This window comes from Gossypium hirsutum, chromosome A12, assembly GCF_007990345.1.
Source record: "Gossypium hirsutum isolate 1008001.06 chromosome A12, Gossypium_hirsutum_v2.1, whole genome shotgun sequence".
NCBI lineage: Eukaryota > Viridiplantae > Streptophyta > Magnoliopsida > Malvales > Malvaceae > Gossypium > Gossypium hirsutum.
Genome location: NC_053435.1, coordinates 54,189,427 through 54,261,515, shown reverse-complemented (window position 1 = coordinate 54,261,515; position 72,089 = coordinate 54,189,427). Strand labels below are relative to the sequence as shown.

General features: G+C 35.3%; 2 protein-coding genes and 1 non-coding gene across 11 annotated transcripts; 1 reads left to right on the top strand and 2 right to left on the bottom strand.

Moving 5' to 3' along the window:
* Positions 1-4,413: 4,413 nt before the first annotated feature.
* On the bottom strand, positions 4,414-4,520 carry LOC121211811 (small nucleolar RNA R71). Its single transcript, XR_005907029.1, has one exon. It is a non-coding gene; the product is annotated as a small nucleolar RNA R71 (small nucleolar RNA).
* Positions 4,521-21,950: 17,430 nt separating this feature from the next.
* On the bottom strand, positions 21,951-33,031 carry LOC121210787 (protein HEAT INTOLERANT 4). 8 transcript variants are annotated; one of them, XR_005905914.1, is made up of 15 exons: positions 32,682-33,031; positions 32,254-32,292; positions 32,092-32,145; positions 31,893-31,956; positions 31,513-31,571; positions 30,702-30,826; positions 30,444-30,503; positions 29,800-29,858; positions 29,614-29,693; positions 28,833-28,871; positions 28,549-28,611; positions 23,517-23,564; positions 23,305-23,433; positions 22,797-22,985; positions 21,951-22,488 (listed from the first exon to the last, which is right to left on the bottom strand). XR_005905914.1 is itself a non-coding variant. In XM_041082345.1 (14 exons), exons 1-14 carry the CDS (start codon positions 32,856-32,858, stop codon positions 22,938-22,940), a joined length of 1,044 nt encoding a protein of 347 aa, XP_040938279.1. In that variant the 5' UTR covers positions 32,859-33,031; the 3' UTR covers positions 22,544-22,937. The 8 variants fall into 8 exon arrangements, 5 of the variants coding, with proteins under 5 accessions (XP_040938279.1, XP_040938280.1, XP_040938281.1 ...); XR_005905915.1 differs by having other exon boundaries at positions 21,951-22,381; XR_005905916.1 differs by lacking the exon at positions 23,517-23,564.
* A 14,510-nt stretch (positions 33,032-47,541) lies between these two features.
* Positions 47,542-50,433, top strand: LOC107945516 (pentatricopeptide repeat-containing protein At2g22070). 2 transcript variants are annotated; one of them, XM_016879562.2, is made up of 2 exons: positions 47,542-48,481; positions 48,590-50,433. In XM_016879562.2, the coding sequence occupies exons 1-2, from the start codon at positions 47,740-47,742 to the stop codon at positions 50,086-50,088; spliced, it is 2,241 nt and encodes a 746-aa protein (XP_016735051.2). In that variant the 5' UTR covers positions 47,542-47,739; the 3' UTR covers positions 50,089-50,433. The 2 variants fall into 2 exon arrangements, with proteins under 2 accessions (XP_016735051.2, XP_016735050.2); XM_016879561.2 differs by having other exon boundaries at positions 47,542-50,433.
* Positions 50,434-72,089: the final 21,656 nt, after the last annotated feature.

The following is a 72,089-nucleotide window of genomic DNA, read 5'->3' as shown; positions in this document are numbered from 1 at the left end:
AATTTGATGTTGCCATAGAAGGGGAAAATGATCAGCATGTCATAAAACATAATAAAATAGGACGAGGTTTAATTTACGAGCCTTGGGGAAAAAGTGCAAATATGTGAAAGTTTAGGGGCAAAACGGTAATTTTGCCAAAGTTCGTACTAAGGGTTGTTTTGATGAATGCATGTATTAAATAAAATTAATTTGGTATTATAGATCAAGAGAAATAAGATTCAAGTCGTGATCGAGGGAAAAACAAAGTTTACGAGGAATAGGCTCGATTGCTAATATTTTGTATCGAGGTAAGTTCATGTGTAAATAAGGTAACATAATTTTTATTTTAAGTGATTTAATGATATTTATATGATATGATACTTATTATCATGAAATATTATGCTTTATGAATTATTAATTTGTAATATGCAAATTATGTGAATAACTTGATTGATAAGTATGAGATGCTAGCAAGTATCGGTTTCTACATTTCGAAGAAGGTGATTAAAATGTGTAATTGAGAAGAATCCCGTTTGAACCTTAGGAATAGATTAGGGTACAAGTGACATGTCACTAGGATAGTTGAGTTCCGAACTCGTTGAGTTGAGTCCGAGTTCATGAGATGTAACTAGGCATCCGAGCTCATTGAGTTGAGTCCGAGTTCGTTTACGGGCGGGTTACTTGGTAGCTTGGCTACATAGATTTCAAAAGCTATTGAGCTTGTTCAGTTATGAGTATAGCACTTACATGCACACTATCTGCGTATCCGAAATTATATTCATATGTGTTCAACGAGAGAATTCTAAGAGAATGTGGAGAATACTTAAAACGAAAGTGATTCGATGATGAATGTGTTGAAGAAGTGCAAATGGACAGGTAAGATTTTAATTCTTGGCTGAGAACTTGGTGAGATAAAATTGTGGTAAGATAGTAAGTATTCTTATGTTATGTGTGTCTTAATGATGTTTATGTTGGATTGCATGATCATGTTACTTATTATTTGCATGTGAACTTACTAAGCATTTATGCTTACTCCCTCCTTTTCATTTATTGCAGTTTTGACAAGCCGGCTTGAGAATCGGGATAGGTCGAAGGCTCGTTCACGCTATCCGAAGACCTAAATTGGTAAAATGGCTTATATATTTTGAATGTGGCATGTATAGCACTATACTCACTTTGTGTAAAGGATCATATGATATGGTTATGGTTTGGTAAAAAGAAAGGGTTTGTAAATTATTATCTATTGGAATGGCTAATCTAGTTTATATATGATAACATGTATGCTTTATGTCATAACTAAACCATGAAAATCCTTGGAAAGGTAAAATTGGCCACAAAACAGAATCAGACAGTAGCAGTGATGTGAATTTGAAAAATAACTAAAAATAGTAGAAATGGAATTAAATGATGAATAAGTTATTAAATTGAAGCTTGATGAGTCTATTTTCATATGGACAGAACAAAGTAGGTAAATGAGTTATATTTTATGAGATATTTAGGTTTTGGTGGAACAAGGTCAGAGTGGTCTCTAAATCCCCTGTTCTAAATTTACAAAATTTACCATAAATTGTAAAAAAATAATTAAGAGTTTTACCTTACATGTATGAAATCCTTAGAGTCTAGTTTTATGAGAAATAAACAAAATAATTATTGAAACTTTTTACTGGGAGATATCTGATTCAAAATACACAGGGGTCAAAGTAGTCAAACCCTAAAATAGGGGAGAATTTAACTAATAAAATGTACTAATTGGCCTGATCAAAAATTCTAGAAAACAATTAGTAGATAGATATGTGAGACTAGTTTCAGGAAAAATTGACAGATCTCAATTTTGAGTTTCGGAACTCAAGATATGAATTTTTAAGCGACTGTGACGCAGGTAGCCAGCTTGTCTGGAAATTTTAAAAAATAAATTGTTTGAGTTGTTTAATTAATGAATTAAGTTCGTTAACACCTCGTGCTCGACTCTAGCAACGGTCTCGGGTACGAGGGCGTTACAACCTAGCGCACGGGCGTGTGGCTTGGCCATGTGACCCCTGCACCTACACACAGTCTAGCACATGGGTGTATGACCTGATCATATGACCCAAGTCAGAGAGTTACAGGGCATGAGACACGGGCATGTCCCTGGCCGTGTGAACCACATGGGCTGATCACATGGGCATGTGACCCCTGCATTTAGGAAAAATTTTGAAATTTTACGAAAATTGTTTTGAGTACCCGATTTAGTCCCAACATGATTCTAATGCATATTTGAGCCTCGAGGGCTCATGTAAGGGACTATATGATTAAATTTGATTGAAATCTGATATGAACACTAAACATTTATGAAATGTCTGTTACTTGACCTGTCAACTTCGATAATACTCCGTGACCCTGTTCCAGTGATGGATTCGGGTTAGGGTTGTTACATTTTGAGAATCACCTTGGACCTCTGATAAACCATAATAAATACATATTTTTACCCCATGCTTGGCATATTTTTCGAAGGATTATCACAAGATTTAATGAATCTAATGCTCCTAATCATTTCATTTCATGTTTTATATTCAGGAGAGCTTAGGATAGCAAAAAGAGCAAGAAACGGGCCAAAATGGACAAAATGGGCCTAATTCAGTGTTTCACACGGCCCGTGTGTCATGGCCGTGTCGACATTAAACCAAATCAGAATTGCACACGACCTGAGCACCTTCACACGGGTGTGTCAAACGGCCGTGTCCCTGTCTAGCTCAAGTCTAATTCTACTCAGAAAAGGCTAAGTTTGGGCTATTTTGGGCATTCCAAAGTCTATATAAATATCCTAGGAGAGGATCAAAAGGGACACGCAAAGTAGAAAGCAGAAAAGACTCGAAGAACAGCCATCAGAATCAGCTCGGAAGCAGGATCTCCTTCAAGACTGAAGATCTCCATTCAATTTTCTTAGAAGTTCTTTAGGTTTCTTTATGTTTTGTTGTTGTCCCAATTTTATGATGTTTTCCTCTATTATTATGAACTAAATTCCCTAAATACCTAGGGAAGTTGAAACCTAAGACAGATCTTATTACTATTTAAATTATATGATAAATACATGTTCTTATTCTTAATTGTGAGATTTAATCCTTGTTTTAATATTTCAGGATATTAATTCAGGTTTTGATGTGCTTATTCAGTGGAGCAATAATCCCTGTTTAAGAGTAGATCCTCCATAATTAAGCGGAGTTGCATGCAATCCTAGAGATAGGATGACATAAATCTACCGAATTAGAGTCAAATCTAATAAGGGAATCCATAGATCGAGTTAATACGACAACAAGGGTTTTAATTAGAAAGAGATTTTGATTAATCAACCTAGAGTCAGTTGTTTTTAGTCTCAAGAGAGATATTACCATAAACTAGAGATTTTTACAGATTAAGTCAAGTGAATAAATCGTCTAATTCAGAAGTAATAAGTTAAGTCTAGGTGGATTCTTCCTTGGGTATTGTCTTTTCCATTGGTTTTCCAAAGAATATTTTCTAACTTTTATTTCTGTCGCGTTCTTAGTTAATTAGATAATTAAGTTTAGTTTAGAAAACATCCCTTCAATTCTTAGGCTAGATAATAAAAAGATAGTAATTACTAGTACTTTTAGTCCTTGTGGATACGATATTTCCGGTCTCACCTTAACTATACTGCTGTTTGATAGGTGCACTTGCCTTAGTTGAATTTTTAGTTAGTTTAGTGACCATCAAGTTTTTGGCGCCGTTGCCGAGGACTAAGATGTTAGGAACACTTAATTTTTATTACTTTAGCCATTTTTATTTTTATTGCAATTTAATTTTGTTTTTATTTTAATTTCTAACTTTTCTTTTATTTATTTCTGGCAAGTTTTTATAGTTTATGACTAGAAGAAACCCCTTAGGACCTTTAATTTTTGACAGCAAAATGAAAGCACAGCTCGTAGAAATCGTAGAGAAACAAGGCGAAGTTTACGGTATATAGAGGAAGAGCATGATGACGACACCACTAATACCGAAGAGATGGCTAAAAATCAAAAAAATCCACTGCCTCATGTGGTTGCCGCAAATCCAGTGAATCAGAATCCTGCTCCTCGTACAATGTACGACTATGCTAAGCCTAATTTAACAGGGGCTAAATCGAGTATTGTTAGACCTACAATTGCTGCAAATAATTTTGAACTAAAACCTAACTGTATAAAAATGAGTCAACAGTTTGTTTAGTTTGATGGTTCGCAGGATGAAGACCCAAATACTCATTTGGCCAACTTCTTAATGTTCTATGATACTTCCAAAATAAATGGCGTTTCTGATGATGCCATTCACCTTCAGTTATTTCCCTTTTCATTAAGGAATAAGGGTAAACAGTGGTTGAACTCATTACCACGAGAGTCAATCACTACTTGGGAATAAATAACCGAAAAATTTTTACTCAAATACTTTCCACCGACCAAAACGGCAAAGTTGAGGAATGATATCTCTTCTTTTGTGCAGATGGACTTAGAAACACTTTATGATGCATGGAAGAGATACAAGGATCTATTGAGAATGTGCCCTCACCTTGGGTTACCTCTTTGGCTACAGGTTCAAACTTTCCATAACGGTTTGAATCCCTCAACTAGACAAATGATCGACGCAGCTGCTAGTGCAACTATCAATAATAAGACACCTGAAGAGGCTTATGAGTTCATAGAAGAGATGTCACTGAATAATTATCAGTAGCAAGTCATGAGGACAAAGCCGACAAAAGTAGCCGATATTTTTAACGTTGATTTGGTTGCTATGCTTTCAAATCAGGTAGAACTTTTAAATAGAGAAATTGATGGTTTACTTGGTTCTACGCAGGTTCATCCAGTAATGCAGTGCGATGCAAGTGGAGGTGGAACGAGCAATTTAGAATATCCACCCTACGACTCTAAAATAGAGAACGAGCAAATGAATTATATGGGTAATAATCCTCGACTTCAAAATAATCCTTACAGTAACACTTACAATGCAGGTTGGAGCAACCACCCAAATTTCTCATAGGAAGCCAAGGGAATCAAAGACCACCACCCCCTCCAGGCTTCCAACAACAACCTTACCAGCAAGAAAAAAAGCCGAACCTTGAGGAGATGATGACAAAGTTTATTTCAATAACTAAAGCCCGTTTTTAGAATACTGAAACTGCACTTAAAAATTAGCAAGCATCAATTCAAGGGCTCGAGAATCAAATAGGATAGCTGGCTAAGATGATTTCAGAGAGACCACCAGGGACTCTACCTAGCAACACCGAACCCAATGCAAAAGATCACGTGAAAGCAATTACCCTAAGGAGTGGGAAAGTGTTAGCTGAATCTGAAAAGAAGTTGCCTCAAGAAGCTGATAAGAAAGAGTAAGAGGGGGTGAAACCTGAAATAAGTGAAAAACCAGTACCGAAGTAATATAAACCACCAACCCGTATCCAGGAAAGCTGAAGAGAGACCGCATGGATGCACAATTCAGTAAATTTTTTGAACTTTTTAAACAGCTACATATTAACTTACCTTTTGTTGAAGTTATCTCACAGATACCTACATATGCAAAATTTTTGAAAGAGCTTTTGACAAATAAAACGAAGTTTGAAGAGTTGTCTACAGTAGAACTCAACGAGGAGTGCTCGGCCATACTTCAAAATAAACTGCGAACCAAACTGAAAGATCCAAGAAGTTTTACTATTCCCTACTTAATTGGTAGTTTAAATGTTGAAAAGGCACCAGCTAATTTAGGCGCTAGCATTAATTTGATACGTTACAAAATGTTCAAGCAACTTGGCCTTGGGGAACCAAAACCTACCAGGATGAGTATTCAACTCGCTAACAGATCTGTTAAATATCCTAGGGGTATTATCGAGGATGTACTCGTAAAAGTAGATAAATTTATATTCCCTATTGATTTTGTTGTTCTTGACATGGATGAAGACGTTGAGGTGCCTTTAATTTTAGGTCACCCATTTTTAGCCACTGCTAGGGCTGTTATTGATGTAGGTAACGGTAAACTTGTGCTTAGGGTAGGTGACGAAGAGATTATTTTTAAAATTTATGATGCCATGAGATTTTCTAGAGAACAAGATGACTCCTATTATTTTATTAGTTCTATTCATCATGCTACTCAAGTTTCTTTACAGGAAATCGTACATAAGGACACATTGGAACTGTGTCTTGCCCAAGGAGAAGAGGTAAATAACGACGATTTTGTGATAAGTAAGACAAAAGCTAAACTAAATTCTAATGAGCCTTCACTGAGACAGAAGAGCTATGAGGGTATTAAGGTAAACAATGAATTAAAATTAAAACCCTCCGTTGAAGATCCTCCTAAATTGGAATTGAAGCAACTACCAAATCACCTAGAATATGCGTTTCTCAGAAATAATTCCACATTACCAGTGATCATTGCTTCAGATTTACAGCCAACCGAAAAGGACGAATTACTTCAAGTATTGAAGGAGCATAAAAGAGCTATAGCTTGGAAGATTTCTAACATAAGAGGGAACAGTCCTTCTTTCTACACACATAAAATCTTAATGGGAGATGAATATAAAACTTGCATGCAAGCTCAAAAACGGTTGAATCCTAACATGAAAAAAGTCATAAAAGTTGAGGTAATTAAACTTCTAGATGCTGGAATTATTTATCCTATTTCTGACAGTTCTTAGGTGAGTCCTATGTAGGTTGTCCCTAAGAAAGGAGGCATGACTGTTGTGGCTAATGAGAAGAACGAATTGATCCTAACACGAACAGTCATGTGGTGAAGAGTTTGTATTTACTATAGGAAATTAAACGAGGCCACAAGAAAAGATCACTTCCCCTTACCATTCATTGATAAGATGTTGGAAAGATTATGTGGACATATGTATTATTGCTTCCTAGATGGACTCTCGGGTTACTTCCAGATCCCAATAGCTCCTAAGGACCAAGAGAAAATGACATTTACATGTCCATATGGTACATTTGCTTATCGACGGATGCCTTTCAGATTATGTAATTCTCCTACTACTTTTCAGCGATGCATGTTGGCCAGTTTTGATGAACTCCTGGAAGACATTATGGAGGTATTCATGGATGACTTCTCGGTATTCAGTGACTCTTTCCATCTTTGCCTTAAAATTTTAAAACGAGTTCTAATGAGATTTGAGGAAATGAACCTTGTACTGAATTGGGAAAAATGTCACTTCATGGTTCGTGAAGGAATTATGTTAAGCCACAAAATTTCTAGCAAAGGGATTGAGGTTGACAAAGTGAAAGTTGAAACCATTGAGAAATTACCTCCCCCTAATTTAGTTAAGGCTATTCAAATCTTTTTAGGTCATACTGGATTTTATGGAAGGTTTATTCAGGATTTTTCTAAAATAGCTAAGCCTTTAATGAATTTACTAGAAAAAGATGCGCTTTTTAATTTCAATCAGGAATATTTAGAAGCATTTAATACTCTTAAGGATAAATTAATTAATGCTCCAATTGTAGTTGCACCTGATTGGAATTTACCCTTTGAACTAATGTGTGATGCGAGTGATTTTGCAGTAGGTGCGGTTCTTGGACAGCGAAAAGACAAGTATTTTCAACCAATCTACTATGCTAGCAAGACATTGACAGCCGCACAAGAAAATTATACGACGACTGAGAAAGAATTGTTGGCTATGGCTTTTGCATTCGATAAATTTAGACCATATTTAATATTATCTAAAGTTGTCGTTTACACTGACCATTCAGCTCTTTGATACCTCCTTAGTAAAATAGATGCAAAACCTCGACTAATAAGGTGGATTTTATTGTTGCAAGAATTCGATTTGGAAATTCAAGACAAGAAGGGAGCAGAAAATCTTGCAGCAGACCATCTATCTAGATTAGAAAACCCACATCTCAAGAAACTTGATGAACATGAGATAAATGAATCGTTCCCTGAAGAACAACTCTTTGCTACATCTGACTCCGAGGAACCTTGGTTCGCAGACCTTGCAAATTATTTAGCTGTTAATGTTACACCAAAAGGGTTGACACATCAGCAAAAGAAATGCTTCTTCACTGATGTGAAAAACTACTTTTGGGAAGATCCTTTTCTTTTCCGTATATGTGCAGATCAAGTCATTAGAATATGCGTTACGAAGTTAGAAGCAATTAAAATCTTGGAACATTGCCACTTAGAACCGACTGGAGGACATTACAATGGGACTAGGACCGCACATAAAACACTCAAATCTGGTTTTTATTGGCCCACACTATTTAAAGACACCAACAGGTATGTTACTTCTTATGATAAATGCTAGAGAACAGGTAATATTTCTAAACAAGACAAAGTGCCTCAAATGTATATGCTTTCATGTGAAATATTTTATGTATGGGGTATTAATTTTATGGGTCCATTCCTTAGCTCATTTGGGAATAAATACATCTTATTAGCTATTGATTATATGTCTAAATGGCTGGAAGTCCAAGCCTTACCTACTAATGATGCTAAAGTGGTGGTGAGGTTCCTTATGAAACTCTTCTCTCGATTTGGAACACCTAGAGCAATTATCAGTGATAGGGGTACTCATTTCTGTAATGCTCAATTTAATAAAACCTTTAAAAAATATGGAGTTTACCATAGAACAGCTACCCCATACCATCCTCAAACTAATGGACAAGTCGAAGTTGCAAATCGAGAGCTTAAATGTATCCTAGAAAAAATTGTAGAGTCAAATAGAAAGGATTGGGCAAAGAAAATAGATGATGCTTTATGGGCCTATAGAACTGCTTTTAAGACCCCCATAGGAACATCTCCTTACAGACTTGTTTATGGAAAAATTTATCATTTACCATTTGAACTAGAACATAAAGCACTCCGGGCTATTAAATTTATGAACTTTGATCCCAAACTTGCAGGTGAAAAGAGATTGATGCAGCTGAACGAGTTAGATTAATGGCGAAGTAATGCATATGAGAATTCACGATTATACAAGGTAGCAACGAAGCACCACCATGATGCTCGTTTAAAGGTAGCAACGAAGCGCCGCCATGATGCTCGTTCAACACAAGCAATTTGAAGTTGGAGACCTTGTCCTGCTATATAACTCAAGGCTCAAATTGTTTCCTAGGAAGCTTAAATCACGATGGTCAGGTCCTTTCGTAGTCCAAATCGTTTTTCCATATGGCACAGTAGAGGTAAGTCACCCAACCCAAGGCACTTTCAAGGTAAATGGACATCGTCTTAAACTTTATAACGGTGAGGATTTTAAAGATAATGGAGAGGAGTTACGGCTCCGCGAACCTACCTAAATATATCCCCAAAAGGTAAAGTCGAGCTTAGACTCTAAATAAGTGCTCCTCGGGAGGCAACCCGAGCACTAACCCCACTAAATAACTTTAGTTTGTCTTTCCATTTTGTTTATAATCTAACTGCGGTATTTTTGGCACACACGGTCTGGCACACGGGCATGCCTTAAGCCGTGTGCTCACTACGGGTAGGAGACACAAGCGTGTCCATGGCCGTGCTAAAATAGGACAAACATTTTCCCCAAGATAGGCTGACACACGAGCTGTGATAAATAGCCACGGCCGTGTGATACAGCAGTGGGCACCACATGACTAAGGGACATGGGCGTGTCCCAAACCGTATTGAAACTGCACTTTAATTCCCCAAAAATCAGCAGAGGCACGGCATGAGATAAATTACCACAGCCATGCGAGACGGTCGTGTGAGTCACACGGTCATGAACACAGGCGTGTTGGACCTACTACGGGTATGGGAGAAGCGAACAAATCACCACATGGTCGTGCGATGTAGCCGTGTGGTCCACACGGCCTAAACACATGGGCGTGTCCACAGGCCGTGTGCGATACTGACTTAAATCATCAGACCATGAGTACAAGTCATGAACACAGGCGTGTTGGACCTACCACAAACGAAAGAGAAGCAAACCAACATGCACACAACCATGTGCACCACACAGCCTGGGGACACGGGCGTGTCTAAGGGGCCGTGTGTGACACTGACTTAAAATTTTACAAAAAACACGAGCTAGAAGCACACCACACGGGCATGGGCCATAGCCATGTGGCCCAAAACCGAGCTTGCACGACTGTGGCCCCCTTTTATTTCCCTCCCATAACCCTAATTTCCCCCCATTCCTTTAAAAATTTACTATTCACCCATCTTCTTCCTTCCACTATTCCCCTATCTTCTTCATCCAGCTACTTCTCCTTCTCTATTTTTCTTTCCCGTTTCTTTTCCATTTCTCTTCTTTCTTACTTCTCCTTCTCCATTTTTTCTTTCCTACTTCTCCTTCTCTATTCCTCCTCCCCTTTTTCCTTCCCCTCCAACTACCAAGCCCCGCCACACACCTCCGTGCCCCACCATCAACCACTACTCTCGGTTTCCTCTCTTGCACCTCTAACTTCTTTACATTATTTTAATCATCCCTATTATGTTGATTATTATTATTGTTACTTATAGTTCTTTATCATTGTTCTATCTTATTCCTATTTGACTGATTTATTATTATTACTATTGGTTTACTACTTTTGAGATTCTTACTTAGTTATTGATTTAGTAAGCTTTGGACACTAACAATATGCTACATAGATTTTAGGGCCATTTGTTTTGTTGAGTAAATTCATATTTTGTTTATAAATTTAGTACTCAATTAGTAAGTTTTTACTAGGTATTATGATTCTACTTATTTCGTTTGCCTGATTAAGCTGCATTTTGATGTTTATTCTTATTCGTTTGGTTACTATGTTGATTCGAGTCATGTGATTACTTTCGCAGGAAACTATAACGAACACAAGAGGCAAGAAAACTGTCGTCCCCCCTTCAAAAAAGTGAAAGCGATCAGGTGCAACTTCCTCAGGTCCCACCACAGAGATACGTCATCTATTCCTCAAATTTCCACCAGGGCCCTAGAAGGAATTGTTTCAGACTCTACGTGCCCAACCCCTTGGTGTAGGCCAATACATCGATTGGGTCGTATTAGAGCACGTCCACCTGGCTGACTCAGTTCGAGAGCTTCTCGCTACCAATCCTTGGGACCGGTTCTTCAACATTATTGAGCCATCATACCCAGAGCTCACGTTGGAAATTTTCTCAACCTTTCAGTTGCAGACGGTTATGGCAGAGTACGATGACCCAGGCACAGTCCAATTCCATCTTGGCTGTCTTGTGTGGCAACTAAGTGTCCCAGAATTTGGAGTTGCCTTGGTACTTTATAGAGAAGACTTTATGGAGGCCGAAAATTTTCCCCATCTCCACCGTCACATCCATTACGCACCTTTCTCTTGTTGGGCAGCCCTCATGCCTGCTACCGGCATCTATGATCCCAGCCGTTCCAAGGCATCGGCTCTCTCTCTAGCATTGTGATACCTCCACGCCCTTTTAGCCTACACCTTAACAAGGTGATGAGAGAGCACCGGCGTCGTTAACACTCACGACGCATACTTTCTATGGAGCATGAGGCAAGGGATTATTTTTGATCTCGCATACTTCATCGCCCTTGCCTTTCGCCATCAGACCGAACGGTACCGAAAGGGAGACATCAGCATCAGCCCTTACGTGACTCGACTAGCTCGATACTTTGGGTTCCTAAACACATCAGCACAGTCCTCATCGCTCACACTTATCGGTCAGATGTCCCCACAAGCCATCTAAAGTATGCTCCATATGAGGATGATAGAGCGTCGTCGTAGGTTCGATCCTCCTCAATACCGACTAGCACGAGCCACCGATAAGGTTGACCCTAAGGATGTTCCTGAAGATATCCCGTCATTTCATGAGGACCCACCTACTCAGCCACCTCTGAGTTACCGACCAATTCATGCGGCTGCTTCATTGACAGAAATTTCTGCCCACCTGGATCGATTTGAGCAATATTGCACTCAGCGATTCGACAACATAGAGACGACTCTGCAACAGATTTGTTAGCATTTCCACATTTCACCTCCAACACCACCACCTCATGATCCAGCTGCCGATTAAGACTTTTGAGTCCATTTATTTTTACTTTATTTTGCTTTTCCTTTTGTTTTTATTTTTCTTTTATTTTTATTTCTATTTCCATTTTTCATGTTCTAAAAAGACTTTAATTAGTATATTTTGAATATCTCAGTTTTATGGTTGTTTCTCTATGAGTAATCATAACGACCCCATTGATATAATGCTTTAAACCATTGCTGGTGACATGCAGTTTCAAAAGGTTCAGCCGATTGGTGCTACTCAGGAATATACAAATAGACCTATGGGAAAAGAGAATCCACGACTGCCATGTCCTGCTCGACCACGACCATAGCCACCACAACACCGACCACCACAATAACCTCTTCGCTTGCCATTATGATTGTGGAACCCAACCTCTACCACCACTTTCACCTCTGTCTAATGTCACATGCACACCATTTCCAATGTCTCTAAACCCACTTTCGCTCTTTCAAAGACTACATCCAAATTTAGGACAGTTTCACTTTTCCCCCTCTTCTATGATATTATGCTTATGTTGTGATTATCTATCTTTGTACATTGAGGACAATGTACATCTTAAGTGTGGGGAGGTTAGTCATGTTATTACCAGAAAACCCCTGAATTTTGTTTAATCTCCAAGTAATTTTTTTCATATCACCATTAGAATGAAGTTGGATTAATTCATAATTTTTATTGATATGTTTTGGATCAAAACATAGGTAATTTTGTATTGATCGTCTAACTTTAAGGTAATAAAGAGTCAAGCATGATAAGTTGACTTTTGAATATTAAAATTGCTAGGTTGTTTCCCTTAATTGAGGTATTATCTTGAAATTCTAAGTTAACAGGATTGATATCAAATACCCATAATTTTCATGAGATTTTGAGCCTTTTAGAGCATATATCTTCCTTGCTCACATATTTTATTGGTTATGAGTGTGTCAACATTGATTCACTATTCTAGAACTTGCACTGATTATACATGTCGAGACCACACCTTTGATTTGATATACTAAAATGATAAAGGCACAACCCATTTACCCCATAAAAAGCCTACCCACATAATTGACCCTTAGTGAACCCCCTTGAGCATTAATCATTATTTCTTGATTTTCCCCTTAATGATTAACCCACGACTAAACCTTTTTTGATTAGTTAAGAATTTTTCATTTTATTGACTCTTTTTTTTATCGAGAGTTGATTTTATTAGTTACCTAACTATTTCTGCCAATTTCAATTGCTGAATTATTATGTACTCTCCATTATTGTTCTTATTCTTAAAAAAAGTATATTTATATTCTTTCAATTACATATTGTTTTAAAGAGCTTGGATAAGTTAAAGCTATTATATTGAGGGAAAGCTCACTTCATTTTAGAAAGTTTTATTTCTGGCACATGTTTGTAATTTAGTAATTAGCTTTATTCTTCTAAGTTGGGTAATTTATTTAAATTAATCTTGATTCTAACCCTCTTTTTCAGCCTTTATCCACGCCTTTAACCCAAGCCCCATTACAACCCTTTTAAAGACCTTTTGATCCGTGTATCATCTCATTTATAGTGGTGGAGACTTGATTTTCAAGCAAGCCTATGGTAATAACTTTTCATGTTTGACTATTAAGTGCTTAATTAGTGAACCTTAAATACTTCGAGTGATTTGAGTGAATCTTTAGTAAGGATGTCAACTCTTGTCAATTTGGAATTAAAAGTGATTACTTAGATAAAGGGGGATACCTATGATTTTATGATTAAATGCTCAACTTGGATTGTTTCAAACTTTGATGTTCTTTTAGTTGAATTCTCAATATGTGATTATCTATGGATTACTTTGAAACATTATTGATGAGAATTATAAGTTAAGAAGAATTAATTTTATTTGTGAGTTGAGAATTTTGCTTGAGGACAAGCAAATGCTTAAGTGTAAGGATATTTTATAAACGATAATATATACATATTTTTACCCCATGCTTGGCATATTTTTGGAAGGATTATCACAAGATTCAATGAATTTGATGCTCCTAATGATTTAATTTCATGTTTTATATTCAGGAGAGCTTAGGATAGCAAAAAGAGCGAGAAATGGGCCAAAAGGGACAAAATGGGCGTAATTCAGTGTTTCACATGGCCTAGGCACTTCCACAAGGGTAATCCACATGCCCGTGTGTCATGGACGTGTCGACATTAAACTAAGTCTGAATTGCACACGGCCTAAGCACCTTCACACGGGTGTGTCAAACGGTCGTGTCCCTATCGAGCTCAAGTCTAATTCTACTCGGAAAAGGCTAAGTTTAGGCTATTTTGGGAATTCGAAAGTCTATATAAACATCCTAGAGGAGGATCAAAGGGGACACGCAGAGTAGAAAGTAGAAAATACTCGAAGAACAGCCATCAAAATTAGCTCGGAAGCAGGATCTCCTTCAAGACTGAAGATCTCCATTCAATTTCCTTAGAAGTTCTTTGGGTTTTTTATGTTTTGTTGTTGTCCCAATTTTGAGATGTTTTCCTCTATTGTTATGAACTAAATTCCCTAACTACCTAGGGAAGTTGAAACCTAAGACGGATCTTATTACTATTTGAATTATATGATAAATACTTGCTCTTATTCTTAATTGTGAGATTTAATCCTTGTTTTAATATTTCAGGATATTAATTCAGGTTTTGATGTGCTTATTCAGTGGAGCAAAAATTTTTGTTTAAGAGTAGATCCTCCATTATTAAGCGGAGCTGCATGCAATCTTAGAGATAGGACGACATAAATCTATCAAATTAGAGTCAAATCTAATAAGGAAATCCGTAGATCAAGTTAATGGGACAACAGGGGTTTTAATTAGAAAGAGATTTTGATTAATCAACCTAGAGTAAGTTGTTTTTAGTCTCGAGAGAGATATTAACATAAACTAGGGATTTTTACGGATTAAGTCAAGTGAATAAATTTTCTAATTCAGAAGTAATAAGTGAAGTCTAGGTGGATTATTCATTGGGTATTGTCTTCTCCATCCGTTTTCCAAAGAATATTTTCTAACTTTTATTTCTATCGCGTTCTTAGTTAATTAGATAATTAAGTTTAGTTTAGAAAACATCCCTTCAATTCTTAGGCTAGATAATAAAAAGATAGTAATTACTAGTACTTTTAGTCCTTATGGATACGATATTTCCGGTCTCACCTTAACTATACTACTATTCGATATGTGCGCTTGCCTTAGTCAAATTTTTAGTTAGTTTAGCGACCATCAACCTCGGACTATTCTTAATAAGTATTACTACGTCTTTATTGGTTTTGGCTTGTAATTTTTAATTATTTCTGATCTGTGGCTTTGTAACTTTTCTTTTGGGGATTTTTGCATGCATGGAAACTCAAGCATAATAACCGGATAATGCATGATATCAGGCTTAAGTAAATTTTGATATTGTTCCCTAGTTTTTGCTGTATTGCAAAGGAACTGTTTTCGAAAAACAAATTGATAAGGCAACTAAGTTTCCAAAATGACTTGAGAAATGTTTTTTTTTCGTTTAGCATTGTGTTTTTTTTAAAGAAGAGCGACAAACAAATGATTTTTTAAAACAACACCATCAATAATAAAATGAATTTTAAGTCTACACAACCTAATGAATGAATGCTTTTAAGCTAACTCAAAGTACAACTACGGTTTTCTCTAAAATGAGTTTATTTAAGGCCTTCAAAAGTAATGTAAGTTAGCTTAGCCATTTCGATGGCTAATGTAGCCTTCTCAATCTAGCCATAACATCTAGGCTGGGTTTGGAAGGTTATAGGCGGCATCATCACTAACCTCAAGGCGTCTTGTCGCATAAACCAATGCAGGTTATTGTCCCTCAGTTTGACCAGCACCTCTACCCGGTGCTCTCTAACCTCTACCAAAACCATTACCACCTCTGGCCATACCACGGCCTTTAGGGGGTTGTTGAGTTACTCTCAGAGACTAAATAGGACCTTGAGCTGGAGTTTGTGCCATAGCAGGCACCTAATCTAGTCGATAAGGACAATCTCGAACCTAATGTTCCACTAACCTACAATGTAGGCAAGCTCCCAACTTTCTCCAGTACTCTTCCAGATGGGGCCTCCTACAATCACTACAAAGTTGAGTCTCAGTAGCTACAATTGATGCCCCAGTCCTTGGAGGCCCATCAAACCTCACCCGTTTTTTAGAACACTATCCAGAACTAGAGGGACTCGAATCCCTCTTGGCCTTACATTGACCTCTCCCTCAGTCTCGCCTCTCACACTGTTTGTGCTTCACTTCTTCCGCTATCTTAGCCTTATCAACCAAGACTAAAAAAATCCACTCCATCTAAGAAGCTATCAAGACTCGCAGGTCATAACGCAAACCTTCCTCGAATCTAACACACTTATCATAATCAGATGCTACCAGAGCCCGTGCATACTTGCTCAATTTTAGAAACTCGACCACAGATCGATTGCACTAAACCACACTCATAAACATGCATTGGTGAGCCTCCACATAACTCACCCCTACATACTTACTCTAGCAGGCATTCTTGAAGTAGTCCCAATTAACTTGTTTGGGTTAAGCACCTTACTTAACCGTCAACCCCCACTAATAGGCTTTGTCCTGGAGCAGGGATACAGACCCCTCAATTTTTGAGTAGGAGTACAGTCAATATCAGTCATAATATACTCAGTGGCCTCCAACCAATACTTGGCCATGGTAAGGGAAACTCCAATGACACCCCTAAACAGTTTAGCACCGTTCAACTTGTAACAGCTCAATTTTGGGCTTAGTCGGAACAGTGGTTTCGAGACCACCAATCTGAAGTTAGAGAAAGTATTTTATTACTATTTTAGATTTATAACAAGTTTATATTAATGCATGAAAAATTTGGTGAAGTCATTTTAGCGCTTGTAACCTTAATTGCAAAAAAGGACTAGATCGCATAAAGTGAAAAAGTTTTAATTTGATAGTTAAGGGTGTTAAATTGCCATGAATCATAAATTGGGGGTCTTTAAAGTAAAATTTTTCCATTATATAAGTGATGGCCAGCCAAGGGACAAGGAATTCAAATAGTCAAAGGTTAGGTTAGGTAAGTTGTATTATTTTGATTATGGCATGTATAGGACTTTGACTTTTGAGTTTTGTGTTATTGTTAATTGGCCAAATATGTTGGCTTACTTTAGCATTTGATTCATTTTGTATAAGGCTATGGAAAATGGTTAATATTGAAGTTTTTATGTGAATGCAAGCTAGCCTTTTATAAATGTGAAATTGTTGGCATAGTTGAATATATGTAATGTATATGGGTCTTAACTATGGTTGTTTGGTTGAGAAATCATATTAAGTTAATCTTTGATGCGTTGGTTGATGTTAAAACTTGTTTCAAGGTGGCAAAGGCTTGGTAGATAGCCTTATATTGTCCACACAGGTAGACACACAGGCGTGTGTCTAGGCTGTGTGTGACACACAGTTAGCCCCATGGGTGTGCCATTCGGTCGTGTGTCCCCTGTACGTAACATTTTCAAGTTAGAATGCATTGTAGTAAACACACGGGCAGAGACACAGCCATGTGTCTCAGCCATGTGGAGGGCATGGCATCTGACCACGGGCGTGTGCCTTGGCTGTGTGCCCCTTATTTGATGCTGACGTCAGAAACAAAATGTCAAGGTTTTTGGACACGGGCGGTGCCAGGCCTTGTAAAAACCCCTATAAGTTTGAATTTAGAATTTAATTCACACGAGCATGGGACACAGGTGTGTCCCTAGATACTAGGGCCGTGTGTGTCACATGGGCCAACAACACGACCATGTTATAATGACCACACGGGCGTGTTGCCCTTCCACACGGGCATGTTCCCTGTTTCAAGAATCACTTTTATTAAGTCGGTCTAAGGACCCAAGTTGGTTCCGAGTGGTTTCCAATGATTGTTTGAGGCCTCATAGGCCCGTATTAAAAAGATTAAACAAAGTTCAAAAAAGTTTTAAATTTGATCAAGTCTTAATGACTCAAAAATAATCGTGTGCATATGTTAAAGTTTAATAACGCATCGTATGTCATCCCGGGGTAGGGCACGGGTGTGGGGTGTTACACAACTAGAGTCGCTTAGTAACTAGCCCTCAGCCTCCAGATCCAGAATGGGTCCCAGCAACCCTCTCTATTGCTCGAATCATGGCCTGAGACAGTGCGCCATCCCCAGCTGTCAAAGTTTGAAACCTAGTCTAAGCAGTAAGAGTACCAACAGCCTTGCTAGTCTCTAGATTAGGCATACTACCCATAGAGGATGACTCTATCCGAGCTCTTCCTCGACACCCGCAGCGTCCATGAAAACCACGTCCATGACTACCACGCGAACTCATACTATCATATTATCTACAATGTCAAAAGTACAAAGATCAGTTTAGAGTCTTTATCACAGTTCTCATTCCATTTCATTTCAGAATATGTAACCAGACAACAGTTTAGTTACTACAATTTCTCAATCAATCACAAAATTGAATAGAAATACTCACAGGTTCAATGTCGGAGACTCGGCCTTTTAGAAAATCGATTTTAGAGTTACTCGAATAACTTATTTTCTTTTCAACACTTTATTGCCTAAATTAAGAGCCTAGAACACAGCCCAAGTGTTGATAAATCTGGCTCTGATATCACTAAATATAACGCCCCATACCTGGCCTAGACGACAAGGCCAAGTCTAGAGAATTACATCAATGATTTCTCAAAAATACGAATTCCCAAAGTTTAGCTTTTTCTAATAAAAAAATTAGAATCAAAAGAACTTGACAAACATAAAGTTCAATCCACGATTCAACATCCTAGGAAATCTAATTTACAAAAAAAAACATTTTAAAACTACTAATAATGTAAAAGATAATAAGTAGAACGACTAACCTCCCAATTTGCCGACCTGATTAACCTTGTGGGTTACCCACAGTTCAATCAACAGTCAAAATGAGTAACTAACTCAACAGACGGATTCAAAATACATTCAATACAATTTGCAAAAGTAATTTCTCAACCATAAACATAATCAGAAACAGAGAATGTACGATTCAACTTAACAGAACAGATGTTTAGCAGGGTCACCAATTACAGATACGGAACAAATCAGAATCAAATGCAGTTTCCTACCCCCATTCGCTACATACCATCTTCGTCCAACCCAACACACCATAATAGATATTTAATACCCATCCAGCCCTACACACCACATAGTGTCAGTATGAGACATTTCAGAATATTTTTAGCTTAGTTGCTGTACATATTGCGTTAAACGTCGAATTCAATTACAATCTTCATAGCTTAACCACTGATTTAGAGCAAATCACTACCTCCAATATACAGTTCCCAACCCAATGCAAATACCGAATTCAAGTGACGGTTAATGAAAAGTTTATATAACCATTTAGATACATATCAAGCTCATACAAAATGTATATATCAACATCACTGATGATTTTCACATGCAATACACATATAGATATCTAGTACCCAATCTCGGATCACAGAATAATAATTTACACAATTTAATGCAGTTCATACAGACCCTACAGAAGACCGACATTCGTTTCAAACAACGCACGTAGCTTGAGGAAAAAATTTAATTTTTGGTCCACACACCCGTGTGGTTTCTCATGGCCTACACAACTATCCCGTATGGCTTCACACGGTCTGGCACAAGCTCATGTGCCTGCCTGTGTGTCTCACACGGCCGAACACACATTTGTGTCGACGGCCCGTGTGATACTAACATGCAAATAGTGAGTTACACGGCCTGATCACACGTCTGTGTCTCTAACCCATGTGTCTCTAAGTTGTGAACAATAAGTTACACAATCTGTACACACGCCCATGTCCTTGGCCCATGTAAACCCTGGACTAAATAATCCCACACACGGTCTGGACACATGCATGTGTCCCTAGGTCATATGTTTCTAATTCATGAACAGTGGATTACACAGTTGGCCACACGGCCTTGTGGTTCACATGGCCGTGTGGCATCAACAGCCATGTTTTTTGGCGTTTAAAATTAGCAGAAGTCATATTTTCTGTGCACACCTGAAGTAGTTTCGAAGTAAGATTAACACAGAGGACTCTTGAGACCTAAAATAAACTTTCAATAACCAATCAAACAACTAAAAAGACTAAAATCGTACAAACTAATACTCAACCAATTATGTCAAAACTTCGACACGAACTTCCAACAAAACCAATGCTTACCGACAACTTGACGGAACTAACTCAAAATAGCACAAGGAGGATCACTTCCCTTAGTATTCTCGCTTAAAGAAAAGAGATCAACAAAGAACTTAGCAGAGAATTCAATTGAACAATCCTAGAACCCCCATTTCTACATATAAACGAAAAATCAACAGAAACTTCACGGAAACACAAGAATTTACGACAAAACTTACACAAAGATCTTCCAACGACACAATGAACAACTTAAAACCTCAATTACTTCCGATAGCCAATTCACGAACACAATAAAAAAGAAAGGAGAAACAGAAAAGAAAAAGAAAGAAAAGAGAAATGAAGAAGGAAAGGAATATGTTAACTTTTATTTTAACCACCAATCAGACTTCTAACTTTTAGCAAAATATTTGTAACGCATACGCCGAAACTTAACCACAAGGCCAGAAGAAATACAAAAGCTTAACCATTGAACCAGCAAGCTCATAACCATTGAACCAGCAAGCTCATTCTTAACACAAATTCGCACAGAATTAAACCTAAGTCGGTGGCTCAAGATTATAGGTTAATCTAAAATAAAGTAGCGAAACTTCTTAAAAACACTACTCGAACCCCTAGCATCAAACACATATGAAGAACCCTTAACCACAGATACAGAAACTTAATTACAACAGAACTCGACGATCAGGCATTCAAATTTTGGGGCATTACATAATAAAACTTTAATATAATATGCAATGCTTATAGATAGATTTTCAAAAAAAAAAGAATTATCATTTATTTATATCTTAAGTAATATCATAAAATTATATTAATTATTAATGTCTATTATGACTGTTCAAATATAAAATCAGGCTTTTTCGAGCTTTGAGTCAGATTTATCTCGGGCTTGGGCTAGATTGATATCGAGCTCGAATTCTATCGGGCTTAGATTTTCTCGAGCTCGAGCTTCCTCGAGTTTAAATTTTCTCAAACTCGAATCTATTACAACTCAAAATTTATTGGACTTAGACCATTACGGATTCGAACCAACACGAACAGACTTTCAAGTTTAAACTTGTTTTGCCAACTCTAGTTAGTTGTAATTGGAAACATCATAACTTGCTTAATTAAAAATTGCGTCATTGTATTTGCTTCCTTATATATAATGATTTTATACGTATCACTGTATTAGAAAGACAAACGTCAAACAATGAACTATGACAGCTAAGTCACTTTTCCTTTTTTAGTTAATAACTTAACTATATATATTAGATTGGTAGATATCTTATTGAAATGGGCTAAGCATAATTTGGACAATTATTGAAATCCGCGAAGTTTCAATACGTGCATATAATTGAAGTTAGCGCTGTAAGCATGAATGTACATATGCACAATTGGAGTTGGTGAAGCATGAGTCACCAAATATCATGTTGGTACAAGAGTGAATTTCAAATCGGCGCTGGGGTAATTGGTACCTTGCCAAAGGAGAACGTTCCGCGAGTGTTTAGTTTTTTTCTCTAGGGTTGAGTTACACCCATGCTATTTCTGTTTTTCAAGAGACGTTATCTAATTGGTAATATATGACCCGTGAGCAACTCGATCGTAAATTAACAAAATTTTAATTGCAATAACTAATTTAAAAAATCATATCAATTAAAATGACTAAATTGAAAAAATTATATCAAAATGTTTGTAATTTTTTTTTCAATCAGACCAATAGAAAGGCGGAGTTATTATTAAAAGTCTTACTAACGTTTTTCTCGAGTTCAGCAAGCATAAATATTGTGACATTTCAACTGTAATGTATCTCAATAGCAAACCAAAATAAGATTGATTCCTCGTCAGAACAAGTACCGAACGAAACTTGCCATCAAAAAAATCGCTTTTAGTTTTGAATTCAGTGTTCTGATCTATTTTGAATTGTTTGACCGTTAGATTAGGTGCATTTTTAATTTCAATTTGTGTTCGGTAATCGCTCAAATACACATGAAAACAACCGTTTTAAACGCAAAACACACTCAAATACATCATAGTAAATTGCTTTTTTTTTCTTTGCGATATTTCCCCTAAGATAACCTCAAACGTTTCAGAAACACTAAATGATGCTTTGACTTTTGATTTCAATAGGTGAACCCCCGCGGAAAGTGCCATCTTTCAATTTATGGGCCCACACTGTCGAAATGCCAAAAGATGTTTGGTGTCTCAATGATTCTTGCAGTGGCTTATTCGCGCACTTTTCATACGCACTGTTATGATACTATTGATTTTTCCCCACCGGAGATTCTATCCTTGTTGCATTTCCTCTCAAATGTAATGTCCTGTGTTATTCATACTTCCTGAACCTGTTATATCATATTACACAAGATGAACAGCATGCAGCTTCTCCATTTGGGGTCTGAAGATCACTGTTCTATTCGAATCAGAAGGATGTAAAGCCCCAGCTAGTTACCTTGTAAGAATACAGGGCATTCAAAAACCATGAGATTCCCATATGATTCACGGAGTTAAAAACAGAAATAGCATTATATTTGGCTAGTCTTTTTCTCATTGAATTTGTTCATAGTACAATTTAAGTCGGAAGGTAGATAAAACCAAGATACTCAAGGGAAGAACTTTTAGCTCCTGACCATAAGTCATTCAAAACTTTTTGGAAAAACCTCAACAGAGTATTCTACAAATTCCTCCTATTGTCACGAGACAATCATCTGATTAAATTATCTAAATAGCTATGGGGTTTAAAGCTTTCTCCTAAGATACCTGGCTGTGATGGGACACGAGATGAAAGCTCCCAAAGATAACTGAGTCACAGATACATGCCTGATATGACGCTCTTGCAAGCCAGCACGAGCTTTAGAACATCTCTCAACAACTTACATTACATCCTAAATGGAAACTCCGTTAGAGAACCTCATGAGCCTTCCCATAATACCTGTTTATGAAAGGAGCCTGCAAAGTAGAATCATAGAGCAACAAAAATAATATTTTCAAATATTGTCGATCATACTGTTATAACTTAACCAACATTACCAGGTAAATGTATTCATTCAGATTTTAAAGCAGACCATTTTATCACATTTTATCGATGAAATTATCCAGGAAATCCAAAGAACTTAATGTATTATGTAACAAGCTATAATTAAGAACATCATGACTTAAAGAAATATGCTCACATTGAATACAATTAACTCCATATGAGAAATAATTAGTACTCAAAACAACATAACAAAATATATAATCACATCAGGAGTAAACCATAAAACCTTACCTTCACATTTGATACATCAGGAGTATCTGGAGTTGGAATAGGGTAGAATTTGGAAAATCTCATGTTCTCAAATGCGGCTTTGGTTTCCTCACTCATTTCTTCAAGGGCCTTTTTGCAAGCTTCTCTTGCCTGAAACAATGGAATGGCACGAATTAATCACCCTAACCAAATATATTTTTGCAAGTCAAGATGCAATGTTGCCAACAATATACCTGCCGATTAACTTTCTTTGCTTCTCTGACTTTCTCTTTGACAAACTCCTACAAAGTTGATGAAGTTGGTTCAGCATGCAGCAAACTCGACAGCATGCAGGCCATGAAGACCAAGACATGCAGGAGCTGCTGATGCAAGCTTATTTTATTTATTTTGTAATTTCTAGTCAATGAAATGTAATCTTAGTTCATTTCTAACTAAGTTAGGTTGTTGACTGATGTAATTAGCTTATGTATGAGCTGTAAACACAACTTTGTATAGGTTTACAAGCTAAAATTTCAAGTTTTCATGCAATTAGTGGGAGTAGGTGATGTTTAGGTAATTATTTGCTGTTTTTGACAAGCTTAGTGCTTGGTTTATGTATTGGCATTATGCCATTATTCAATTTCATGAATGAAGTTCAGTTTGTTCATCAATTTTTCTCTTCATTTTCTCTTAGCTTTTCTTCCTTTCTCTTGCTCGAATTCTCTTGTTTGCTCAGCAAGTCTCGAGACTTGCTCGACAAGTCTGTACTGAATCTGTTAGTTTCAGTTACAGCACCAACAATTGGTATCTAGAGCCTATTTCTTAAGGGATCTGTTATACAAATACATGGCTTCATCAAGCTTTTCACCAGCTGCACCTCAAGTCTTCAATGGAGAAGGCTATCACATATGGGTGGTCAAAATGAAGACCTACCTGCAGGCATACAATCTGTGGGAGGTGGTCAACTTAGATGTTGAACCAGAACCACTTAGAGGCAATCCAACAGTGGCTCAGATCAGGCAGCATGCTGATGAGAGGACCAAGAGGCACAAAGCCATGTCTTGCATCCAGAATTCAGTGTCTGATGTGATTTTCACAAGGATTATGGCCTGTGAATCACCAAAACAGGCCTGGGACAAGTTGCAGGAAGAGTTTCAAGGGACAGAGAGGACAAGGCAGCAACAGTTGTTAAACTTGAGGAGAGATTTCGAGAATTTGAAGATGAAGGAAGAAGAAACTGTCAAGCAATATTCTGACAGGATTATGGCTGTGGTTAACAGCATCAGGCTCCTTGGAGAGCAGTTCAATGAAGCTAGGATAGTGGAGAAGGTTATAGCAACTCTGCCTGAGAGGTATGAGGCAAAAATCTCATCTCTCGAGGACTCAAGGGATCTGTCCACCATCTCCCTGACAGAGTTGATCAATGCTCTATATGCTCAAGAGCAGAGGAGAGCAAGCAGACTGGAGGAGCACCAAGAATGTGCCTTTCAGGCAAGAACAAATACTGCCTAGACTTGCAAGCACTGCAGAAAGGTTGGTCATCCAGAAGAAAAGTGCTGGTTTAATCCAGAAGCTGTATGTCAGTATTGTAAGAAGAATGGTCATGTTGAGAGAGTCTGCAAGAGTAAGACCAAATCGAGACAGAATCAGTTTCAACAGATGAAAGCTGAGGCTCGAGTAGCTAAGGAGGACAGTGATCAAGAGGAGCAAGTCTTTGCTGTGTCATGCTCAGCTGCTCAGGAAAGGTCCTCATCTGGTTGGCTCCTAGACAGTGGATGCACCAACCACATGACACCTGATGCTGCAATCTTCAAGTCTTTAGACAGAAGCTGCAGAACTAAAGTCAAGATAGGAAATGGTCATTTTATTCAAGCTGAAGGCAAGGGTGATGTGCTGATATGCACTCTTACAGGTACCAAAGTGATTTCAAATGTGCTGTTGGTGCCTGAAATTGACAGAAACCTGGTCAGCATAGCTCAGTTGCTGGAAAAAGGTTATTCAGTTGTGTTTAAAGACCACCAGTGCCAAATCAGTGATCCAAGTGGATCCAAACTGATGGCAGTCCCTATGGCTGATAAGAGCTTTGTGGTTGACTGGACAAAAAAGTCAGACATTCCCTACACAGTCACTTCAGATGAATCCAAGCTGTGGCATCAAAGACTGGGACATGCCAACTTCAGATCGATGGCCCGAATGGTCAGAGAGGACCTGGCTGAAAATTTCATCAACTCAGTGGACCATGATGATGTATGTAAAGTATGTCAATTAGGAAAGCAGGCCAAACTCCCATTTCCCTCGAATCAAGCCTGGAGAGCCTTTGAAAAACTCCAACTGGTGCATACTGATGTGTGTGGCCCTTTGAAGACTGAGTCATTAAGTGGAAACAGGTATTTTATACTGTTCATTGATGATTTTTCAAGATATTGCTGGATTTACTTCTTAAAACAAAAATCTAAAGTGGCCTCAGTGTTTTGGAAGTTCAAGACTGCTTCTGAGACTGAAACAGGCTGCAAGCTGAAGACCATAAGGTCTGATAATGGGACTGAGTACACCTCAGCTCAGTTCCAAGCCTTCTGTGATAAGGCAGGCATCAAACATCAACTTACCAACACATATACACCTCAGCAGAATGGTGTAAGTGAAAGGAAGAATAGGAGTTTGATGGATATGGCCAGGTGCTTGATGATTCAGAAGAATCTGCCTAAAGCACTATGGGCAGAAGCAGTTAACACTGCAACATACATTCAAAATAGACTTCCAACCAAGGCTTTGGATCAGAAGACTCCATTCGAGGCCTGGTTTAGCTTCAAGCCATCACTGGCTCATCTGAAGGTCTTTGGATGCATCTGTTATGCACATGTACCTGCTGTTAAAAAGGACAAATTGTCTGAAAGGGCTCAACCTGGTGTACTAGTGGGCTACAGCACTGCTAAGAAGGGCTATAGGATCTTGGATCCTTCAACAAACAAGGTGTCAATTAGCAGGGATGTGGTATTTGATGAAAGGTCATGTTGGAACTAGGAAAGACATGAACCTGAAGAAGTTTCTGAAGAACTAGCAACAGACCAAGCTGAGCCAGACCAAAATGTTCCAGAAATGGACATTGATGATGAACCAGTTAGAGGAACAAGGCCATTGACTGAGATTTATGAAAGGGCTCATGTAGCCATAGCTGAACCAAGCAACTTTGAAGAGGCTGAAGCTCAACAAGGGTGGAAGCAGGCAATGGCTGAGGAGATCAGCATGATTGAGAAGAACCAGACCTGGGAATTGGTTGAAAGGCCAGTCAAAAGGAAGGTGATTGGGGTGAAATGGGTGTACAAAGTCAAGCACAATGCTGATGGAACCTTGAACAAACTGAAAGCAAGGCTAGTTGTCAAGGGGTTCAGTCAAAGGTATGGCCTGGACTACCTGGAGACCTTTGCACCAGTGGCCAGGCTCGACACCATCAGACTGCTGATTGCCTTAGCAGCACAGCTCGAATGGAAAATCCATCAACTTGATGTGAAATCAGCCTTTCTGAATGGTTTCTTAGATGAAGACATCTATGTTGAACAACCACAAGGGTTTGAAATAGCTGGTAGAGAGCATATGGTCTACAAACTGAAGAAGGCCCTATATGGATTAAAACAGGCTCCAAGGGCTTGGTACAGCAGAATCGATGGCTACTTGACTGATCTGGGATTCGATCGAAGCAAGAGTGAGCCAACACTGTATGTCAAGAAACAAGGGACACAAATACAACTCATTGTGTCCCTGTATGTTGATGACCTTCTGGTGACAGGAGGAGATCGAGTAGTGCTGGCTGATTTCAAGACCAAGATGCAGGAAGTGTTTGAAATGTCTGATCTTGGGGAGATGTCCTATTTTCTTGGAATGGAGGTGTCTCAAGTACAAAATGAGATATTTCTAAGCCAGAGAAGCTTTGCCACAAAGATTCTGACCAAGTTCTCCATGCAAAACAGCAAGGCAACTAAAACACATGTTGCTGTTGGAGAAAAACTATCGAGCCAAGGTGATTTTGAGAAAGTATGTGAAACAACCTACAGGAGTCTAGTTGGTTGCTTGCTATACTTGACTGCCACTAGACCAGACATCATGTATGCTGTAGGATTGCTCTCAAGGTTCTTACATTGCTGCAATGAGAAGCATTTCCAAGCTGCAAAGAGAGTGCTGAGATATGTCAAAGGCACTTTAAACTATGGTTTGAAGTACAGCAAAGAAGGAAATCTGAAGCTGGTTGGCTACACTGATAGTGACTGGGCTGGCTCGATAGATGACATGAAAAGCACCTCAGGGTATGCTTTTAACCTTGGTTCAGCCATGTTTTGCTGGAGCTCGAAGAAGCAAAGTCTAGTGGCTCAATCTACTGCTGAAACAGAGTATGTGGCAACAGCAAGTGCTGTCAACCAAGCCATATGGCTAAGGAAAATATTGGCTGACTTGAATGTGCATCAAGAGGAAGCTACTGAGATCTTCTGTGACAACCAATCTGCAGTAGCAATTGCTAAAAATCCAGTGTTCCATGGAAGAACAAAGCATTTTAGCATCAAGTTACATGTTGTTCGAGAAATGGAGCAAGCTCAGGAAGTAAAGCTGATCCACTGTAATTCAGAAGATCAACTTGCAGACATTTTAACGAAAGCCCTTAGTGTCACAAGGTTCGAATGTCTAAGGAAGAAGTTAGGTGTTTGCTCCATGCAAACCAAGGAGGAGTGATGAAGTTGGTTCAGCATGCAGCAAACTCGACAGCATGCAGGCCATGAAGACCAAGACATGCAGGAGCTGCTGATGCAAGCTTATTTTATTTATTTTGTAATTTCTAGTCAATGAAATGTAATCTTAGTTCATTTCTAACTAAGTTAGGTTGTTGACTGATGTAATTAGCTTATGTATGAGCTGTAAACACAACTTTGTATAGGTTTACAAGCTAAAATTTCAAGTTTCCATGCAATTAGTGGGAGTAGGTGATGTTTAAGTAATTATTTGCTGTTTTTGACAAGCTTAGTGCTTGGTTTATGTATTGGCATTATGCCATTATTCAATTTCATGAATGAAGTTCAGTTTGTTCATCAATTTTTCTCTTCATTTTCTCTTAGCTTTTCTTCCTTTCTCTTGCTCGAATTCTCTTGTTTGCTCAGCAAGTCTCGAGACTTGCTCGACAAGTCTGTACTGAATCTGTTAGTTTCAGTTACAGCACCAACAAAAGTCCATAACATGTCAGATTGAATTAGTTACAAATAAATGAATCCACAATTGATTTGTGGATCTTTAAATGAACTTCACCTTAAAGGCATCTTTTTTATCTTTATCTAATTCGTCTGCCTCAATCAGTTGATCAGTAAACTCCTGCAAATTGGTAGATATTGTTTAGTCCCAAATTTCTTTAACAGGAGTAAATAACAGCCAAAGCTTAAACCAATTGACTGAACTCTACTGCACAAGGAACTGGAATGAAAAATTTTAAAAAATAAATAAATAAATAAATAAAGCTGCCAATTCACATATTTCAAACATCAAAAGAAATCATGCTGATTAGACTGTAACATAAAAATGAAAGAGTGCCTTACATCAAGTTCATCCAGCTCCCAATCAAATTCACAAAAAACCTGCAGGACCAGAAAGGATGCATCAATTTTCATAACACTTTGCAGGATAAGCCTTAGTTATCCACCCAAAAATGGTCACAAGTAGTGTAGTCAAGGAATGCCTAGACACTAAGGCACAACTCAATCTAGCAAAAGCACCTAAGACCCCTCACAGTTAAGGTACTTTATTAAGGTGCAAAGCACACAGCTCGAATAGGCTACCTTTTGTATCAGAGTATATATTTGTATATATTTGTTTTCAATTTTTTTCTTTAACGAGTATCAGAGTATATATTTGTATTCTGATAAAACAAGACAGTTTGCAATTAATAAGTGATGCTTAGCAATGCTTGATCTCTGTATCAGGCAAAGGTGTAGAGTCAACTTTTAAACATTTATTAGTTCATCTATGCTTAAGAGTACAAGTATTAAAATCGAATTAGTACATATAGAGACCTCAGCCTCCATAGGATTTGAACTTCAGACCTTCCAGTTTTAACCATTGGAGTGTCAAAGATACATACATAGTACAAATTCAAACGTGTGCATGTTACTAATCCTTTTAGTGATTAGATTCTTACTCGTGAGACTGCCTTTGTTTGTGCCTTGAACCTTAAAACAAAGACTCCATCAACACTGAATGTAAGAGTTCATATATCAAAGCATGACTAACTCAAACCCTAAAGTCAACTCCATCCACCCATTAATATCCAGAAAGTCTAGTACCAGTCAAAATTAACTTTTCAGAAATAAAAAACCTTACTGGCTTTTGTTCCGCTGGAAAAATTATCTGAACCTCGGTGCTTTGTTCAAGCTCATCTTCCTTCAAAGGCTGATAAAAATCTGTCAATAGGGCAATACAGCGATAAGGGTTTTCTTTACCTTTTTCTAAACTGATATTTTTCATATATTACAGAATATAAGATGCAGAGATATCTAGAGAACTTACAAGGCAGACAATACTCATATTTCTTGAGACGGTCTATATTCATTTGTTTTAAAGCAACCCTGCAGAAGGAATTTCAGATGCAGAAAGTTAGCCGAAATACATGCATGCATTTGAAACACACATATACTCCACGTTCAAGCAGAGATGATATAATGTAAAAAAAATCCACATACGGCTGCTCAAAATAACATCAAAACCCATACAACACAGAAAGGTCCAAAACATGGAATAAATATTGATCAGAAAGAGCCAAAGCCTAAGTGGATGAACACAAGTTCCATATTGTTATTTTCAACAAGCATCAGCATTTCATTTGGTGAACTGTGTACACATTGCCACAACAACAAGCTGATTAGAATGCATTGACAATTCGCAGAAAAAGCGAACCTTATTCCAATGCTTAACCCAGGGGAAGGCGGTGCAGTTTTGATATGAAGTATACAATATACAATATACAAGTCAAACTTAATATAGCAATTTTTCCAGAGAGAACCAAGAGAAGCATATGTGACCCAAGTTGACAATCTGAAACTAAATCAGTTGAAATAAAGACACAGTGATCAATTGGCTCTAGTTGACATCTCATGCATAAGGCGAAAAAAATCATTAATGAGGATTATCAGTGTCAGTTTGCACAACTGTACCTTCTTTGAGTGCAACTTAAGATGAACATTTGAGATTGCAGCCTATCAACTTGGCTGTCTCTGTAGCAGAATCAAAATGTACAATCACATCAAACATTGGCTTTAGATCAATTCAATCCCAAAAGTAATAAAACAAAAAGTAGATGATATTTCATTTTTCAACTTGGGCAATTATATAGATGAATTAAATTAAATGATTCCTTTCAATATTAGCTTTAAATCTGATCAAAAAGGGTAAAACGGATAAATACTGAGTACCTATTCTCAAGTGGAATATATGGAACCCAGTCCATTTTCATTTGTTTCATTGGAACAATCTCTTCAGCTTCTCTCTGCACTGAGTTAATACCGATCTTATCTGAAGGTGGGAAAGGAGAGACAACCTGAAAAATACCACCAAAGGTCAAAGATTAATCAATAAGAAAATACAACTAGATCATAGTGAAAAGAACTGTTTCAAACAAATTAATCTCATAAACCATAAATAATATGGCATTGCAAACACAGAAAATAACAAACCAATGCCAAGACAACAAAGCTTCTTGCTTATGGATTATAAAAGAAAACTAAATTGAAGGAATATTTTAACTCACAACATTCTAGACTGCTGCTAATATGATCCAATTTAACCCTTCCATCAAAAGAAAAATATAACAGATTGAAATGGCTCTTTGCATTGAGAAAAGTATCTATGGAAAACAGTTCAATATCATTCCATAACATGTATCGTGAGATGGTCATCAAAAGCCAAATGTCTAACGTCATGACCACACCTATAGAAGTGAAGGGAAGAAACCATTTATCCAAGAGGCAAAAGCCTGAAGTTGTGAGTTCTAAGCTTGATAAGTGCACCTCAAAAGAACAGCCGCGCAGATTCATCAAAGGAAAATGTTAAAATGCAAAAGAGCAAAGTGAATATATAACTTCAAAGCTACATATAGATACTACTGAGTAAGCCTTAAGCATAAAAGATGCCTGTAATCACTTTATCCATTCATTCCAATATAAAGAAGAAAGCAACTTAACATGAAAAACATTAAGCCCTTCACAACCATGTTAGACAACTTACAGCCACAACCACAGGTATACAAATGACTTTGTTTTCTCCCTTGTAACGAACCAATTGAGCTACACAAACAGGAAAACACTAAAATTAATTAAGTGTAATTGATGGGAAACAAGGACAAGTTAGAAGGAATTGAAACTTCATTATTCCAAGTCAGAAGAAATTGAAACTTCATTTTTCCAAAAATAGAACTTAACGGAACTTAGCATAAATCAGGTAACAACACACAGGCTTTCTTTCTTTCTTTTCAAAGACAATAAAAAGTAAATAACAGAAAAAAATAATACAACCAATGGCATAAAAAACCCATTTCCCCCAAGGGAAAATGAAAATTGTCCATATAAAGGTGCAAAATACTAGGACCAAAGTAGTAAACTACTTACGCTCTGTGCAACCGAAGAGATAAACTTTCTTTCCATATAGCTTCCCCCCCTCTTCAAATGCCTCCTGACCAGAAACAGAACCATAAAAACATGTTAGCTCTGAACCAAATTTGCACGATACTTGGGGAAAACAAAAGCAGCAAGCTAGCAACTAAAGATGAGACCAGAGAGAAAAAAAGAAAGAAGTTTTTCAACTGACTTCTAGATTTGAAAAGTTCCAGTTGAATTGGTAAACACTGTCCAATTGATCCCACTGCCACATAACAAAAGAAAAACGAAATGTAAGCAACAGAACTTGAATCCATCAAAATCAGACTAACCAAAACCAAAAAATAAAGCATGACAATCTCAAAATTCCAACCTCTGTTCCAACAGGAAATGCAGCTTTCCATAAATCCTCCTACACAATGCAAATGGAAAATTTTCATCGAAATGGATCCAAAACATCAACAATAAAGCACGACTTTTCCTCACTAATCATCTCAACAAATAATTATTTAAGCTAAAAATTTGTATTCATTTCAGCTCTAATCTTCACATAAGAAGGCAATCGTAACACAATTTAAATTTGTAACTTCGATGTTATCCAAAACTAACAGTTCAAAATTCAAATTTTGAAAAGTCAACAGATAACCTAAGTCTCTTAACCTAGTAATTGTTCAGATATTATATAAACCAAAACAGTGAATTCATAAAAGAAACAACCCTAAAGACAATCCTATTTAGAAAAAATTAGAATCGTAAACAACAAATTCAAAACCTGGACTCAAATGAAAGAAAAAATTATACCAAGTTACGCTTATCTTCAAAGTACTCAGGCTGGGGTTGAGGCTTGGAGGACTTAGCACGCTTAGCTTTGGAAGCAAGTTTATGGTTCTCCTTCTGATTCTCTTGCGAAGAAGACGAAGCTTTTACTTCGGTCTCTTGTTTCTGAGAGGTGGATTTTCTCTTACCGCCCTTCCTCATTTGATTAATGTCCAAATACAACAACAAAAAACAACAAAGGCAATGGCAATGGCAAAGCAGATTCGTTAAAGTGTTTAATATATGGAGAAGAACAAGGCGCCTACTGGATTTTTGTTTTTTGATTTCTTTTTTCTTTTTTTCTTTTTCTGTTTTTTTTTTTTTTTGAGCGTTAATCCAACGCGGTATTGGTCTACCAAAATTTGAGGTTTTTTTTTTTTCCTTCTTTTAGGATGGGGAAAGGCGGGGCGGAGGTAATTAAAATTGAAGGGGTTGATTGAATTTGTTTTCAAAAGGATTTGATCAAGGGCCGGGCAGGACGGGAATACTTCTTCTAATTCTAGTGTATAGATTTTGGTTAAAAATACTGTGAGTCAGCAATTTATCCTGGTAAATTAAACTGCCTTCAGTGATAACCATTTGAACCGCCAACCGGGGAATAACCCTTTTAAACCGGATGAAATCGACTTAACCGATTTTGGGTTTAGGTTTAAATTATTCAGGTTCAAACCTTAAAAAAATCCATTTTATCTTAATAGTTGGAACCGGTCCAATGACTATTCCTAGCCCAAAAAACAGATCCAAATGAAAAGAAAAAAGGCAAAATGCCTTAGTCCCTTCACCATCTGCTTGATCTCTATGCTTTGGCCGGCCACCATCTCAAGCTGCACCGCCGCCGACAAAGTTTCGTTTTCTTTATTTTGAACTTTTGAAAATGGTTTGAAAGGTAGAACTATAAACAAGAAAGGTTAAAAGAAAATGAAAAGGATATGAAAATGAAAGGTTAACTGAAAAACTTATGAAAATTTGAAAGCAAAAAGAGATAAAAGAAACAAGAGAAGATGAACAGCTAAGAGTGAAGCCATGAAGTGAAGAGGTCACAAATCTGGAAAAGAAAGTCATAAAACTTCAAAATTGAAATGTTAAAATAGTAAAACTTAAAAGCTACATCTTTTTTCAATAAATAATAATATAAAATATATATAGTAAGTACTGTATTTATGGCTTCTTGAATTACGTGAGTGTAAGAGAATAATATGTTACCAACCAAATAACCGAAGCACGAGAGAGAAGAGAGAAAAAAAAGAAGCAGGGAGGAAAGCACGAGAGAATTGCAAAGAAGGAGAAAACAGTTCAAAACTTTTCATAACCGTAGCCCTTTACACGCTTAGTACGGACAGAATCTTTTGCTAAAGCTCCATCAGGACTGATTAGGGGTAAGGTAGCCTGGACAGTGTGATTGCCTATATGTTTCTTCAACTGGGACACATGGAAAGTTGAATGAATGCGTGATCCTGGTGGTAACTGAAGTCTGTATGCCACTGATCCAACCTTGGCCAACACCGGGAAAGGCCTAAAAAATCGGGGAGCCAACTTCTGATTGAGGACCTTTCTAACTGAGGTATGTCTATAGGGTTGCAGCCTAAGAAACACCAAGTCTCCCACCTGGAACTCACGGTCACTGCGATGTCTATCAGCCATTTGCTTCATCCTGTCCTAAGCACGCTTGAGGTGGTATTGAAGGAGCTTTAGAGCTGCCTCTCGATGCTGTAAGCTCCTGTCAACACAGGCCACTTGAGAGGCTCCAGCCAAATAAGGGAGATGGTGGGGAGGTGGTTGTCCATAGAGGGCTTCATAGGGAGTGGACTGCAGGGCAGAATGAAAGGTGGAATTATACCACCATTCTGTCAGTGGAAGCCATAAGGACCAATTGGTAGGCTGCTCGCCAGTCATGACCCTGAGGTAAGTTTCCAAAAACTAATAATGATTGGATGGTGTATTCTTAATTACTAATAATATCTCATTGATCATCTTCTCCTCAACTTGCAATTGGGTATTTATATTTGAACAATCATCGATGTATGTAAAAATGATTTTCTTCATATTCTCAATTTCATCCCATAGACTTCTCATAACATAAATTCTTGTAACGTTCAACAGCCTCACACAAGGACTGAATAATCTCTTAGCCTAACTAAGACGTATGGTTATAAGACACTAAAATTGGATCCAGTAAGATCATATATACTAGAATAAAATTATGTAGATTTGCAAAAGTATTATAGGATTATAAACTGAAATGAAAATAAAAATTACCTCTAAGCCCTCCTTTAATTGACATTATCATAGAGATTGAGATCTTGGTCATGATCAATAGGCAGTTTTTGTTTGGAGGAGTCGGTGGTAGCAAACTTGTGGCTTTTGTTAAACTTGCGGCTTCATTATTTATTTGGCTAAAGGTATTGTTAAGTAATTTTTTGTTATTTCGTATTAAAGAGGACAATAGAATATTTATATACATAATTATTGATAATAAAATTGATATTCTTAGCAAACTTAATGCATGCTGGACATAGAGGTGAAGCCAGAAAAATTTTTTAGGGACAGATGAAATTTTAATTTTTTATCGTTTACATCTTTACAATTTATAAAAGATTAAATCGAATTTTTATAATTATAGGAGGCCAAAGTGCATTTTAGGAGGGTCGGGGCCCATGCCACCCCCCCTCCCCCAATTTCGCCCCTAGCTGGACACTATACTGCTCTGAGCTGCCTGCTGGACACTCTTTGGGCCTAGGCGAGTCGAAACTGCGAGCACCCGTTGCGAACACCTTCTGATATGTGCAAGTTAAGTCAATAAGTTTCCCTTGTGAACTTCATATTGTAAGGCTTAGACACATACATCTTGTGGCCCTATTCAGGTTACAAATAGGCAATCCGAACTTTATCTAATTTTCAGATTGGTAATCATAAATACATAACATATTTTAAAATCAATATATGTTTATTATAAGCATTTAATCTAATTTTTATAGTGATTGTACTAATTTTTTAAATCAATAATTCTTCCCTACGCCTCAATTAATTTAGATTTAGGTGTTTTGAATTCAAAACTTTTGCATATATTAATAGCTTCTTCTTTTCTTTTCTTTTCTTTTTTTTGCCTTTATAAAGTTAAAATGTGTTGACACTTTTACAATGAGAAGATAAGAAATTAATTTTATTCCATAAATAATTTAAATTTAGGATTTTTGAATTCAAAACTTTTATATAAATTGATAGCTGCATTTACTGAAAATATTTAGGCAACATTATATAGTTGGCCTTTAAAGTAAAAGATTTTTAAATTAGTTGGCATCAACTTGAAAGGAGCAATGTATAAAATTTTCTTTCTTTTTTCTAAATTTGTTTCGAGGCAATTAAAGTCATTCCTTAAGGAATACTACTTCAGCAGTACTTTAAAACAAACTTTATACGTGGCAAGATTATATATTGCCAAACGTCGTAATAAGAACTTATCCAAAAATTGAAATTCCTTAAATTGTCACAAAACCCTGCTATAATATATACTAGTATTCTCTTATCACTGCAATGCACACGTTAATCAGAAAAAATTAAAATGATGTATTAATAATATGAAAAAATTATTAAAATATTATTAAATAATTAAAAATAGTTTATGAATAATATGGTGGGAAGGGTTCATAAAATAATTTCTCTATAGATTAATGTATAGTAATAATTTCATATCTTTAAAATTTGATGATACGGCGGAATTTTATTGGTACTTAAAATTTTTAATTTTTAGAATCATCTTAATGTAAGTTATTCTCATATAATAATACTTTGTTATCTTTAAAATTTAATGACGTGATACTATTTTATTGGTGCCTAAAAAATATATTTTTTAATATGATCTTAATATAATTTATTTTCTCATAAAATAATTTATTTTTTAATAATTTTATAAAATACACATTTCAAATTCCTTAACATATAAGAAATTAGGTAATATAGTACGTTAAACTGTTGAAATTAAATTGGAATAGCTTAAGTTGGGATAAGATATTTTGGTTTACTTGAAAAAGATATTAGTATAATTAGATTCGTTTAGTAAAAAAAATATAAAATAAATATTAGAGTAAGTTACATTTATGGTCATTTTTGTTTATTTTAGGTTACATTATAGTCATTTATGTTTGAAATGTTACGTTTTAGTTATTTATATTATCACGTTGTAACATTTTAGTTACCGAGCCGTTAATTGTCGTTAACGGTGTAACGGTAAGTTGACGTGACACATTAAATCATCATTTCAAACAAAAATTTTATGTTAAATTATATACTTGGTCCCCATATTTTTTTCGTTTTGAGCACTTTATTTTTTTTTCTTTTATGTTCTTTAAACTTTCTTTTTTTTTTCCATTCTCTTCTGCTTCTTTGTTTTCCTACCTTCTCCAAACCCATACCATCTGCTAACTATCAACCCCCCCGGGCACCACCACCCATCATCTTCATTTCATCCACTAACACCTTCACCACTACCATGACCTCATTCATGACAAACCCAATAATATCATCCCCTCACAAAATAAACTCATGTTCAAATCAATCAAGAATCCAAGTAATCAATAATTAATAAGCCTAAAAAAATCACAAAGAGCCAAAGATTAGACAATGACCAATGACGGAGGAGCACATATAAGAAAATCAAGCCAGTCTAATGGTCGATGACAAAGATTTGATCTTGGGTAATCCAAAAGTTGGGGATTTTTTTAGATGTTTTTGAAAGGAGGCCATGGCCCCACTAAAGTTTAAATTTTTTCAATTTAGTCATTTGTAAATTTACACTATTGCCCTCCCAAAAATATAAGTAGGCCCCTTCAATATTTTTATAGTATTAAAAATAATATTAAAAAATTTATTCTTAATAAAAACAAACAAAAATTCTTCTTGAAGAAGTTAAATTACTCATAATGACTTTTGAATGATATTTTTATAAATAATAATAAATTAATGTTTACTTAATAGTTTACTAAACCTAATAATATTTTATAAGTAATATAATATATATATAAAGAAAAGATGAAGAGATTTTTATCATTTTTCTTGTTCATATTGGTGCTTAGCAAGAAAAGAAAAAAAATTATTTATCATTTTTCCTCCAAATTTGAAGTATAAGGTATGTTTTTCTTCAAACTTTTCATAGATTTTGAATATTCGAAACTTGTTTTACATATATGTACCAATAGTTTTTTGTTTTATCAAGTATATTAAAAGTTGCCATTAAAGGGTATTGATGAAACTTGAAAGCTTATCAAAATAAATGAAATGTGTATGTTTTTGGATGGAAATGATTAGGAGACAGTTTCTAACTTATTAGAAGTGTAAAAATGAAACAAAAATAGTTAGATAATTTTATAGTAAGTTTCGGTCAAAGTGAAGGGGAGGAAGAAAATTTTGGTCACTTTGAATAAAGTTATGTCAAATTATTGCTTGTGAAGTAGTGAGCATTCCTGTGAAAATAGAATAAAAAATGGTTAACCGAGTCAAATGATAGCTATTTCGTCTTAATTGTTGAAATACTGTTCTTTTGAATATATTTTTATATGTTTAAATCACTGTCATGTTGGAATACTTCTTCTTTTGAATCGATTGTTTATATGTTTAAATCGACTATTACATAGCACTTCTAATTTTAGCTTGCCCCCCAAGATTAATATCCTGGCTCCACCACTGGTGGTGAAGGTGTTAGTGGATGAAATGAAGATGATGAGTGGTGGTGGAGGGTTTTGATGGTTAGCAGATAGTATAGGTTTATGGGTTTTGATTATAGGCAATAATGACTTTTGACTTCTTGTTTCTTTCTTCACTACCAATTCGACTTCTTGATATGTTAAAAGAAACGGAAAAGTAGGAAAACAGAGGGAGAAGCAAAAGAGAATGGAAAATAAAAAAAATAGAGAAAAGTTTAAAGAGCATAAAAGAAAAAAATTAAATTACTTAAAACAAAAAAATATGGGGACTAATTGTATAATTTAACCTAATTTTTTTTGTTTAAAATGATGATTTAACGTGCCAAGTCAGCTTACCATTACACTGTTAACGACTTAATGGCTCAATGACTAAAATGTTACAACATAATAACATAAGTGACTAAAATATAACATTTCAAACATGAGTGACTAAAATGTAACTTGAGGTAAACAAAAGTAACCATGGGTGTAGTTTACCCTAAATATTAATATAATTAGAAACTTAAATTAAAAAAACAAACAACACATAAAATTTACCTTCAGACATTTTTTTGTAAAAATAATTCTTAAATAGAAAACCAAGAATGGGTACTACCCCACTGGTTCCCCCCATAATTTTTTACATGATTGTAATTTTTACAAAATCATAATAGTTATATTACATCCATTGCCATTGTTGCCTTCATAAAGAGTCAAAGAAAAGCAATGTACATTAATCTTTTAAAATGTGAATGAGCATGATGTATATAATTTTTTTTGGTAGATTAAACAATGAATTACATAAAGTAGATCATAGGCAAATTATTAAAGTGTTGTCATCCTTCAAGATCTCTTTAATCTCTAAAGGGGGATCCTCAAACATGTGCAAAGTTTCATCACTCAATAAAGCCATTTTTTCCAAAGCATCAGTTGTCCGATTGGTCTCTCTAAGAATATAAATCAAGGATCACTTCTCTTCAATGGCTAGGATTTGTTAGATCCTCTTTACTAAAGAGTTTTTTGGACCACCAAGCTTATTTTCGCAAATAGAAATAACATTTTCAAGATTATCTGACAGAACAATAATCTCATCATAACCTTGTTTCTGAAGGAGAAGTAGACCATCTAATATACCCCACAACTTAGCAACTGTTACTGAACATTTCCCCAAAAAACAATTGTAACCTAAGATCCACTTCCCTTTGCTATCGCGTATCACTCCACCTGCAGCAAAGAAACCAAACACAGAGTGAATAGCACTATCAGTATTAAGATAAACACACACACCTGAATTTTGACAAATTGAAGTCTGCTTCGGACGAGAATCCAACGCTTCATTATGGATAGAGAGACAATGTTTCGCCCAACTATAAGAGACACTGATTATATCCTTCGGACTCATAAGATTTTCTTAAAAAATGATCGAATTACAATTCTTCCAAATGCGCCAAAAAATTATCCCAAAGAGGCAGGCCCAAGATGAGGCACTCATTTTGTTGGTAGTAGGAGATTGTAAATTCGAGAATAACCACTCCCAAATATTACCAACAAAAAAACTTCTAAAATGATTAGAAGAGATAACTTGGTGCCAAATTTCCTTCGCAAAAGAACAATCCCTAAGGATATGGAGAATATCTTTCGTAATATGACCACAAAAATAGCACGATGCATCTTGTGCAATACCTCTACTAACCCTTTCAGAATTGATTAAAAGTCGTTGTTTAAGAATTAACCAGATGAACTGTTTGACTCATTGGGGCCCCATAATTTTTTATACAATACTTCAATTCACATCCTTCGGATTCCAAGACTCCTCCTTAAGCATATAATAAGCACTCTTCACAGAAAAGACACTAGTCGTCATTCTAGACCAAAAAAGAATATTTAGCCTGACTGAGTCTAAAAGAGGAGGAATGCTAATGATTCGTTTTACCACTTCTTCTGGTAACCACAATTTGAAAAGGTCAAGGTTCCAATAGCCATTAACCAAAACCATCTCCTTAACTTTACTCTCAAGAACAATGTTACCATGACCCGAAACATACTGATTGAGAGGCCCCACATTAGGAACCCAATTGTCCCCCCAACATCGAACAAACCTCTCATTTCCAATAGACCAGATCATATTACTGCGTAACAGAGGCCAAACTTGGGCAACTGCTGTCCATATATAGGAACATCTATTCCTCATAATAGATTCTGTCATACTTTCAACAAGGTCATACTTAGGTTTAAGGATCTGAACCCATAAAGCTTCAGTCATAGTAATAAGGCTATAACCAAGTTTCAATATGAAAGCTTTGTTCTGATCCCCCAAACGTCGAAATTTGAGACCTCCATGTAACTTAGGCTGACAGATACTATCCCACCCCATCAAAGCCATTTTCCTTTTCCCATCTGCAACACCCCAAATGAACTGTCTTGCTAATTCTTCAATAGAGTCGTAAATTTCTTTAGGGACTAAGGTCGACTGCATGAGATAACTCAGAATAGTCAACAAAATAGATTGTGCTAAGATGACCCTTCCAGCAAAGGAGAGTCTCTTAGCATCCCAACTAGGTAGCTGACTGCGAGCTTTTTCCACCAAAAAATTTAAGATACTATTAGTATTTCTTCGGTGAAAGAGAGAAGCCCTAAGATAGTGGCCCAAATCATTAACTTCTTGAAAACCAAGCGTATCATTGATTGCACTCCTTAAGTATTCTTTGACACTCGTAAAAAAAGAACACATTTGTTTTCATGGCATTGACCTTGAGTCCAGATAACTCACAAAAGTTACTCAGAAAATTCTTGAGAAGACTACTATGAAATGAATCAGCTGGACTAAAAATCACCAAATCATCTGCAAAGAACAAATGTGAAAGATTCGGTCCAGTGCGTAATAATCAAATGGGACTTCACTCCCCTAAAGAGATACCCACATGAAATCTATGGGCAAACCATTCCATACAGAGGACAAAGAGGTATGTTTACAGAGGACAACCTTGTCGAATACCTCTTACTAGCCTAAACTTTTATGTTGGCACACCATTCCATAATACCTGCATAGAGGATAATGAAATAGCATTCATAATAACATTAACCAAAAGAGAAAGAATACCTGCTGCATTGATAAAAGCTTCTACAAAGTCCCATCTGACTCTATCGTAATCCTTCTCCAAATCAATCTTGATTGCCATCCACTGGAGCTTATTCTTAGTTCTTATAGAAAGTAAAACTTCCTGAGCAATAATGTCATTATTAATAATACTTCTCCTAACAATGAAGTCTGCTTGTTCTTGACCTATGATTTTCGGGAAGATACTCTTAAATTTGTTTGCAATAACCTTCATGACCAACTTGTACAATACAGAGCAAAGGCTGATAGGCTGATTGATAGAAATTTTTTGAGTTCAAGATTTTGGGAATTAACACAATAAGTGTGTTATTGAACTCTGGTTTAATAGTTTCTCCCTCAAAAACCCTCTTGACCCACTCATAAATAGCACCCCCAATATTATCCCATTGGTTCTGAAAGAAAGTTGCATGAAAACTATAACTACCCGGAGCTTTCAAAGGCATCATGTCGAAAAGAGCAATCCTTATTTCTTTATTCGTAACATTTCTCCCAAAAAAATCAACATCTTTAGGATTAAGGCTTGGAAAATCACTAAGAGGTAAAATCCCTAAAGGGCCTAGTTTCTCTCCATTAAGATTTTGGAAAAAATTAATCGCTTAGGTCTTAAAAACCTCAGGATCAAAAATCCAATCTCAATCAATATTACACAATGTAATGATTTTATTGAAATTCCTTCTCTGAACTATGCGTCTATGAAAGTAGGTAATATTACGGTTTCTCAAATTTAACCACTCGTACCTTGATTTTTGCTTCTAGAGCATCTTTTCATAATGAAGAATATTTTCAAGCTTATCTCTGACCATCACTTCCTGATGAATAAGAGAATTAGACCTCGAAAGGTCCAATGCATGCTATATTTTAGAAAGCTTATGTATTAACTGCCTCTTCTATTGATTTATATGACCATAAACACAATTGTTCCATCTTTTGAGCTTATCAATAAACCCAACTATCACACTAGTCATATTACCATCGAAGCTCTAATTATCCTTAACAAAATCAGAGAAATTTTGGTGATGCATCTAGCTAGCTAAAAACCGGAAGGGGCGATTAAGAGTATATCTAACTTTATGGCAAAAATTTAAAAGAAGTGGTCAAAGATCAGATTTAATTCTAGAAAGATCAGAAATCGAAACGTTGGGAAAGGATTTCATCCAAGCATCGTTTCCCACTACCCTATCCAGTTTTTCAAAGAGGTTACCACGATTAGGGGTGAGCAAAACTCGATTCGACTCGAAAAAATAGAAAAAAATTCGAATTTCGAGTTAAACGAATCGAGTTATTCGAGTCAACTCAAATTTTTTTCGAATTTCAAGTTCGAATTGAGTTGAGTTTTCGAATTCGAATAACTCGAATAATTCAAATAATTCGAATATCAAACTATAATATTTTATATTTTTACCCCAAACTTCTAAACCTTTCTACTTTCCCTCAAAACTTTTACTCTTTCCCACTTTCTCCCAAAACTTTTACTCCCTTTCCATCCCAACCCCCCAATCTATCCAAAATCCATTTCCCACCAAAATTTTACTATCCCATTTACTTTTCTCAAAATTTTACTCCCAAAAACCCTCAAAACTTTTTATTTTCCCCCAAAATTTTTACTCCCTCCCACTTTCCCCCTAAAATTTTTACTTCCTTCCCATCCCACCTACCCAAACCCACCCCCCTCAATTTTTTTAATATTTTCCCTCTAAAATTTTACTCCCCCTATTTATTTACTTTCCCTCAAACTTTTAATCCCCAAAACTTTTTATTTTCCCCCTAAACTTTTACTTCTTACCCTTTACTCTCAAATAAAAAATCAAAATTATCCAAAAAAATCACTAAACATAAATAGTAATAATTTTTTTATATCTACTATTTATATTATTAAATTAAATTTCACATTTTATATTATTTATATTATTGAATTGTTTAGTCATATTGAATATTTATATTAAAATTGAATTATTAATTATGCTATTAAATATTCATGTTAAAATTTTATATTAGTATCAATTTCACATTTTATCTTTAAAATAATTTTTATTAAAAAAATCACATTTTTACATTTAATATATTTTTTAATTCCAAAATATATAATGACAAGAATTTGAAGATAATTAAAACAACTAAGCAAGCAAAGAAGGTAACCCGTATATAAAAGTTTAATAAATAAATTATGAGGTGATGAAAGTTAATAAAAAATTTGTCTTAATAAAAAATTTGATTAAGGTGGACAAATTTTTTTACGATGAGTGACAGTGGTTACAAGGACCCAAAATTATTTTTTAAAATTTAACTCAAACAAATATATTCGATTCGATTCGATTCGGATTCCATCTCATTCAACTCGATTCGAGAAAATTTCAAATCAAATTAGGATGATAAAATATGATTCGTCAACTCGATTAACTCGAAATTTTTTCATTTGATTCGATTCGATTCGATCGAACGCTCACCCCTAACCACGATGCCTCGTAAAAAGGACCTTGAAAACCCAGATCATGCAATTGAGCTTTATCCATAAATTCACAAAAAAACTGGCATCTGCGACCTTTAACATGACCATATTTTTTATCATCTGAACAGTGGATGGCGTTAAAATATCCAATGCCCATCCAATGATCATACCCAATTGGAACTGAACGGCCTAAATCATTCCACAAAATTTTCCTTTTCTGTTTGTCAGGGCTCCCATACACAAAAGCAACAAAGATCGGATGATGATGCAGATTAGAGCAAATACAAGCCAAAATGAATTGAGGATGATTGCCTACAACCTCCAAATCAATCAAAATTTTCCATCCAATCTAGATACTTCCAGAAAATCTAACTACTTCCACACGATGAGATTTGTCCCAACCTAACTTAGCAATGATTGTGTCAGTTTTAGCCCCACTAATTTTTGGTTCAAGAAGGCTAACTATATCAGGCTTATGCTGATTGTTATACTCACGAAAAGCCCACAAATATTTATCAGACATACACCATTGCACATTCCAAGATAAAATAGACAAATTCATGATAAAAATTAAAAAAGAAATAAAAAAACTTATCTTATTAACGGTCGGTAGAAGAAAACTCCGATCGCTCTCATTTTTGCGGCGACAAATCCATAGTATATTTCCTATCAATTTCAGATGTAATAAGCTCCATTACCCTCTTCATAGAATCAGCAAATGGAACCCGAATATTTTTAGAATTTTTGAACTGATTACCTGGCCCTTTTAAGGTTTTATTAAGTTTCCAACCACCTTTTGGACCCGAGTCACTTTAGCATTCAGTCCCTTAATAACTTCCCTAGGTAATTTAATTCCAGTCAGAGGATCACTGCCCCCCGTCTCCTCGTTCACAGACTCCAGAATATTGTTATTTTTAAACATAACTGCCGAATGGTTTTTGGCCTCCAAAACTCCTTCCTTTACCGCTACATTAACAAAAGAACTCTCCTCAAATGTAGGATTAAAGTGCACTACATGTTCTGCTTGCTTTTGTAAAGAAAAAGGAGGGTCCACCTTTACTTGGTTTGCATCAACAACATTCTGTGAATTTGAAACTAAAGGAAAAAAAGAGACAGAATTACCTGAATTTAGAGGTCGAATATTTTCTCTAGCACTAGGCATGGAAAGTGCAAAGCACTTGAAGGCTTAGAAAGATCTGCTACAACTTCTTTTAAAACCTGGGCCTCTTGCTGCAGCCCAAAGCAAAAATTGCTAAAGGCCTGCTGGTTACTAGTAGAAGAAGTTATTATTTAATAGCCAAAGAAGCCTACAGAACCAAGCTCGTTTTAATCCCACCCATGATATGGACATTCACGAGATTAGTGGCCTTAGGGTCATAGGCCTGACCCTTTTAATGTTTCCCCATCGGTAGGCCGAGATTAAATTTTTTAGAGCAATCATTAGCAGATTTTTTACCCATTGAAGATTTTTCTTGAGGACTAATTAAAATAGCTTTCCCTTTTTTCTTCAAATCTCTCTAAGTTTTCTTATTGATTTCCTCCTCCGTTGCAATCATCTCCAAGTCTATTAGTGATTGATAACATGATCCTATATTTTTCTCCCCTTTAAAATTGTTTCCCTTTTTGATCCCATCCAAGGTGCCACACTTGGTCTTCAACTCCACCAGCATCTAGGGACCATAGTCTCTTTCTCCAACCACTGCAGGAATTACAGAATTTATTTCTGACGTCTCACCCTTCTCTTTCGCCCCTGGGGATTGTGCGAACTGATGGATAAGTTTCCTTGGCGTGTCCATAGCAACCACAATTAAAGCAAACCACAGGTAGGTTTTTGTACTCGATCCTTTGAGGGCTACCATTGTTGAGAATCTTAGAGATTAATGGTCGCCTTAAATTGACATAAACTACCATGCGAGCGTAACAACCTCGCGGTCTGTTACCTGTGTTAAAGTCTAATTTTGTTACTTTACCTATCATTCCCCCAATCTTCGTAAGAATCTGTTTTTTGTATAAATGATTGGGAAGACCAGGAAAACGTATCTATGCGAGGACCATATTAGGGTAAGGTAAACTAGGATTGAAATCGATCGTCCAGGGTTGGACGGTTAGGTAATGACCAAAAATAACTCACGGACCCTAAGATAGAATCTTGTCATAGTCGTCAGTGCTCTGAAATTTTGCAAGAAAGTAACCATTCTCAATATCCATTAATTGAAAAGGCTTAGACAGTCTCCAAATCCCATGTAATCTATTATGCAGAGTCATGATACCAAGGTTTCGTCCCAACATTTTGAGTACCACAGAGGTTAACATTTCCTTTTCCAAAAGCTGATATACTCTCTCCAAGAAATCAATGGAAGGAACACCATCAACAAAAGATTTCTTGACATTCTGCTTTGTGAGAGAGAAATTATCAGCAAAAAATTGACCATCACTTGTATTATTTTGAACAATAGTTTCTTTCCCCACTAGCATATCCTTCCATGACATAGAAGGCATTGGTTATGGCTCTACAACCATCACATCTTCAGGAATCATGTCCGACTCCTTAAATCGAACCTTCTTTGTATTAGAATCCTCAAGAAGAGAATCACCTTCTTCATTCCTGTCTGCAGTAGAAACCGAAGAAGACGAGAGCATTTTTTTTCTTTTCCAAAAATCTTTAAATGTGCATAATATGTATAATTTAATGCTTTTGAATATTATAAATTACTATTAATTACTAATTTATCTCTTAATCCAAGTTGCATAAAGAAATACTTAAATAATTGTCATTTTTGTTATATTATCGATCCATCTCATAGGAAAAACGACAAATTAATTATTATATATATAGATATTTATAATTATTTACTATTAATATTTCAATAATTAAATTATTAAATTTATTAATATAATATATAAATGTAAATATTTCCTTTTTATTTTCTTTCATATACTTAGGCAATAATTTATAATTACTTTTTGCTTAAATATGGATGTTTTATCTTAAATGGAGGAAACAACAACGTAATTTTTGCACATTTCCTTGCATAAACATAACTTGTAGTTTTAATGAAAATTATGTAAGTTTATAATATTAAAAACCGTTTAGATGTGGGATAACCAATAATGTCATTTCAAAGAAAACCTTACTTTTGTATATATGATTTCGAAAAGGGAATATTTTAACTTACAAATTTTGAGTAACATTGGTTAATATAAAAATTTACAGTTTAATAATTTATAAGTGAAAAATTAATAAAAATCAATAATTTAATAATTTATGTGCAACATGTTAGTAAAATTCAATATGCTTTAAATTTTTGTGAAGCATATACTTGATATTTATATATATTGCAAAACAAACACAAGTATTATATAAATTATTTTAAAAGATCTGAATAACATGATTTCAAGCATTCCAGTAACGAAAATTGACTATTAAATGGCATTCTTTTGCTGTATGCTTCAAATATGCAGACACTATATTTTTTTAATTTAAGCCATCCTGCTTTTGTTACCACCCGTGGTCGTGGCGCAATGGTAGTCTTCAGTTCAGAAGGTTGCAGGTTCGATTCACGTCGAGTTCATTATTCCCGGTCTCTTTTTTCGAATCCCGAACCGTTGAGAACCCTGAAAGTGGGCTCGGGTCGAAATGACACCATGTTACAAAGAAGAAGTTGCTTTTTTTGTTTTTGGAAGGTCAAGTCTCAATGAATTAGAAACATTCAATTTAAACCAAAACCAAAACCAAAACCAAAACCAAAACCAAAACCTTGTAATTATTCTTAATTGAATTTATTCTTCAAATACGATAACTAAATGAACATCCCAGACCCATTCTCTTTATCATATCACAACGCTCGTCTCCTCCAAGAAAGCCTCAAATCCAATGACCTCTTAGCCGGGAAATTGGTCCACGCCCGAGTTATCAAATCTGGGCTTCACTTTAGTGTCATCTTACTCAACAATCTCATGAATTTTTACTCCAGAACTGGGTGCTTTTCCGATGCTCAGTTATTGTTCGACGAAATGCCTGTCAAAACTATTTTCACGTGGAATACCCTTTTATCATCTTATTCCAGACGGGCTAAAATGTCTGAAGCTACTGAAATTTTTCGTAAGATACCGGATCGTGATTCTGTTTCCTGGAGCACGATTATTATGGGGTACAATCAGATGGGTCGTTTTCAAAGTGCCATAAAATTGTTTGATAAAATGATTAAGGAACGAGTAATACCAACGCAATACACGATTACTAGTGTTCTTGCATCATGCGCTGCTATTAAAGCTTTAGATATTGGTCGAGAGGTACATTCTCTCGTCGTCAAGTTTGGGCTTAGTAGTTATGTTAGTGTAGTTAACTCTTTGTTAAATATGTATGCTAAGTCTGGTGATCCAATGATGACAAGAGTTATTTTTGATAGGATGGAATATAGGAACACATCGAGTTGGAATGTTATGATTTCGTTGCATATGCAGCATGGACGAGTTGATCTTGCACGTGGACAATTTGAAAGGATGAGTGAAAGAGATATAGTGACATGGAATTCGATGATTGCAGGTTACAATCAACTTGGGCATGATTTTGATACTTTATGTACATTTAGTAATATGCTGAGGGATTCTTTGTTGCTTCCTGATAAATTCACGTTTATTAATGCGTTATCAGCTTGTGCCAACCTTGAGATGTTGAAACTTGGGAAACAAATCCATGCTCGTATTGCTAGCACCAACTTCAATACATATGGGCCAGTAGGAAATGCCTTGATCTCAATGTATGCAAAGTCAGGTGGGGTTCAAATTGCTCAAAAGATTGTAGAGCAGAGTGGGATTTCACGCCTTGATATTATTGCATTTACATCTTTGCTGGATGGATATGTTAAGCTTGGAGATTTAAAACCAGCTAGGCAGATATTTGACTCACTGAAAGACCGTGATGTAGTTGCTTGGACTGCCATGATTGTTGGATACTTGCAGAATGGCTTGAATACTGATGCAGTGGAGCTTTTTAGGTTAATGGTCAGAGATGGTCCTAAACCAAATAACTTCACTCTGGCAGCTATGTTGAGTGTCAGTTCAAGCTTGACTTCATTGAATCATGGCAAAGAAATTCATGCAATTGCAATAAGAACTGGTCAAGCATCCTTGGTTTCTGTGAACAATGCTCTAATTACGATGTATGCTAGAGTTGGAAGCATTAATTGTGCAAGGAAAGTATTCAATCGGATATACTGGTTCAGAGATATTGTATCTTGGACATCTATGATAATGGCTCTTGCTCAACACGGTCTTGGAGAAGAAGCCCTTGAGCATTTTGAAAAGTTGTTGGCAGCTGGAATTAAGCCTGACCATATAACATATGTAGGTGTACTCTCTGCTTGTACACATGTGGGGCTGGTTGAACAGGGTAGTAGGTATTATAATATGATGAAAGATTTTCACAAGATTGAACCTACGCTAAGCCATTATGCACTGATGGTTGACCTTCTTGGGCGAGCTGGATTGATACAAGAGGCATATGATTTTATTGAAAAAATGCCCATTGAACCAGATGTTGTAACTTGGGGTTCGCTCTTATCTTCTTGTAAGGTTTATAAGAATGTAGACCTTGGAAAGGTTGCAGCTGAAAGATTGCTCCTTATTGACCCTGACAACAGTGGGGCCTACTCAGCCCTAGCTAATTTGTATTCAGTTTGTGGAAAGTGGGACGATGCTGCAAAAATTCGCAAGTTAATGAAGGATGGAGGGGTAAAGAAAGAACAGGGAATAAGTTGGGTTCAGATAAAGAACAAATTCCATGTCTTCGGAGCTGAGGATGGGCTTCACCCACAGAAAGATGAAATCTACAAGATGATGGCAAAGATATGGGAAGATATAAAAAAGATGGGCTTTGTTCCAGACACTCAATCAGTGTTACATGACCTTGAGGAGGAAGTAAAGGAGCAGATGCTTAGACATCATAGTGAGAAATTGGCCATTGCTTTTGCACTAATAAGCACCCCAGAGAACACCACTTTGAGGATCATGAAAAACCTCAGAGTCTGTAATGATTGCCACTCTGCCATTAAATTTATATCCAAACTCTCTGGAAGAGAAATTATTGTAAGAGATGCTACCCGTTTTCACCATTTCAAGGATGGTTTCTGTTCTTGCCGTGACTATTGGTAGGTGACGGGTACAGCTGGAAACAACTGACTTATCACAAGGTACATTGTCAAAGAGATTGATCCTTGCATTGAAAATTAGCAACTCTCTCACTAGTGAGTTTCAACCTGATAGACTTGGCTCCACAGTTGTGCTTCTTGGCATCAAGGCATGATTGCATAGTTGACTAGGTTGGATTCTTGAAGCCTCTAGCATGTAAAACGCTAGGTCCACTTGCCTTCTCTATTTTAATGAAGGCTGAATAATCTATTCCTTCACTTGTATTATTTTGTGGTCTGGCACAGTCTGGATTCGGAAAGAAGTTTCAAATTTGTATATTATTAAAAGACTAAAAGAAATTATCATCATCAATGATATGTAACAATAATTAAAATAAATTATTTAAAAATTAAAAATTTAAAAAATAAATTTACATGCAATCATGTACCATTAGAAATTAGTATATATAAAAACACGAGTTTAAAAAAACTTTTGAATTAATAAGAATACCCAAATAATAATTTATTAGTATTCTTATGTGATAATAATAAAAGTAATATAAATTAATATGATAGTATATTAATGTAAAATTAATTAATTTGGTCAAATCTTTTAAAAGTTTTACTTAAAAAATAACATAATATATTATTAATTAATAAAATTATAAAACCATTTAATATAATAGGATAAATTAAAAATAATAAAAAATACAAGTTTTTGTAATTAAATGAATATAATTATATATATGATTTTATTTTAAATATGAAAATAATTAATAATGTTAAAATCAATTTTTTTATAATTAATAAAATTAAATGTATGAGATTAACATTATAAATAAAAAATAAAATCAATATATTAATAATCTAATCTATAATATATAAATTTATTTATTCTTAATTTATATTTCAAAACTCAAAAGAAAATAAATATATTTATAATTACATTAAATATTAAATATTTTATAAATAATAACCACATCTAATCAAATCGGTATGATTCAACACAAATTCCAACTCAACAATAGTATGACTCATATATATTTAAGAAATTAAGATAAAGAAAATCAATTAATTATAAATTAGGTATTATCTATGTTTCTCATATTTTTAAATCTATAGAATCAATAATATAATATAATATAATATAATATAATATAATATAATATAATATAATATAATATAATATAATATAATATAATAATGTTTTTAATTAAAGTACACTTACTATTTTAGATCAATTAACACTTAATTAGTGTTACAATTATATACCAATTAAAACTAATATTTAGCACTATAAAAATATGCATTGACAATGCATTTTCATTCATAATAACATCTAAAAAATTACTGGAAAAAAAATCATATTTTAGTATTATTTAATAAGTTTAGTTTCCATCACTAGTAAAGGTATGATTTTTCATTATTATTTAAGATGTTTAGTTACTATTATTTAATATTCAATAGTTTTACTATTATTTGACTTTAATAGTATTTACATAATTGTGAATGTTGCTTACCACTATGATGCAAAATATTATGTCAAAGGTAACAAAATATTAAAATAATGGTTCTTTGTAGTTTAAATTTTGACTAATATTTGAATGACAAGTTATTTTATCTAATTACTTAATATTTTACTATCTGTAATGACTTGTTTTTCGTTAGTATTGGAAAAGTGGTTTTAGGATCGAATTTTCTAAATTAACCTAGTCCGAAAAAATTAGTAGAGCAACTATGAGTTGAGTGATTTGCCGTAATTTGATACGTCAAATTAGGCTCTCCATTACACTAGAGGAGCTTTAATCTCAAGCAATTTAGATGTCTTTTCTTTACTTTAATTTAGATGTCTTTTCTTTACTTTTTGTCAAATTTTAGCTTTTTTTTTATTAAATGGTCTTTATTAGTTTTATGCCCTTTTGAGACCCAAAATGACCAAATGGTAACATGAGGGACCTAACGATGTGATTGAGTTGGTGTAGGAAGTCGATCATGACCCTGAGCTTGAGGAAATCATCATTAAGAGTGGGTATCGTGACACTAAGGTAATTGAAGTCTTGACACCACTGAAGGTGCTAAAGTGAAGAAAATTGAGGCTAACTCTAATGATATCGCGACACCGAGGATGGATATCATGACGTTGAGACCCCAAGACTCCTAATTTTCATACTATTTTGGGTATCGTGACACCAAAGCTTGGGTGTTACAATATTGCTTGTAATACCCCTTACCCGGTCTGGTCACTGGACTCGAGCAATAAGGTGCTATCAACAATATCAAACATTTACAAACAACTTCATATATCAAAATCTCAAATAGATATCAATTTATCACATGCAAGAAAGTAAATCATGTATTTCAATCAATTTCAAGTTAATATCGAGCCTACAAAAGATTAGAACTAAGAAGGAAACTATTAGGGATCAATTTGAAATTAAATAAAAAAGGTGGGAAAAATCTGCAGACAGGGGTCACACGGTGATGTCCCTTGACCGTGTGCGAGAGTTAAGCTTGTGTAAGATGGGTCACACAACTGTGTCATTGGGTCGTGTAACAAATTGTGACCATGTGCACCAAAATCACTTAAAAATTTCCAAACTACACGGCTGTGCCATAAGCCTGTGTTTGGCACACGACCGTGTGCCAAGTTGTGTGAACCTATAATTACTTTTCAAAACAAGTTTTCTACCATAATTCACTTAGACTACAAGCCATCCTTTTTGAACTAGAGTCAACCATTTCAAAAGCATTCAAAACAAGCCAATATCATCGTTTATAATCACCATCCTAAGTGCCCAACCAATATGCCAAAATTAGCACCTTATTTTACAATTCAAAACTAACCGATTAAATATATTCAACCATACCACTAAGCCTTCAAGGCACCTCAAAAATTTCCATCTTTCTAAGCACAACCAAAATAGCACCCAAATACTAATTCAATAAACATTGAATCACATATTCACTATTAGCAACTTAAGCACAAAATAACCATTAAATCAATCTCATGTTTTAAGCATCAAACTTACCAAAACATCTCTTAAACATAACCTAAGCGTATCACATATCATTCTATATCCAAGCATCAACAAAAAACATATTGCGATATTTCCTCATCCATAAGGATATTAGGCATATAACCCAAGTTGTAACAACGTGTTTTTAGTGGTGTTGAAAATTATGGTTTCAGGACCATAATTATGACAAGTGAGTCAATATTTTATTATTTATTTATTATTTATGGGTTATTACAATATCGTATTAAAATTTGGTTAGAAAATTTTAACGTTAAGATAGTTAATTAAGTAAAAAGGACTAAATCGTAAAAGCTGCATAAGTTAATTGCTATTAGTTAAAGGTGTTAAATGGATTTATAAATTTGACTTGATGGAATTAGTTGGTAATTAGACCATATTTGTATATAGTGGACAGTTTTGACTTGTTTATTAAAGAAATTTTCATTAATTTTATAAGGGTAAAATGATAAATAAGTAAATAATATGAAAAAAAAGGAAGAACTATCAACTTCTTCAATTATTTTTTATTCAACTGAAACACTATAGGAAGAAATCTTGAAGGTTCGGTTCATGTTCTTCTTTGCATGTAAGTGATTCTAACTTCTGTTTTTAGTGGTTTTTATGTTTTTGAAATCGTTTTAGCTTAATTTAGCTAACTCGGGGGTTAATTCATGAAACTATTAAATGTTTTATATTATTCCATTGATGAGTTTTAGGTGATTTTGAAGTTTGATGATATATTTTTAAGCTTGGTTGTTAAATAGGACTATTTTGTAAAGTAGTTTTTAGTGATTAATGTTAAAGGACTTAATTGTTTAAATGATAAAACTTCATGAAAATTTTGATAAATCATGATAAATATGGGCTTTATAGAGACCCTAGGAAATTCTTATAGCATGATTTGTGGTTAAATGTGATTAATTTGTAAGGTTCAGGTTTTGGGACTAAATTGCATAAAGGGTAAAAGGTTAGGGTAATTTTGAAAATTAATAATAAAAGGGCTTATAATCATAAGTTTGATCATTTAAGCTGTTTGAATTGATTAATTGAATGAAAATTATTATTTAGATCAAGAAACAAATTAATCGGACTCAAACTGTAGAAAAGCTAAGTTAGCGGAATAATCGTTGACATCGTATTCGTAACTGTTTTTGTCTAGGTAAGTTCGAATATTGATTAAGCTTATCAATTGCTATTTTCGGTAAAACGTTGATTAAAATTTGTGTTATGTATAGATTAAAATGATTGTTATGTGATAATTAGTGATTTAGATTAAATTATAATGTTAGCTAAATTGAAGGTTATGATTGAAAATGGAAAATTACATGGATAAGTACTTGTGATGAAATAATGTGTAAACAATTATATGTTTTGGATACGAAACGACCTGTTTGAACCTTGTGAGTGCTTAGGATACAAATGACATGTCATTAGGGTTATTATAGTTCCGTGTGCTAGTCTTGGATGTCCTACCGATGGCTGAGGTCCTTCATTTGTTATGGATTCTCCACAACTCGTGTGAGCAGCATCATGTAGCTTAACATCCCAACCTATAGCTCATGTGAGTAGGCTTATTTCATAGCTCGTGTGAGCATTTTCCAGTGTATCCAATGTTATTTCATCGTGGTTTATTGGGTATAAAAATGATATATGAAAGAGTTATATGAAATGGTTATATGGAAATAAATTTATGATATGGATTCTTGAAATGAAAATGTGTGATGTTGAAAGAAAATGATATGATTGAGTTATATATGCTATTTATGAATGTGATACGGTATGATATGGTTATAAGTTTCATATTTGTAAATTCACTAACCTTGTGAGGTTGTGGTGTGCATAGGAGACAAATGAGCTTACAAGCTATCTAATGAATTTTATGCATGGATTGTTTAGTTGAATTTTATTTGGTAAGTTTGATTTTAGGTTATATATGTGTAACACTCCGTACCCAAGACCATTTCCGGAGTCGAACACGAGGTGTTAACGGGCTTAATTCATTACTTAAACAGCTCATACAATTCATTTTAAAATTTTCTAGACAAGCTGGCTAACTACATCATAGTCGCTTTAAAAATCATATCTTGAGTTTCGAAACTCGAAATAAAATTCCGTAAATTTTTCCTGAAACTAGACTCATATATCTATCTAGTAAAATTTTTGTAAAATTTTTGGTCGGGCCAATTAGTACAGTTTATTAGTTAAATTATCCCCTATTTCAGGGTTCGACTACTCTGACCTCTGTGCATTACGAATCAAATATCTCCCTGTACAGGGCTTCAATGCCTATGCTGTTTGTCTTTAATAAAACTATACTCAATAATGAATCTGTACATATAAAGCATGACTTCTAATTATCTTTGTAAAATTTATGGTGAATTTCCAAAGTCAGAACAGGGGATCCAGAAATTGCTCTGGCCCTGTTTCACAAAAATTTAAACATCTCATAAAATATAGCTCATATAGTTGTTTCGCTTCTTCCATATGAAAATAGACTCATCAAGCTTCAATTAAATAATTTATTCATTATTTAATTCCATTTCTACTATTTTTAGTGATTTTTCAAATTCACATCACTACTACTGTCTGAATCTATTTTATGGTAAATTTTACCTATTTCATGGTTTCCATGGATTAACTAGTAATTTGACATACATAACACCAAATCCAAACTTAAAATTTAAGCCATATTCGCATGGCTAAAAGTATACATATCAAAGTTCAAACAAAACATAATAGCCTATACATGCCGAAATGTTCTCTTAGACCAACTAAGAAGAAGGTACCAAAAAGTTGCAAGCTGGTGTGATGACTTCGACGATGGTCCCGAGCACACAAAATGGATCAAAGAAACCTAAATAAGTAACAAGTAAACACACCAAATGAGTATATAACTCAGTAAGTCATAAGCATTACACTACCATTGTGACACCCCTAAAGTGACCCTAGTCGGAAAGTGGTTTCGGGACCGCTAAGCCGAGCCACCGAAGTATTTGGATGTGATAATTATTGTCTAGAATATGTGAATATGAATGTGTGAAAGTTTTAAACTTCGATTTAGTCGATTGCATGTGAACCTAGTTAATAGGACTTATGTGTGACACTTTTGAAATGCGATAGGTTAATTTATAAGGACCTATTTAAGCATGTAGTGAAAATATTGGCTTTGCATGTCAAATACTCCTTTTGTGTGCATAGTGGCCGACCATGATGGAGCATATATTAGACTATGTGGTAAATTTCCATGAAGTGGTCATTATTTTAAGTAAAAGAAAAGAAATAATAAAAGAAATACTAAGGATACTAAAAGAAAAAAAAAAGAAAGAGGGAGGTTATCACCTTGTTCTTCTTGGCCGATTGTAGAGAGGAAGATAGGAGGGTAGCATTCGGTCACTTGAAGCTTGAGAAGGTTAGTAAAATTTTGTTAGTTTTGAAATTTTAAGCTTAGTTCAAGTCATTTAGCTAGCTCCATATTAGCCCATTTGAAAACTTGGAATTTTTGATGGATGGATGGAGCATTCGGCTATGGTTATTAAAGAAGGAATTTGATTATTTCCTTTAAGTTTTGATGAAGAATGTGTTGAGTAAATTAGGGGTTTGAACACTTAAGGATTCGGCATTGTTCATGATTTTTTTTAGAAGGTGAGTTTGAATGATATGAGTAATGTCATGTATGGGTTTCGGCTTTGATAAGTAAAAATGTAAGGGTAATTGAAATGAATAATTGGAGGCTTAACCATCAAGAGGTTCGGCTATGGACTATAAGTGTTAGCTAATTCGGCACAAGAGTATAAATGTTAATTACTTTAAAATTGAAGCCTTGAAGAATAGGTTGTGGATCATTAAAGTGTTGAAGGTTAAATCTTTAAGCTTGGTTAATTTGGACATTCGGCTATTCTCATGACACTAGATACAAGGGTATGAAAGGTTATCTATATATATATAAGTTTAATTTATTCATGGTAACTTGGCATGTGGATTGGATATATGTTAGTTAATACATGCATTTGGAGGTGATGTGTTAAATAATTAGGTATACGGGTTGGTTTCATTATTGAGTATAAGGGCTAAGTGTTTTAAATTGCCTTTGATGTATACATGCTTATATTGAAATATTAAGGCTATGTTAGCCAATTGAGGGTTTCGGCCAAGATATTCAAATAGATTGGTGTGAATGTTTGAGTGATGAATTTGACTCTTGTGTCGAGTTGGGATGATATGTGTATTTATATAAAACTAAATGATGCTAAATAAATTCGATTATGCATGGTATTGAGCTAGTATCATGTTCGTTGGTACATGAGTAGAGCATATGTTTGATGTTTAATATCTAGTTAATAACATCTTTTGTACTTAGTTGTATGGTATACATGTATTAAATCGAATCGCTAAATTGATAAGTTATTTAATAAAATCTACTTGTTGAATCAAGCTCAAAAGCCAAGAGGGTCAAAATCTGATAAAGGAAAGGAAAAAGTGATCGAGTAGTCTATCCACAACTATTCAAAGTATTCGAGGTAAGTTTTAAGTATTAAAGCCTATAATGTGATTGAGTATGATATGTTAAGCACATATTAAAAGAATCATAACTCTATTGTAAATCTTTATGCATATAGCCTAATGGTTATTATGAAGTATAGGTAAGTTATTGATATGATATGTTGCCAAATGGATATGATATTATGAAGTGCTGAAAGGATATGTCAGAAGAGTAAAATTGTGATAAACCTGCTCAGGACAGCAGCAGTAACATGAATTTAGAAAATCACCATAAATTCATGGATTTGAATTAGAGGCTGAATGAGACATAAAATTAAAGCTTAATGAGTCTAGTTTCTTATAAAAGAAACCGTGTAAGCAAAGGAATTTTTGATAATGAGAAATTTGATTCGTAGTGAAGAGTGGTCAGATTAGTCAAGCAGTGAAACAGGGGAAAACTTTAAGAAAAAAATCTGGTATTGATTGGCCAAACCTAAAATTCTGGAAATTTTATGGATGGAAGACATACGAGTCTATATTCAGGAAAAATTTACGGAAAGTGATTTGGAGTTTTGTAGCTCCAGTTATAAATAATTTAGTGACTATTGCTCAGGAAAAACAGCTTGTGCTGAATTTGAGATTGTGTTGTAAACCTTGATAAACTTGTTTTAGTTGCTTATAAGCTATTGATTAAACCCATATGTGAATTCTAAATTGTGATAAGGCCTAATGGCCGATGTGATGAATGTGAAAGTGTATATATGTGATAAGGCCTAATGGCCGATGTGATGAATGTGAAAGTGTATATATATGTGATAAGGCTTAATGGCCGATGTGATGAATGTGAAAGTGTATATGTGCAATAAGGCCTAATAGCCGATGTGATGAATGTGAAAGTGTATATATATGTGATAAGGCTTAATGGCCGATGTGATGAATGTGAAAGTGTATATGCGTGATAAGGCTTAATGGCCGATGTGATGAATGTGAAAGTGTATATGTGCGATAAGGCCTAATAGCCGATGTGATGAATGTGAAAGTGTATATATATGTGATAAGGCTTAATGGCCGATGTGATGAATGTGAAAGTGTATATGCGTGATAAGGCTTAATGGCCGATGTGATGAATGTGAAAGTGTATATATGTGACAGGGCCGAGTGGCCAATGTGATGGATGTGAAAGTGCATAAATGTGATAAGTCCCGAAGGGCATTTGTGTCAGTACTATATCCGGGTTAAAACCCCGCAGGCTTTATGAGAGAATATTATCACTGATTAATGTCCTTAAGCTTCGTGCTCGTACTATATCTGAGCTCTAAAGACCCGATGACTACGTGTGGGAATTTTTGTCCGGGTAAGACCCGATAACTTCGTGTGGAGATTATGTCCGGGTAAGATTTCGTAATAAGAATTGCTTATAAATATATTCAATGCGAAAGGTTAAACAGGTATGTACTCCATGTTTATATGTGAGCTTGATTTGCACTAAATCATAAGGTAGTTATGTGATGCATACGAGAGCAATCTATGAGACTATTCTTGTGATTATGTGACATCGGATCAGTGTGAGGGGTGATGTGAAATCATACGATATATCTATGTCACATGAGCTCACTTTTATGTGAAAGTTTATCTGCTTATTGTATATGATGAGATGTGCGTATTCGGAAAAGGGATGGTATGCCCGAAGGAAGAGTGAAACAAAAATACGAACAACTATGTTATAAATTGATTGTTATCTATTGCCGCTGCTTAAAACTTACTAAGCATTGTAATGCTTACTCTGTTTACTCTGTTTCCTCTGTCTTATAGATCTCATTGCGAAGCTACAGGCTCGGGGATCGTCAGCAACTAGTCACACTATCACTATCCACTGTTTGGTACTGCTATGTTTCGGATTGTCTTATGGCATGTATAAAATAGACTAGTGGCGGAAGAATATTTTGGTTAATGTGTATAGCCATGCGAAAATGGCTTGTATATGTTTGAGCATAATGTTACAATCATTTGGTATGGAATGGTCAATCGCTATCATAATTTGTGCTATTTATGCTAAAAGGGCTAGTTGAATCATGGAAACTATGAAATAGGTAAAGTCTACCCTAAAGGCAGATGCTGGCAGCAGCAGTGATGTAGATTTGGATAAATCACTAAAAATAGTAGGATTGGAATTAAATAGTGAATAAATTATGTAAATGAACATTGATGAATCTATTTTCATAGGAAAGTAACGAAACGATCATATGGACATTATGTTAAGAGATATTCAGGTTCTAGTGAGACAGGGCCAGAACGGTTTCTGGATTCTCTGTTCCGACTTTGGAAATTCATTATAAATTAACCAGAGATAATTAGGAGTCATGCCATATATGTATAGATTCCTCTCTGAGTCTAGTTTCTATAGAAACAAACGGCATCAGTATGGAAGTTCTGTACAGGGAGATATCCAGGTCGTAATGAGAAAAGGTCAGTGTAGTCGACCCCAGTAACATGGGAGACTTTGACTAATAAACTGTACTAATTGGCCCGACCAAAAATTCTAGAAAAAAATATGTAGATGGGAATATGAGTCTAGTTTCAGGGAAAATTCACAGAACTGGATTTTGAGTTCCAAAGCTCAAGATATGATTTTTAAAGCGACTAGTACGCAGATTGACAGCTTGTCTGGAAAAATTTTAATAAGTGGTTTGAAGTCTGTTAACACCTCGTGTTCGACTCCGGCGACGGCCTCGGGTTCGGGGTGTTACAACCATCCATTAATAAAAGATCATAAGAGAAAACAAATAATGCAAGATCAATTACTCCAACCATACCGAACTATGCTATAATTTCTTAGAATTTCGGTTCAATCTCATGCCAAGTCCTACAATCAAATCAAATACCAAAACAACCCAATTGATTTAGACCCGATTCCTCAAAGCATGGAACCATGATGCACTAGATAAATTTATACCTACTCAGCACATGTCTCAAGTTCGATATTTTAGTTACTAGTTCTACCACTTCGTTCTTTCATGCACATTTTATATTATCAACCGAATTTGCACACATAGTGCTCGTCACACTTGCACACATAGTGCCATAGTAAACCGCACACTCAGTGCATTGGATTTTCTCTCATGTTTCAACATCCAAATCGGCACACATAGTGCCATTTAATTCCGCACACATAGTGCCATATGTTAACTCATTATGATAAGGCAATTTACTTAATTCAAATAGCGCATATGGTCACATTAATAAATAGGAAAATCACTCCAAAAGAATACTTATAAAAAGGAATTCTTTTATGATTCACTAGTATTATTTATATACAAACTAATCAACCTTACAAAAATGCTTAAGGACTTACCTTATATTGGATGAAAATGATTCCCAATCGACTACTCAATTGTCTTTGCTTTGCCCTTGTTTGATTCTCCCCCTTTGATTTCTTGATCTAGAATAAATACATTAGTAGTTTAATTACCTTGCTGGATACTTATATGTATAATTTAATGATTTTCACTTAATTTCACAACTATCCTTGTTCAAAACATTAAAACCTTAACTAATGTTTGATTAGTGCTTCAAGGCCGAATGTACTACCACTACTAAGATAACTTAATCTCGGGTAATTTAATTCTAATATACAAAATCATGAATCAACTCAACCTTATAAGCCAATATTACTCCTTTAATCGATTATAGAGAGTTTAAAATAATATCACAAACATATACACCTATATGGCCGAATATACCAAATTAAATTTAACATTACCTATGTAATTACCTATAAGTTCTTATACTTCAAATTTCATACATTTAACCTTTTAATGCCTATTAATCATTTTTTTTTATCTTAATCTAAAATGGCAACTCCCATACGCGATATTTCAACCGAATTATCCATATCACCAAGACTAAAATTCGCACCTTAAACTTCATACATTCTAATTATGACCTTCATAATTCATTCGGCCCTATCAAAGAACCATTTAACATACAAGGAAAATAATCATAGAGAAAGAAATTAACATTCCAATTAGACTCAATATAACCGAATGTACAAGGTTCTACTAAACTACTTATTCAAAAATCTTCATTCCATACTATCATCCCCCTTTTATTCCATACAACATGAAAATAACCTCTAATTCTAACACTTAGATTCACGGCATGATGCCTAAACCACCATAAAAGTTTCAACTTTCTTGACATTACCAAGAGTGCATCCAATTATTAACTTAACATATCATAAAACCAAATCAACAATTCAAAACTTACCTCTTACTAGCTAAAGAAAAATGCCAAATTGCTTTGGGGTAAATTTCCCCTTATTCCTTCATCTTTGTTTCGGCTTTGAGAGAAAAAGAAGAAGATGAACACCCTCTCTCTCTTCTCTTTCTTCTATTATTCATCCCTATCATTTCTTTTTTATTTATTCATTTTATTAGAATTATTTAAATCATTTGTTAACTTAAAAATTATATTAAATTAGAATTTGTGGAGCATCATCATTTCTTGGCCGGCCACTATATATATTATGGGTAAATTGACATGCAAAATCACTCTTTTTAATACATGCACTAATAGACCATTATAAAAATTAACCTATCACATTTCTAAAGTGTTTCATATAAGTCCATTTTAATAAATTCACTTAAAAATGACCAAATTAATGCTTGAAACTTTCACACATGCATTTACTCACATCATGAACATAGAATATAACTTTTAATTATTTATAAAACTCGGTTTTTGTGATCCCGAAACCACTTTCCGACTAGGGTCTAATTAGGATTGTCACAACTCTCCCCCACATAAGGAATTTTCGTCCCCGAAAATCTTACCAACAAACAAATTAGGATATCGATCCTTCATAGAGTCCTCAAGTTCCCAAGTAGCTTCTTCGACCCCGTGTTTATGCCACAGTACCTTCACTAATGGGATTTTCTTATTTCGCAATTCTTTTACTTCACGTGTTAAAATGTGAACCGGTTTTTCTTCGTAACTCAAATCAGATTGAATCTCGATCTCACATTCGTAATTCAATTCCAATCGATTTAACATGCATAAGTACATATCGCATACCTGGCCAACTTAATGTATTTGAACAAATTCGATTGTCGATTTAACACAAGGTCTCATAGTTGAACATAAACATGAAACCATTTCTTATACGTTCGATTCACATCAATCATCAAATTCATTTAATTCACATGTACTTTATAGGTTGTTCGTACCTGGATAATTTACTATACGGAACGAATCCACATATCGTATTAGCCCATAGTCTTATAGCGCCACACTTTTAATAGTTTACCTCATCGAAGTTCACATTTAATCACTTTAGTACCAAGCCACCTTCGGCTACCACAACGGACTAAATATAATAATTTTATACACATCATGGTTTCTGTGACAGCCCTAAAGTGACCCTAGTCGGAAAGCGATTTCGGGACCGCTAAACCGAGTCACCAAACCATTTGAATATGATATTTATTGTCTAAAATATGTGATTATGAATGTGTGAAAGTTTTAAGCTTCGATTTAGTAAATTGCATGTGAAATTAGTCAATAGAACTTATGTGTGACACTTTTGAAATGTGATAGGTTAATCTATAAGGATCTATTAGTGCATGTAATCAAAGGGGTGGACTTGCATGTCAATTTCCCCCATTTAATTACTAGTGGCCGACCATGACAAAGGGTGATGGGCAAAACATGTCATAAAACATGTTGTGATAATGGTTTATGTTAGAAAAAAATAAAATAAGGAGTATGGGCAATAAAATAATAATGGAAAGGTAAATGATGATGAAAAAAAATTGTCTCATCCATGTTTCCCCCCCATTGCCGTGAATTGAAGAAAGAAAAAAAAAAGTGTTCATTCTTGAACATCTTTGGCCGAATAGAGGAAAGAAAGGAAGGGGAAGAGCTTGAGAAAATCGGCTATGGTGGTTTGCTAGACTAAGGTATGTTTGATGTTGTCCTTGAGATTCATGCATGTTTTTAGTTGTTAGTTTGAGTTCTACCTAGCCCATGGTTTAAATCTTTGCTATGAGATGGAGATGATATTCGGCCATGGGTGTTGTCTTCTTGGTTGATGTTTGATGTTGTGGTGATGAGGCATGAAGATGAGTTAAGTTTCAGCTAAGGTGGATTTGTGTAGATGTCATTTGCATGCTAAGTGTGAAGCTTTGTAATGATACATGTGATGGTGATTGATGACTCTTGGATTTTCTTTTTGGCATTTTTGAGTTAGACATTTAGTTCTTTGTGTAACCCATGACCAAAATTGAATGGTATGGTGTCTTGATGCATTCGGCCATGGTAGAAAATAGATGTGAAATGGTAGTAAGGTGAAGTGCAAAATGTTAGTATTTGATTACTAGTGTATATATGCGTATTAGCCGAGTTTTGAACTTGAAACAAGATGATATATAATCAATACAAGTAACCATACTTGTAGGAAGTATTAAGCATATAATCGGCCTCAACATAGACATGCATATTCGGCCATAGGAAGAAGATTGGTGTTGCATGTATTCGGTTAGAGGCAAGCATATTAATGCTTTTATCTTGGCTTAGACAATCGGCTAAAAGAGAGTGTGGGCTAATATGTTGAGTTGATTCATGATTTCATATGTATGTGACTTTAATGTCTAATGTATATATATATGGGCTAAGTACCTTGAGTTCCTCTTTTGATGCTCAAATGATTAAATCAATTTATTTGTTAAATTAAGCTCAAGAGAAAAGGGGAACTAAATCCGATAAAGGGAAGGAAAAAGTGGTCGAATAGCCATCGAAATCGTTCGACAACATCCGAGGTAAGTTTTCGAGCAATGAGACTTAGTTTATGATTTGATTAAGTCATGATGTTTGAGCATAACAAATATACGGTGATATGATGATTCTACTTGAATTATATGCTGAGTAAATTAGTCTATACGCATGACGGGTAGCCGTATGTGCATAGAGATCGTGTCATAAAGCAAACTAAACCATGCTATTTGTATGTGGCTAGTGAGCCGAAAATGGGAGTGCTTAATACGTGACTTGTGTTTGAACTCTAATTATGAAAATGAGATATAAATGTGTCATGATTTATTGATATGTGCATGAATATTCGGATGATAACCGGGCTAAGTCCCGAACGCATTTGCGCTAGTGACTAGTTCCGGGCTAAGTCCCGAAGGCATTTGTGCGAGTTACTATATCCGGGCTAAGTCCCGAAGGCATTTGTGCAAGTTATTACATCCGGGCTAAGTCCCGAAGGCATTTGTGTGAGCTACTATATCCGGGCTAAGTCCCGAAGGCATTGGTGCGAGTTACTATATCCGGGCTATGTCCCGAAGGCATTGAGCGAGTAGCTATATCCGGTTAAATCCCGAAGGTACTTGGCTTGGGAATGAGCGACCTTGCTGTAATAGTTTCAATTAATATGCTCGTAAAATCCCAGCAATGAGGTATGTCTTGTATATGCATTGATTTAGTTGATCCCTTACAATTAGTATTCGATCAGTCGATAAATGAGCTACCGGCCTTTGGCTAAGTTGATCTTTTGTGTATGAATATAAGGGTTGGTAATGTGAAGTAAGTATGATATTGAGAATTTGTGCATATGAAATTATCCGTTTAGCCATATGAATACTACACTTTAGTTGTGTCTAATTTCATGGCTCAAAACTTACTAAGCATTAAATGCTTACTCCGTTTCTTTGAATCTCTGTTTTATAGATTTTGGTTCGTCAGCTATCGGACTCGGGATTGTCGAAGTCGAAGTCGTCCACACTATCAAAGCCCCTTTTGGTACACTTTTGGTTGAACTTTGAAATGGCATGTATAGGACTACCCTTTTTGATGTTGGTCATGTACCTTTCGGTATTGTACAAATTTGGATAGCCATGCGAAAATGGCTTATATATATTTTTGAGCATAATGTTATAAATCATTTTGTATGTATATGGTTATTGAGAGGTGTGGATGTGCTTGGCAATGATTGGCCATTGGGATGGTTAATCACGATCATACTTTGTGCTATATATGCTAAAAGGGTTAGTTGAATCATGGAAACTATGTACTAGGTAAAGTCTACCTTAAAGGCAGATGCTGACAGCAGCAGTGGTGTGAATTTGAAAAATCACTAAAAATAGTAGGAATGGAATTAAATAGTGAATAAATTATGTAATCGAACCTTGATGAATCTACTTCCATATGGAAGAAACGAAATGGTCATATGAGTCGTATTTTAAGGGATATTTAAGTTTACGTGGGAAAGGGCCAGAGCGATTTCTGGATCCCATTATCTGACTTTGAAAATTCATTATAAATTAGACAGAGATAATTAGAAGTCAAGCCATATATTTATAGATTAATTTTTGAGTCTAGTTTCTATATAAACAAACGGAATCAGTATTGAATCCCTTTACAGGGAGATATCCAAGTCGTAATGCGCAAAGGTCAGTGTAGTTGAACCCTAAAACAGGGGGGACTTTAACTAATAAACTGTACTAATTGGCTCGACCAAAAATTCTAGAAAAAAAATTTTAGATGAACACATGAGTCTAGTTTCAGGAAAAATTTACGGAACTTGTTTTCGAGTTTTGGAACTCGAGATATGATTTTTAAGGGGACAGTGACGCAGTTAGCCAGTTCGTCTGGAATTTTAAAATGGACTGTGCAAATAAGTGTATTATGTCTGTTAGCACCTCGTGTTCGACTCCGGCAACGGGCTCGGGTACGGGGTGTTACAGTTTCCTTTAGATATTCAATAATCACAAATCGTGATATCTCCACCAGCACATATACGACATAGTTTATTCGTTGTAACACTCATTTAGTGCATCAAATTTCCAAATCCAATTCAACTTAGGCATAATAGCCATAATCGGCTTATAGCCTTAAATCATTACATATTCGGCACATTAACTAAATAAAATTTACATTCCCTTTACCATATTAATTTAACTCTTAGGCATATAAAAAGGAATCAAGCTTAAACACTTAAGAACTTACCTTGAATGTTGCCGAACGATTACAATGGCTATTTGATTACTTTCTCTTTTCCCTTATCCGAATTTTGCCCCTCTATGCTCTTGAGCTTCAATTCAAAGATTTTAAACTAGTCATTATTCGACTATTCGAGCATCACTTTCAAAATATAATATATATAATATATTCGAATTTCACACCTACTAATCATAGTAAGCTTATAAGAAATCAATAAGCAACTCATTAACAAATTTTTGTCAATGTTTACCACATAATCAAAATTTCACTGCAAGCTGTCTTCCTGAGCAACAGTCAATAAATCATTTATAACTGGAGCTACGAAACTCCAAATAAAGTTCCATTATTTTCCCTGAAAATAGGCTCATATATCTTCCATCCATAAAATTTTCAGAATTTTTAGTTTGGCCAATCAATACCAGATTTTTCTTAAAATTTCCCCTGTTTCATTGTTTGACTAATCTGACCACTCCTCACTACGAATCAAATTTCTCATTGTACAGAATTCAAAATATGTTCTCGTTTATTTCATTTGAAACTAGACTCATTAAGGAGTCTAAGGATATAAATTTCATCTTATGACCAGTTTTGTACAATTTATAATGATTTTATAAAGACAGAACAGAGGATCTAGAAGTCATTCTGACCATGTCCCACATCACTTCAAATATCTCATTATCGGCATTTCTTTTGCTTACACGGTTTATTTTATAAGAAACTAGACTCATTAATATTTAGTTACATAATTTATTATGCTTCTAACTCATCTCCCACAATTTATGGTGATTTTCCAAAATCACGTTACTGCTGCTGTCCCAAGCAGATTTATTTCCAAATCACTCTTTCACACATACCTTGCATGCATGTTATTTAAACATGCATATCACAAATCAATCATCACATACCTATAACTTCACCTATCTTCCATTTTTCATCAAAAGAACATGAAACAACAACCATTTCCTTCATGCAAAAATTTATCATGTTTGCTAGTAAATTTAAAGATAAAACCGAAAGTGTAAAGGTTTAAGTACCTTACGGCAACATCATGGAAATAATCAATTTAGGTCATAAAACAACAATAGAAATTCATATTTGAACAGCATAAATTTTCTTACATTGGAACAATAAATCAGTAGCTATAATTCTTGTTTGAACAATATAAAAACCCAAAATTTTGGACATTAAGGCAGCAACAAAAATTCATATTTGCTCACCACAAAACACATGATTTTGGTCATCAACAACCCAACTATTCATCTCATAAACTCAAGCCGAAAACCGAGAATCATGCATGGGGTTTGCATGCTATAACAACTTAATAATCCAAAATCATCAAATTTTATTTTATTTCACTTACCAGCCCAAAGAATAGCAACGTACCAGTCGAATCCCATTCCGAGCCTAGCCTTGTGCAAGCTCCTTCCCTTTCTTCCTACTACATTCTCCCTTTCCCTCAGTAAGTTTCTTGAGGAAATCAGCCCCTAAAGCAAACATGCAATAAGCTATCCCCTCACCTCACCCTTCCAATGAACAAAGAAATTCCAACTGAAAAATTCTCTCCTCCCCTTTTTTTTCTAACTTTCGGCTATCAAGAACAAGGATGGACAACCTTGTTCTTTTCACCCTTTTCTTTTTTTTTAATACTTATTTCCTATTATAAAACCATGTAGTCATTATAATATTAATACCAAAAGCATATATTTTGTATCCCATACCATCATGGCCGGCCACTTCCTCTAAAGTGGGGAATTTGACATGCAAGTCCACATTTTTTCCACCATGCATTATTTGCCCACTACAATTTAACCTATCACATTTCCAAAGTTTCACACATAAGTCCTTTCTAATAACTTTCACATACAATTGACAAAATCAAAGCATGAAATTTCCACGCATGCACTTTCACATATATTAAACACAAAATATAACATCTAATTATTTCTGTGACTCAGTTTTGTGATCCTGAAACCACTATCCGACTAGGGCCAAATTAGGGCTGTCATATGGGCAGCACTGACTTTTAGGCACGGCCAAGACACACACCCGTGGGTTCACCCCGTGTCCAAAACTTGAGCATTCTGTTAAATTAACACGGCCAAGACACACGTCCGTGTGTCCTACCTGTGTGCTAATTTGACTTAAAGTTTTAGGTGCAGGGGACGCACGGCCATACCACACGCCCATGGGGATGGACCGTGTGTCACACACGGCCTAGACACACGCCCGTGTGTCTAACCATGTGGACCTTAATGGGCTATTTTCCAAGCCTTTAGTCACCCCTTTCTACTTCTTCTTCTTAATAGATACCAAATTCAAAGTAAAACATGATTATACATTTGTAAATGATCTTGATGAAGTTAGCTGTATGGAAACCTCATATCATTGGTTTCATACGAAAAGGTTATTTCCCATCTAGTATTTATGGGTTCTTATGTTATTGTAGCACATTCAAAATTTGGCTCGTTTTTGAACTCATTGCCAATTGTAGCAACTCATCATATAAGAACATAAACATGCATATAAAGGTAGGTCATAGCCTACTTTCAAATATACCAATTTTCATAGCCATATACAAAGAGATAAACATATTTTTTACATGCCTTTACTTGGTAAATCAAATGACACATATAACAAAATACTCAAAAATACTATACATGCCATTGAACAAAATAAACAGTCTTTATATCAAAGCTTGTTTAGTTGATAGTGTGTTGACTCTCCAACCGTCTTCCAATCCTTATGAGTCCTCGAGCTTTGTAAAACGGGGAAAAGAGAGGGGATAAGCATTTTCATGCTTAGTAAGATCGAATAATCGGAAAGTAAACTTACCGAGTAATTAGCATACATCCACACTTAAATCATGAAATCATCAATTATGAAGTGATTTCCTATCACATGCAGTCAATCAATGAGTTAGTCACATAACAAAGCATCATGTAATTTATGTAGATGAGCTCATCATTCATCATCTTATTGACATACATCATATTAATCCCATTGAGTTTCTAGGAAATCTCGATGGAATACCCATTGTCCGTCAATTCTTACGAATCAATATTTCACATATATGCACTCTCACGAACCTCACATCTCATGGCAGGATTATCAGTCCATATCATAAACTCATAAGGTGATGTCGGGATTATCAGTCCAGGCTAAATCCCTTATAGCGAAAAACACCCTTAATGAACTCGGATATGAATTACCAGTCCAGGCTAAATTCAGACCCTAATAGGATTACCCGTCCGGGCTAAATCCTCAATGCACATATATTCTTCGGGAGGCTCGATCATTCAAGGAACACCCGTCCGGGCTAAATCCTTTCCATACTCGAGATCACGGATTACCCATCCAGGCTAAATCCTTATTGCAACACATGCACGATCTCTTTACAGATATCAATGAGGGTTTATCCATCGAATTCCCTTTGTCAAACTCATCCGAGACATTTTTCACATGTTACCATCAAATATGCATTTCCATGATATTTCATGCTAATAATAAATGCAATCATCATGCATTCATAAATCATTCAATTACGCATATTAGGCGTTTACTTTAAGTTATCCGAACTTACCTGGTATTCTTTTTGGGATGGTGTTTCGGTTATTCCGAAACCTTGCGTTTACCACGATCGACCTCCAGAATTTGTTCCTCAAGGTCTACAACTGCAAAATTAACTCATTAATGCCCCAGATTATACATTTCAAGTTTAATATCTACCCCTGGTCGAAATGACCGTTTTGCCCCTAACCTTTCATATTTTTACGATATAGTCCGTAGGCCCGTATAACGAAACAGATGCACTTTCTATCTTACCCAAGTCTAACCGAACACTTTTCCTTCTTATGATAGCCCACATTACCCATTATTTTCTCATTTCTACCACACATTTACATCTTTTGCAAAATAGTCCCTATAAGGGTTTTTCATGAAAATCAACTAGGAAAAGATGTTTAATACACATTCATCTTCCATATTCCTCCATAATCCATCAAAATACAAGCAACTCATGCATGGGTAAATTTTTAAACATGAACCCTAGCATGAAATATGGGTAGAAATGGAGAGAGCAAGCTACCGGGATTTCAAAAATACAAATAGCATGAATAACGGGGCTTGAGAGCACTTACTATTGATCTTGGAAAGCTTGAAACCCTAGCTAAGGAGAACCCCCAAATTTTTGGCTGATGAATGAGAAAATGGCTGATTTTTGGTTCATTTTTCCCATTTTAATTCATTAAAATGAAAAATGACCAAAATGCCCTTATGCCCTTTCTTTAAAATTTCATCCATGCAAGCCCATTTTTGTCCAAAAATTTAAAATTTGGAAAAATTGCTCTCCAAGACCTTCTAATTCATAATCTAAGGCAATTTCATACAAATTACTTCTAGAATCCAAGTTTTTCAATTTATTCAATTTAGTCCCTAATTTCCAATTGGACATCTTATACTTAGAATTTCTTTATGAAACTTTAACACATGTATATATTCATATTATAGGCCTCATAATAATCATAAAATAAATATTTTGATGTTGAATTTGTGGTCTCAAAACCACTATTCCGACTAAGCCTTATTTCGGGATGTTGCATTTCACCCCCTTTAGGGACTTTCGTCCTCGAAAGTCTTACCAGAAAACAGATTCAGATATTGACTTCTCATAGTTTCTTCCGGCTCCCATGTAGCCTCTTCTACACCATGTCGATGCCATAGAAATTTTACAAGAGCCACATCTTTATTTCTCAACTATTTAACTTCGCGAGCTAATATCTTAACCGGTTTCTCTCCATAGGTCATGTCCGGTCGAATTTCAATCTCAGTCGGTGAAATTATATGAGAGGGGTCTGATCAGTATCTCCTTAACATGGATACATGGAAAACGTCATGAATCTTTTCCAGTTTGGGTGGCAACACCAAACGATAGGCTAACGGCCCAATCCTTTCGGTAATCTCGTACGGTCCGATAAATCGTGGACTCAATTTACCTTTTCGACCAAATCTCAATACCTTTTTCCACGAAGATACTTTCAATAATACTCTATCTCCAACTTGAAACTCAATTTTCTTTCTTTTCAGATCAGCATAAGACTTTTGCCTATCTGATGCCGCTTTTAAGTAATCCCGTATCACTTTAACTTTTTCTTCAGTTTCTTTAATCAGATCAACTCCATGAATTCGATTTTCCTTGAGTTCTGTCCAGTACAATGGAGTTCGACACTTCCTACCATACAAGGCCTCATAAGGTGCCATCTTCAAACTTGTTTGGAAACTATTGTTGTAGGCAAACTCTACCAATGGCAGGAATTTTTCCCAACTACCCTGAAATTCGAGGATGCAACAACGCAACATGTCCTCGAGAATCTGAATCATCCGCTGAGACTGACCACCGGTCTGAGGGTGAAAAGCTGTGCTAAAGCTCAATTTTGTACCTAGGGCTTCTTGTAACTTCTTCTAGAATCTCGAAGTGAACCTCGAGTCTCTGTCCGAAATAATCGACACTGGTACTCCGTGTAATCTTACTATCCCA

Excerpts from the sequence above, each read along its gene's own strand:
- LOC121210787 (XM_041082345.1), bottom strand. The coding sequence starts at position 32,858 with ATGAGGAAGGGCGGTAAGAGAAAATCCACCTCTCAGAAACAAGAGACC. Across the intron at positions 32,146-32,253 it reads CATTTCCTGTTGGAACAGAG|TGGGATCAATTGGACAGTGT; the intron begins GTTGGAATTTTG and ends GTTATGTGGCAG. Across the intron at positions 31,957-32,091 it reads GGAACTTTTCAAATCTAGAA|GAGGCATTTGAAGAGGGGGG; the intron begins GTCAGTTGAAAA and ends GTTTCTGGTCAG.
- LOC107945516 (XM_016879561.2), top strand. The coding sequence starts at position 47,740 with ATGAACATCCCAGACCCATTCTCTTTATCATATCACAACGCTCGTCTC.